This window comes from Bidens hawaiensis, unplaced genomic scaffold (assembly GCF_021521415.1).
Source record: "Bidens hawaiensis isolate Kalapana, Puna unplaced genomic scaffold, B.hawaiensis_p1.1 tig00000512_1, whole genome shotgun sequence".
In the NCBI taxonomy this organism is placed as follows: domain Eukaryota; kingdom Viridiplantae; phylum Streptophyta; class Magnoliopsida; order Asterales; family Asteraceae; genus Bidens; species Bidens hawaiensis.
In genome coordinates, this window is record NW_027491033.1 from 1,062,380 (window position 1) to 1,133,325 (window position 70,946).

Genomic DNA, 70,946 nt, shown 5'->3' on the forward strand with positions numbered 1-70,946 from the left:
GACTAATCCATCTGTCAGGGTATTTGCTAGCTCAACTGTTTCTTCAATAGTTTGAGGTCTAGATGACTTTACCAAATCACGGATTTCACTTACTAATCCCCAAATATAACGAGAAATTAGTACTGATTCTGGCGAAGCCAAAGCCGGTACCATTCTTGCATATTCGAAGAATTTTGTCGTATACTCACGACACTTAACACCTTCCATTTTGTGGTTTAAGAACATAGTAGCAATCTTCTCTCTTTCATGAGGAGGACAAAATTTCCTTTCTACTATTTCTTTAAACTCTTCTCAGGTCATAGTATAAACAACGTTGTTTCCCTTTGACTGGAGGATTGTGTTCCACCATTCTATTGCTTCATTAACGAAGAGATTAGAAGCATATAATATTTTATCTTCTTCAGCACACTTGCTAATTCTTATAATGGCTTCCGTCTTTTCTAACCAGCGTAGTGCTGAAATGGGTCATTCATTTCTAGAGTATTCGGTTGGTTTACATGCTAAGAAATCCTTGTAAGTACAACCGTTAACTTTTGACTTTTTAGGTAATGGGTTTCTACCTCCTCCATTCACGCTATGACTAGCCTCATCGTTAGACTTACGTTTATTACTCTCGGTCTTATGCCTAATTGCAGAAACAGGTTGCTTAATTGCATCAGCAATTAAAGGAATTGCTTCCGCGATTTTCTGAGCTATCATATTTTCAATAGCATTCATATTCAGATGAGTTTCTTAATTGGAATTTTCATGATTATGGTTATTTTCGTGATTAGAACTAGCTTCATTTGACATCTGAATTACATACAAGAAAGGATTTATTAATATCGTAATTGAATAATAAAGTAAGCAAGATATTAATAACATATAAACACATAGGCACAAAATATGTTAAAATCGTCGATCTTTGCGACATTTACTCTTTTTATATATATGCATCGCTATATTTTACATCTACACACTATATATATGCGTCACTACACACCTTTGTTACATACATACACTTTTTTTTATCAAAGAAATTACGATAATGCACATATAAATATTATATATATAGCTTTATATATAAGGCTCTCGGTCATAGTATTTCCAGCGTATGGCCTCCCCAATATTCCTCAGTCTATTGGCGGTATCCACCAATTCATCTCCATAGTGACGGAGCTCTATTGTCATTTCCGGCGTCATGGTGGGGTAGTTTGCGGTTTCCGCCTGGAATGCTGCATAAGGATTTGACATCATTGTTTGGTATTGCCAATCGTTTGTCCACCATTCTTCCATTTGAGCCTGACTGATGATATCATCATGGGGAAATGTATTATTTGGGTCTTGAGTTGGCATATTCGGGTTGCTGGAGCTTCCTGCACCTAAATCATTGATTATAGGTTGAAAGATTTCACATTCGTCTAGGCATTTGCCTAGTCGTTCCTCCATGGGTATTGTTGTCATGGGTGGTGGTAAAGTTGGTGGTTGAATTGGTTGTGGTTAAGTTGGTTGTTCAGGTTGTGGCTGAGTTGGTTGTTCGGGATGTGGTTGAGTTGGTTGTTTGACTGTGGTCTTACCTTCCTTATTTCTTCTTAATCCTCGTTGCCATTCTTTGAGCTGTCTTCTTCTTTTAGGCTTTGGTTTTTCTACAGGTAGGGCTTGAAAAATCATGGGTTCAGATTGTCGTTGACTAGCTTCTCCTTCTTCCATATCCGTGGAGTTAACGGATATGTGTTCAAAAGCATCAACTAGCTCACTCATGCTGTTAATCAAAAATAATAAAACAACGAACTCCAAACGAGAATAATACTTATTTCACGTGTGATTAAAGTCTTATTATTTTATTTTTTTTTATTTTTTTTATTTATGGTTAACACATAAGTTAATGCATATATTTCCTAACATTAATTTTTAAGATTAGGTATTATTAAAATACCCATATTGCTTAAACCAGTGGCTCTGATACCACTTCAGCTGTCACAGCCCCCGTCCCCTATACCCGGGATGGGAAGCCGTGAACATTGATTGGTGGTATCGGTGTTTATTAAATTATTTTGCAGCGGAAAATTTCATCAGAACCGTAGTTAGAAAAAAGGATCAGAGTTATAAAAACACCATGATTATTATATTGATAAACCGGGAATTTAATCCCTTTTAATACAAACATAAGTTTTATAGGGTTAAACCCTAATTTACAAAAAAAACACGTTTCTTTATTCTGGTGACAAGCCACTTATTTAAGCTGGAAGCCCGCAGGCATCATTCCTTTGTCTCTAACAAGTCACCTGAAACATGTTTAAAATATTTGATCAGCAAAAAATACTGGTGAGTACATTCATTTGTAAATGACACATTTTTACAGTTACAGCATTAAGATGTTTTTACACCTGCCTGCTTACAAATTACCGAAAGGTACTTGTCACTCGACCGTATCTATGACTGTGGTCATATTACTTATTGGCTAACACTTGTCCAATAAGTAACGTGTAATAGCCCAGTAGGCAAGCCTTGTATACAAAACCCCACAATACCAATAGTAACCATCCCGTAAGTCTACAGAGACTTAATCACTGTAATGTATTTAAAATACTTTTTAAAAATACATTTGAAAATATTTAGACCATCTGCCATGAGTTTTATAGGTTTTGAAATTATCATGGCAGTGTCGGAAAAAGAGTTGTCTCACGCAAATGTGAGTGGTACAAAAACTCGAATGTCTCACATTGCAGGTTTACAATTAAAGAAAGCTTCCTGATATTAAGCACCTAGGTTAAACACAATGTAATATAACTAGATTAGTATAAAACCAATAATCATAACGATAATCACGAGAGTAGAAACTTTACACGGTGGCACAATGTCATGCTTTAATAGGCAGCGCTTTCGGATTCGTGTATATAAGCTTCTTTCGATCGGATAGGGTATCGTTACGAAAACTCGGTATTATACTATCTCTTAATATTGTGAGTATGTGTGTGTATTCAGAGAAAGAAAGAAATTTTGTGCGAAGAAATGAAGTCCCGTCACCTTTCTATTTATAGCAGTTTTCGGACCCCATCGCGCTACGCGATGGCCATAAATAGAAAGCCATCGCGTATCGCGATAAGTCATACATCTATGTCGAGTCAGCCCTAGGCGTGCTACGTGGCACGCCACGTGGCAGGCTACGTGTCCTCTGCATATCCTCCACGTCGCGGTACGCGATGGGTAGCTATATAAGCCTATCGCGTATCGCTATGCCGCCATATTTATCGGATAATTTCTACGTCATCGCGGTACGCGATGAGGCTAACCCAATCCTGTCGCGTATCGCGATGGGAGACAAAAATACTAAGGCGGCCCTTAAGCGGCGATGCGAGCGTGCGAAGTGCGCCATCAAAGCGCCAATCGCCCGAGCACGCGGGCGCGTGTGCGTGTGCGTGCGGGTGCCTCCGCTAGGACCACTGGGTGTGATATGCCTTATAAGAACATTAGCATAGAAATTTTCTTTCTTATAAAGAGCTCACTAGTTTTATCATCTAGCGATGTGGGACAAGAAACTTAGAAACCTATTTATACTATGGTGGTTCCATCTCCATTTCTTTCCTCTACCAATGTGGGATGGAATTTCCTTCTTTCATTTCCTTACTTCTTCCTTTTATTTAATTTTTGGTTTGTTATACGGTGCGATTATTGCAAGGTGGGAGATAGACGATAAGCGTTGGTGTTAAACGTACACCAAATTGCCTAGCTAAACGTAGCACCATAAATTGAAGGAACTTTTGTAAAAATTAACAAATCGCACACACTGCCTATCTAAGTTGTGACATTTTCCATTTTTTTTTCATATTCGTATATGAAAGTTATCAATTTATATCATTTTCAATGATCTAAAGTTCGTTCACTTTCTATTCGTATTGTTCAATTAACGTATCTCCGAGCCATAAAAGTTTATAAAATAATCAAAGTCTAAAACTATACGAGTGTAAAACGTAAACAAACCAAAGATATTAAAGTATATAAAGTTTTATCTAGTTATATATATTTATAAAGTTCAAGGGTAAAAAGTAAATAAAGTTTAAAACAGTTTATATATATATTTATAACGTCTAGGGTTCAAAGTGTAACTTATGATTTAAATTATAGGGTTAAGTTATAATAATAAGATTAGATTTTGTAGGAAGGATAAAAAATATTTTTATCCATTCATTTTTAGACTTGAATGGTTGAGAGTAGATTAGAGAGAAAATCATGTGTAAAACAAGGGTATGAGCATAATATGGATAACACATTTGTTGACTTTCTCTTTTGACATGCAAAACACATGTCAAATTCTCTCATCATTTTAAAACGTCAATAACTTTTTTATACGACATATTTTTCAAAAACAATTTCGCCATAATAACGAGTGTTTTTTATCTTTTATATGAGTACCATATTGCTATATATAAAATAAAAAAAATTCGTGGGTTTTTTACAAATTGTGTTTTACCAAAATTGTGTTTTACAAAATTGTGTTATACAATTGTGTTTTATTTTTACATAGTGTTTTTTACGTTATGTTATTTATTTGTGTTTTTGTCATTATATTTTTATTTTTATTGTGTTTTTTATAGTGTTTTCCATTGTGTTTTACCGATGACTTTCCGACGAAATTTTCCAAGATTTTTTTGGCAAGGTGGTGGCGGTGGGTGGCGGTGGGCGGTGGTGGTTATAGGAGATGCGTGAAAATTTAAGTGATTTTTTAAGATTAATTAAGTGAGTTTTTGAAATTAAATTAAGTGAGTTTTCAATATTAAGGTAGTAGACTAAATTACCCTCCTTCCTAGCCTTCTTAGAAAAATCAAACTTCTTATTAAAACCTTTCTCTTAAATTATAATATAATAATAATAATAATAACATAAACCCAACCCATTCCCCATCCTTGACCCGGTTTTCCCGGCGGCAAGTCCGGCGACCGGATTTCCAGCGCCGGCGACATGTAAAAACATCGTTTTAATCTGCGTTCGAGACATTAAATCATTTTTAAAGACTTCTCTTCTAACGTCAAGTATTATTAGGTGATTTATTTCTCCATTAACAATCTAATTAACATCCTTTAATCACCCAAACCGGCGGATTATAATCAAGGCTATACTACCTCCTATTAATATCAAACGACTCAATTGAAACTATAAATGGTACCCTAATCATCTTCTAGAACTGCCGCAACCATAGAACTACACAAACAAACTGTTTTAAATCTTGAAACTGTTCTTAATATCTCGGCTCCGGCTAACACGCCGTTCACCGTCTTTCCGGCATCATCCAAGGTAATTATTATATGGTTTTGATTTGTTTTAACCCAACTAGCTAATAAAACCCCTAACATAAATCGGGCAAACATGAAACGGATTAAGAGTATTGAATCTTCTTTTTTTTTTTGGTATTCTAAAATCTTGGTGGTTGATTATGGTAGGGAAATGATGTTGACACAATATAGATCTGGGATTTACTTCTACACACCCGAGCAAGAGAAAGCAGCAATAGAGTCGAAGGAGAAACACAGCAAGAAACTGAACCGGAAAGTGGTCACAAAGATGTTGCCAGCTAAGAAGTTCTACAGGGCAGAAGAGTACTATCAGCAGTATCTTGCAAAGGGAGGCCGATTTGGGTCCAGACAATCTAGTGAGAAAGGTTGCAATGACCCTATTCGGTGCTATGGCTAATATGTATGTACGCGTTAAGATGATATATATTTATATATATACTATTTGTGTGATGTATAGTATATAGTATGTATAAGTATCAATTCATAGATTTTTTTGTGTTACAATTCCTTGGATGTTAAATGGACACTGTTATGATCTTTCAAAATGATATAGTGTTGAGTCGCGCTTAAACAAAAGATGGTAATGTTTGACAATGTTTATATCTAGGTAGTTAAATACTCAGTTCGCAAAGAGTGTGTTACAAGCCAAACAGATGAACTCAACCCAAAAGACTAGTCTGATAGATGAGGGAACCCATTTGGCTTATAAACCCCACATCAGTTGCCCATACAACCGATGTGGGACAAGTCTCATACCTTGCATTGGTTTCAGTCCGTAACAATGCATCCTCCTTAAGGGCCAACGTCCTTGTTGGTCACGGCCACGTTGGTCACGGCTGGCTCACTCCAGGCCACCACTCTGTGGGCCACCACTCCGAGTCCTCGTTGGTCACGGCTGGCTCACTCCAGACCACCACTCCGAGGTTGGCTCTGATACCAATGTTACAAGCTAAACAGAAGAACTCAACCCAAAAGACCAGTCTGATAGATGATGGAACCCATTTGGCTTATAAACCCCACATCAGTTGCCCATACAACCGATGTGGGACTAGTCCCATACCTTGCATTGGTTTCAGTCCGTAACAGAGTGAGCCTGTGTTATAGTCTAGGCTTTTTTTAGACTTATTTTCTGTTGGTTTAGTTGGTTTTTGGCTGCTCAGACCGTTTGAAACGAGTTTTGGCAGGTTCAGACTTCAGACAACTCTTGCTGGTTATCCAATGAATGGAGTGAATTATAGGGTTTATCAACCAAATAATGACAAAAAAATGTTGTTGGGCGTGATTTAACGAAAAACAAGCTGGGAATCTCTTATCACCGAGAAATCTTAAACACGGTGCTAAATTTAGCAAAGTATAACTACTAGCCATTACCACTTTTAGATATTTAGTAATAAACCGTTCTTACGATTTAAGATTGATCTTAACCTCTATTGAACAGTTAATCAAACAGAACTTATATGCGAAAAACATAATTTAAATTTGTGTTCACGTTTCATAGGTTAAGTAAACTTATTTTCTTACAAATATGTACATATGTAACTGCTGGAAAAGGTATGTTCACCGTCATCATGGAGTGATTATAGCACGTTGCCGGACATCATGGAGAGAGGTGTAGGATAGGTTAACCATGTAACGACAATGTTTCCGGAGAATAATTATACAATGACAAAATGTTGCCAGATGTGTGCTATGTTAGATCGTGCTATTCTCATTAATTGCAAATAATCCAAAGTATATGTATAAATTACAACGTACGTACCCCCGAAAAGCCTATTAAAACAGGTTGGTTGCTTCAAGTTCTGCTTTGGCATCATTGTTTTGTAGGTTGAAGCATAAAAGAGAATTTCATTATTGTTTTAGAAGTTAAGGTTAACTCACAACTTAAAAACTGTTAATCGATTAAAAATGGATTATAAGGCAAATTCATAACTAAATATTTTTGAGGTCAAACAAATGATTGACTTGTATATTTCAACAACAGATGGCCCATAACTAGCTATTACAAGAGAACTAAACATGCTAACTATATTCATAAGAAAAAAAAGTTACAAATACTGAACAATAGACGGGTCGCTAAACTAAAATCCAGATTCAAGCGTTTGAAAGGAGCAGAGATGGTAGAACTGATATCAGTAGCTAGCATTCAACATTCGGTGAAGTGCAGGCTGCCCAGGTACTCTATTCAAATGATACTTGAACATAGTCTTGCCATCTTCATTTCTATGTCGTGTATAATGAATCGCAACATACAAACCATCATACACAAACACCTCATCCTTACCAAATTCAAGCTTCTTAATCACTCGTATTACAGTTCTCTCATCCATACTGTTCTTCAACGCCAGATTCCCGCGTTTAAGTTCTTGATCTTCTGGTGGCGGTTTAGGCCCAAAGAATTTAAGACCACTATGACCACCATGACCACAATATATCAACATATCAGCAGATCCGGGGTCATTTGCGTACCGATGAGAGTCAACGATACTTATTGCCAAGTTTTTTCCTTCAATCTTGGTATAATCAATACCCGATTGAAGTTGGCAGTGAAGACCGATCATCTTAAGCTGTGCCCGGTATTTGAACTTATCCCCGATTTTTACACCACATATGGGGCCTAAGCTCTTTACGGGCTCCATCCATTTGAGCATTTGTTTCGTTATTTTGACCGCTTCCAAAGGAACCCTCCAGTTACCAATCTTTTCCCCGTTTATCTTCATTCGGTTTTCATCCAAAAGTTGGGGGTGGACTTGATCAAAGACATTCATTGCTTCTTTGATCTTCTCACGGTTCTTGTTTTCCTTTTGTGAGGCAGTAGTTGTCGTGACTGCTGATTTTTGGGCCTTGCCTTCTTTTCGCCTTTTAGCCTCACCATCTGAGACAACATTTTCAGCATTCTGCAAAGGCTTTCCCCTTGATACATGAACGGTGGTGGTGACCTTTGGCTGTTGGTCATGACCCGCTGTTAGAGGGTCCCAAAACATAACCTTTCCAGCAGGTTTTGAGCTGGATGAAGGTTTGTTTCTGCTGACTTCTGCTTGCTTCTTGCTTTTGAGTTTGTCTTGCTCAAAAGATTGTGAATTCAATGAACAATACTTAATGTTAACGCGCGAGTTGATCTTCACATTAACATCAGCGTCTGCACCGTTTAAAGGCTGCAACGGCTTCCTCACAGTTACAGTGGTGGTGACTTTCGGTTTGTGCGCACCACCACTGTTTAAACTTCTGGGATCCCAAAATTTCACTTTACCACTTGGTGGTCTTGTGCCAGTAAAATCAGTGGATCGACCAAATTTATTCGGCCTCAAGTTATCCACATCTGAGTGAACATTTTGAACCGTTTGCACCACCAGGTTCGGTCTTTTCAGGTTCTTGTGATCACGATCGTTGGAATCCTCATATGATCGCTTTCCGGGAACAATTGGCTCACACACGTTCTTCTTCGTAAGCTCCATTTTCAAAACCTGAAACGTTAATTTAGCAAGAAATTAATCAGAATCCTAACAAGACTGTTAAAATACACGCGTAAACAACAGTTGCAGATTTAAAATTTTAAAAAAATTAATACAACACAAGAAACCCTAATTTTCACAGATTTTTAGTTTCTAACTGACCAACAGCAAAGTATACTGATGAACTATCAGTTTGAATCGAATAACAGATTTACGCAATAAATTCTCATTATTAATCAAGCAAGAAATAACAGATTTGTACCTAATTTTAACAGATTTCAGTTTCTAACTAACCCGAACAACCAAATATCGAATCAATGAAAATATTTATGATATAAAACTGATTAAATCGAATCAATGATAAGATTTACGATATAAATTCCACATAAATGCTTTTCAACGCTACAATTAATCAAGCAAGAAATGACTGAATTAACGCAAAACTCATCGCAATTCAAAATCTTCATCGTCTGCATGGAGTAAACTTGACGATATACACGATTATTGATAACCGATTTCAACGCATTAACACAATTACACCAGAGATAACAAGTTATCAATTGAATCGGTGAAGATTAAGCAACATTTCATAATAATTCGTCAAGATACGAATGCATCAAATTTACATAAATCGATTGCTTACTTGCAAATGTGCATAAATCGATTGCTTACTTGCAAATGTGCGTTGGTGGATGATATTGTGAGTGAGGATGATGGAATGCGGTTACAATGCAGTGAGTTAACCAGTTGGAGTTGTTGCAGGTCTTCAAATGCTGGCCTATGTATTTATAACCGATTTAAAAGTTAATTAAGCTAACGGCTAATTAAGCTTGGTTTTCATTTTCTTTTTCTATTTTTCATTTTAGAAGTATATTATTACATTATTATTTTAGATTTCGTTATATTATGTTAAAATTTAAAATCCGTGTTATTGGATTACATTATGCTTTTAAAGATTGCGCAGTTAAATACCTAACGGATACTTTTTAAAATTTTTTAAATGTATGGTTAACGGCTACATGTAATTAATATTTAGATTTCATAAGATGTGAATTTTAGAGTTTTACTCAACAATAATAAATGCATGTCCTTTTTTGTGATTTTTATGTATTTCTTTTTGTCTCTATTGAAATCACTAAAAATCATGTGCTTTCTCATAACGACATTAATAAGTATCAGCGACGCCTAAAACTGCCTCTCGAGCATGTCTGCCTGCGGATTTTGTGAGTTTTTGATATGTGTTGGCCCTCCAAAATTTAATTGAATTTTAAGTACTTTTTTTATTTTTTAAAGTGTGTTCTTTTAATATAAGAAAATAAAATTTATAAGCTTGTTACAAACTTGTAAACTTTTATAGACTTTCAAAATTAAGATTTTTTAAGACTTAGAATAAATTTGTAAAATTTAAGAATTTTAATAAATATTAAGAATTCATAAAATTTAAGAATTTGTATCAAGAACATATTAACTTTTATATAAATTACAAATCTTCAAAGTCTTAAAATCAACTAACTATTTAAAAAATTAAACAAATATACCATCCTTCAAAGATTTGTTTTACTTTAAATATAACTCATTCCTTACATTTTTCTTTACATATATGCAATGATTATAAATATATACATTATATGTAATATGCAACTGTTCCTTTAATAATTTAAATTTTTTTTTAATTATATAAAAATTAAATATACTTAACTTGTTCACTATATAATATTTAGATTGAGTTGTTTGTTTTTATTTATCAGTATAAAAAACTACATAATTTTAATTGTTTTTCTAACTACAAGCAAAAATATAGATTTAGTTAACTGAGAATAAATTTAAATTTTGACATACCCGGTTTCAAAACGATGTATGTCCCAGGTCCCATACTTGTGGATACCCAAATTATTGTCATGTATTAGATGCATCTTATTAGTTTTTTAAAATTACTCGTTGAGATTACCAAATACATGTCTTGTAATTAATTTATTTCATATAACTTTTTTACGTTATGCTATCAATAATTGTGTAATTAAATACCTAATTACACATTTTAAAATATTTGTAAATATATAGTTAACGGCTACATGTAATTAATATTTAGATTTCTTAAGATGTGAAATTTAAAGTTTTACTTGACAATAAATTCATGTCCCTTTTTGTGATTTTTATGTATTTCTTTTTAACTCTATTAAAACATCAAAAATCGCGTGTTTTCTCATAAACAATAAGTATCAAAGACATCTAAAAATGTCTCTTGAGCATGTCCGCATGCAGCTTTTGTTAGTTTTTGATAGGTGCGGCCCCTTCCAAAATTTAATTTGACTTGATTTATCTTCTTTATTATCAAAATTGAGTTCTTTTTAAATAACAAAAACTTGTAAACTTATTTTAAAATTTATACTTTATATAAACTTGTAAACTTTTATAACTTTCAAAATCAAGATTTTTAAGACTTTGAATCAATTTATAAAATTTAAGAACATTATTAAATATTAAGAATTCATAAAATTTAAGAATTTGTATTAAGAACATGTTAACTTTTATATAAATTTCAAATCTTTTAAGTTTTAAAATCAATTAATTATTTAAAAATTTTAAAAAATATAACTCTCTCAATTTTTTTTAACTTTAAATACAACTCATTTCTTACATTTTTTATACTATGTAATGGTTATAAATTTATAAATTATTCCTAAAATGAAATATTCCTTTAAAGATTAGAATTTTAATTTTGAAAATTTTCTTCAATTTTAGAAGATTTAAATATACTTAAGTTGTTAATAAAATAATATTTATATTGAGTTGTTTATTTTATTATAAACTATATATTAAAGGAAACCTAAGTTTCTATAGGGATTTTGGGGAGGTCCAATCAGTGGTTGCCATGTGGCAGCCACTAAGTTTTTTTTAATATCTTGAAATATGTTTTAGTATTTAGTATTTGAAAGCAACAAAAGTAACAAAAATGGACTTGTCGTGGTGGTCGTGTAGTATTATAGTGAATAGCAGGTCGCGTGTTCCATCCTCCACACAGCCGGTTTTCTAGTTTTTATTGGTTTACATTTTGTTTTTGTTTTTTTTAAATAGAAATATTTTAAATAAAAATAGTTTTTTGTATTTATAGATTTCTTACTAAATCAAGTAATGGAAAATGAAGATCGTGTGATAAGCGTTGGTGTTAAACGTACACCAAATTGTCTAGCTAAACGTAGCACCATAAATGGAAGGAACTTTTGTAACAATCAACAAATCGCACCTACTGCCTAAGCTAAATAGAGAAAAAACAACTAAGGTACACTGGGGCAATCACCTAGCTAAACGGAGAAACAACTACAACAAAGGTACACCGGCGCAACGTGCCAGCATAACACCTAGTTTAGACAATATGACAAACTACATACTTTAAATTGGTTTACTAATTAACTACAAACAAAATTATAGATTTGTACGCATCCGGTCCCATACTTGCTGATATCAAATTACTAATTATCATCATGTATCAGACACAGCTTATTAGTTTCTTAAAATTACCCGTTGAAATTACCAAATACATGTCTTATCATTAATTTTTTTCCTTATAACTTTATTACCAAAAAAAGATATAGAGAGATTAATAAAACTCAAAATTCAGCGTATTAATCACTCTATATCTAAGAAAAAATAACAATAAACATAAATATATACGGTTATGGTTATGGAAAAAATGGTATATGTCTCGAGTAAACAAGTATATTATGTTACATTCTAATTTTAGATTTCGTTATTAAATTACTCCATATTTTCTATTTAAAATTTTAATAAAAAATGTACATATAGCAATTCCAACTGAAATACTATGTTCATCTACAACATCTTATAGTGCCCACGTGCGCACGCTCCTCTCTAGGTGGGTGGGCCTGGTCTAATCGAAGTCATTTGTTTCTTTGCTGCCTTGCCTAATTCTTTCTCTATCTTTATTAGCATGACAATGAATGACTATAACGAGTGAATGAGAATGGCTTTGCTTATGCTATCTTGTCGGCGAAGCGCCACTAATCCAAAGGCCAAAGATTTACGCTACTACGCATTACTCATGGTACAGTGCAAGTTAGGCTTGGGTATAGGAGGACTTGAACATTTCAGGAGTATATTATTATATTCTAATTTTAGAATTTGTTATATTATGTTAAAATCAGTGTTATTAGATTATCTCATGTTTTCAAAAAATATATAATTAAATGACTAGCGGATACATTTTAAAATTTGTATAGATATCTAACGGATATATTTAATTAATATTCTGATTTCTTAAAATATGAAATTCAAAGTTTTACTCAACATCAAATTCATGTTTTTTTAAAGATAATTTGTTTTTTTCTCTCTAATTAAACCATAAATATCATGTGCTTTCTTCGAGACAATAAGTATCATGAACAATGCATGTGATTTTTGTGAGCGTGATAGGTGTGTGGACATCTACTTTTTTTTAACGGCCAACTAAGTAACGCCGGGTATCTCGTACGCGGCCCCATTGGCTAAAGGTAGCCCGAGCCGACCACTAGTCCGGACGGACGGAGCCCCTAGCGGTCCATCTGTTGAGGGATTCACCGGATAAAACCCGACCCCCACGCCCGCCAAACGGCACGACAGCGAGGAGCCGGTAAAACAGGGTGAGATCAGAGTTCGAACCCTGGCAAGCTAGGGTCATCCCTCATATCTCCCATATAAGTTGGTGATAGTGAGGTTTGATCTCTCTACCTCTCACTTATAAAGTGAGTGCTCTACCATTGAGCCACAACCAACTATTTAACCTTGTAAAGTGTGGACATCTACTATTTTCTATTTTTTTAACTAGCAAAGTTTTTCACCTAAAATTTTCCAACCTTGCATTTGCAAATATTTGCACCAACCATCTCACTTTTGAAAGAACAAAAACTATATTACTAGACCAACGTGTCATCTCTTTAATTAATTAATTCATTTATTTTCTTTATTATTTAAATTGAGTTTTATTTTTTTTGAAAATTTTATGAAATTTTTAGTATTTATAAACGAACTTGTAAACTTTTCAAAATCAAGATAGTTTAAGACTTTGTATTAAATTTTGCGAATTAAATATTAACTTATATAAACATGTTTATAAAATTCAAATTTTAATTTTCTAAAATTCAACAAATTATTTAAAATTTCAAACAAATATATCCCTTCTTAATTTTTTTCCCTTAATTTTTACTTTAAATATAGCTCACTTTTTTCAATTTTTCTGTACACATATGTAATCATAATAATGATATACATTATGTAATATTCAACTATTCTTTTTAAAGATCTCAATTTCAAAATTTGATATTTCCCTTTAGTTAATAATATGTAAATATATCTAATTTGTTCATTATATAATATTTAGTTTTAGTGTTTATTTTTATTTATGCAATATGAAAAACAAAAGGTCTTATTATAACAATTTAAATTTTAAGTTTTCTAACTACATACAAATATATAGATTTATATAGATTTAAATATTAGTTAACTGACAATAAATTTACGATTTGACAAGCATGGTTTCAAAACGGTGTATCTATCCGGTCTCATACTTGTTGATATCAAATTACTCAAAAATGTCTAGTATTAGATGCATCTTATTGGTTTCTTATATTACTCATTGAAATGATCAAATACAGTTCTTATCATTAATTTCTTTTTGCTATTAACTTTATTACCAAGTAGAAATTAAATAAATAAGGCTTAAAAGTCACCATTAAAATTTGAAGGATGTCTTTCAAAATAGCTGAGTTGTTTATAGACCTAACCAATATGAATAGTCTTAAAAAGCCAAATATAGTTCAAGTAATCTATGATGATGTATATGTAAAGATTAAAAAGTCAATTCAAAATTTCCTAAACAGAGGTGCTAATGAAGAACCTTATACAATTTTTAATCTATATAAAAATAATAAAATTTAAAAAATGATGGCAATACAAGTATCACACATGTTTAGAGATAAAAGTATGATAGACATATTTTATCTATTATATAGAAAAAAAGACATGTCAAAACATTACAGATATAATGGGTTGAAAGTATAATAGTTATAAGCTTATTAAATTCTACATGTAGCATTTTAAAGCTATAGTCTATAGCGCTCGATTTTCTAACTACATCGAACAATATAAGTTTTTGAAAATTTCACTAGCCATCATTTTAGAGTCATACAACCCGATTGCTCATAAAAACAAGGTCATGTTGCATTTCTAGAAATTGAATTTTGTAATATAACATAATCTAGTTTCTTAGGCTATGTGTAGTGGATGGGCCTACAAATTGGGCGAATTGCGACACGCGGCGTCCAGTCAACAAATGGTAGGAATTTGTTTTTTGGGTGTAATGGTGTTGTAGGCTAATATATATATATAGGGGTGGGTTAACGTACAATAATGGCTTATCGTACATTAGGTACGCGACATTCCAGAACGTTTGATTAAAACACGCGTGGTGGCAATTTCGTAAATAACCCAACAGTAGTTCGCGATCAAAATTCGTCGATTACAAATCAACTCTGATCCAAATTCGGAACTTGTCGCTCAATCTAATCCAATTTCTAAACTCTAATCACAGCTTACAGTATGAAATCTCAAAAGTCAAAAACCAAAATTGAAATAGAACGTCACTGAACATTAAAAATCTTCAGATTGATCATAAATTGATGATTTAATCAATCGAATTGATGTGTAAGAGGCTTTAGAATCATCAATCGATTATGAAAATACAGATTAAGACACTTAATTGAGCTATGATTAGGGTTCATGTTTAAACGTTCTACTCAAAGTTTATACGTTCTGACCAAAATAAACACCAAAATGATGATTTTAATCAATCGAATTGATGTGTAGAAGTATTTAGAATCATCAATCGATTAGGGGATTGCATAAATAACGCACTCAATCGAGCTCTTATTAGGGTTCAAAATGTTATGTTTAAACGTTCTGAAATAAAACTGAAGACCTATAAACGTTCTGATACGTTCAATGAAGTTTTGGGTGTTAAAAAAATGAACATCTTTAAACGTTCTAATACTTTCAATGAAATTATGGGTGTTCAAAAATCATGAACACCTTTAAACGTTCTAAGAAGTTATGGGTGTTCAAAAAAGTTTAGAAGTTCTGAACTTCTAAATAGAACTTCTAAACTAACAAAAAAAAAAAAATTAAACACCTGAAGCTCAGAACTTCTAAACAGAACTTATAAACTAACAAATGTTAAATGTTGTGTTTTTTCACATGTTAAACCTTTAAACGTTCAGGCAAAAAAGTTTAAACGTTCAGGCAAAAGAGTTTAAACGTTCAGGCAAAAGAGATTAAACGTTCAGGCATAACCCACTAAAAATTGAAAAAATTAATCGACCGAATCTTCAAATTGATGATTAGTTAGATCAATTTAAAGGTTAATTGATGAATTAGGTTCATCAATTTCAATTTTAATTTCAATTTTATTAAAATATTAATATACCTGTGAACAAATAATAGACGACGATGTATGATGATTGTGGATGGTGGCTTCGACAATGGACGAAATCGTTGTACGATGAAGATTGCTGAATAGTGATGATGAAGGTGGACGGAATCGATGGGAGCAGTGGATCAGATTTGACGAAAATTACAAAATTGCCATTGCGTTAAATTGAAGATCGACGGGTATACGAGTCGCGTACGTATTGTATGATAAACCATTATTGTATTGGATCCTTTATCTATCTATATATATATATATACACCACACACAAACATATATAATAATAATATTTAATTATTATTTTCACCACATTTCGCCCGACAAATAGTTGGCGCCCTCCTTTATCGGCCCACATTTCGCCGCGGGGGGGAGGGGGGGTTGGAGGTGTAGCCTCTATCGTTCAAAAATTAGCCCACTACGGGTGGCCTTGGTGAAACCGAGAAAAAAATTACACAAATGGTCCACGTGAACCACATGATTTGATCATATTGCAAGTTTGGTATCTAGTTTTTAATAATTGCAAACTCAGTCTACATTTATGAGTGGTTTTAGCAATTCAAGGATATGACCCGTGAAACCCTTGGACTCGACACACCAAACCCATGAAGCATAGTTGCAAACATATTAAGGGTTGGATCATGGGTTGGTAATTAAATTATCCTAGAATTTTATTTATTTATTTATTGTTTTAACAAACTGTATGCTACCACTATTGCATATGGAGTTTTAAATTAAATTCCAATGTTTCCCCTTAGCAATTTAACTCACAACTATTAATTACTACAAATCCGTCAATTTGAGACGATGTATCTTTGGCATTTAATTTTGTACATATTAACTTTCTTAGATCAAAAGTGTACTGACTACTGAGCCCAATTTTTGACTTTGAAATACACTACCAGTTCCAGTTTCTTTCTGAACTTGGCGATCATAAAGATTAAAGATATAAACAGTTTGAATCACTTACATTTTCTATTTCAAAGCATCAAATGATTCAAGTGACGTTCAATTGAATCTCGTTGCTTATCCCGATTTTGTTGTACTGGATAACGATGTCCAAGACAAGTATTGCACCAGATTAACTATCAATCGTTCGAATCAATCACCAAACTAGACTAAAGTGAATGAACTCGAATGTTAACTCGAATCCTGATTTTCTAGTGTGTCGTTTTACCAAATCGAGCCATTTAAAGTGATTTCAGTTTTGTAAATTCAATTTCAATCTTTCTGAATTAATAAATAACAATTTTACAATAAACAAGCTAAGCATGACAAACATATATACATTTTTGAGAAAAAAAAATACGGCGAAGAACTGAGCTACAAACTTGCTATACTCCAAAATAACATTTGCATAGAAAACAAAGATGGTATGCTTGTTTATCCAAACACTACAGTTATCTGCCAAAAATAAACAACAGACAGATAAATTATCAAATTGAGCTATCACAAATACATATGCATATAGAAATATAACTTAGTTATAAATTACACACACAAACTTACAGCAACCGAAAATGAAGTCCTAAAATAGAAGCAAAATTGCAGAATTTAATTTGGCATGATTCGAACACAAGAGAGCCTATAAATCCTATAAAGTGATCGTCAGATGATTCTAATTATCACGATCTTGAGAAGCTTAGAAAACCGAAACTAATGGTGCAAACAGTTCATGATTTTGCTCCTGACTGGGAATCTAAGAAGTTGACTGAATGCCATTGAAGAATTTAAGAAAAGTTAACTCAATTCTTGTAAATAATAAACTTGGTTGCTTGAAGCCTAATAAGTTTGTTAGAGCCCATATTGGTTCTACTGGCACAAGACCACCAACTGGTAAAGTTATGTTATGGATCCCACACGCTCAAACAATGGTTAGACCAAAAACCCAAAGTCACCACCACCATTGTTAATGTGATGAAGCCATTGAAGCTATTAGATAATGTAGACAATTTTGGAAGATGAATTCTCGGTATTCGGAGGAAAATAAACTCAAAAGCACGAAACATGCAGAATTCATGAGGAACAAAACTTTATTTAGGTCAAAGTCTGCCGGAAAGGTTAAAATTTGGACCCTTCAAAGGAGGGTCATGATCAACAAACGAGGGTCACCACTGCCATTGAGAAACTTATCAAGAAATAAGAAAATGTTGATTCAAACATTAGGAGGTTGACTTCAAATGGTGAAGATAAAAGGTTTCAACCCAAATAATTGGGCAACAACAAATCTTCTTTTGGCTCAAAGGAAGGTGAGGCCAAAAAAGTCAGAAGTCACAATAGACCTTCTATCGAGTAAGGAACACACGAAATGTGAAAAGATCAAAGAAGCAATGTGTGTTTTTATCAAGTCTGCCCCCAACTTTTGCAAGAAAATAAATTGAAGAAAAGAGAGAAAAGATTGCTCACTTCCTTTGGAGGCAGTCAAATTAACGAAACAAATGCTGAAATGGATGGAGTCTGTAAAGAGCTTAGGCCCCATATGTGGTGTACAAATTGGGGATAAGTTCAAATACCGGGCACAACTAAAGATGATATCGGTCTTCACTGCCAACTTCAATCGGGTATTATACCAATATTGAAGGAAAAAACTTGGCAATAAGTATCGTTGACTCTCATCGGTACGCAAATAAGACCGGATCTGCTGATATGTTGATATATTATGGTGATGGTGGTCTAAAATTCTTAGGGCCCAAATCGCTACCAGAAGATCAAGAACTTAAACGCGGTAATCTGGCGTTGAAGAACAGTATGGATGAGAAAACTGTAATCCGAGTGATTAAGAAGCTTGAATTTTATAAGGATGAGGTGTTTGTGTATGATGGTTTGTATGATGCAAATCATTATAGACAAACAAGAAATGAAGATGGCAGGATTGTGTTTGGGTTTCATTTAAATAGATTAACTAGACAGCCTGCAATTGACCATGTATTGAATGCTAGCTGTTACACACAAACATATGGTAAAGTGCAGGTTGCCGAGGTACTATATTTAAATGTAACTTCAACTTGATCTTGTCTTCTTTATTTTTTTATTGTGTACAATGATTCACAACATACATACCATCATGCACAAACACCTCATTCTTATCAAACCCTTCAAGTTTCTTTATCACTGAATCACGTCTCTCATCCATAATGTTCTTCAAAGCCAGGTTACCATGTATAAGTTTTCGATCTTCTGATAGCAATTTGCGCCACAAGAATCCAAAGACTAGCCTAACCACAATATATCAGCATATCAGTTGATCCGGACTCATTTGCGTACAGATGCGAGTCAACGATACTTATTGCCAATTTTTTTCCTTCAATCTTGGTATAATCAATACCCGATTGAAGTTGGCAGTGAAGACCGATCATCTTTAGTTGTGCCCGGTATTTGAACTTATCCCCATTTTTTACACCACATATGGGGCCTAAGCTCTTTACAGGCTCCATCCATTTCAGCATTTGTTTGACTAACTTGACAACCTCCACAGGAACCCTCCAATGAGCATTCGTCTCTCACTATATCTTCAATCTGTTTTCTCGCAAAAGTTGTAGGTAGACTTGAACGGTAATACTTATTGCTTCTTTGGTCTTTCCATGTTTCGTGTGTTCCAAACGCGATACAGTATTCGTTTTGACTTCTGACGTTTTGGCCTCACTTTCATTTGAGCAAAAGAATGTTTGTTTCTGCCCAATTATATGGGTTGAAACCTTTTATTTTTTCCATTTAAAGCCAACTTTCTAACATTTGAGGCAACATTCTTTGCATTCTTCAAATGTTTTCTCCTTGACACCTTGGTGGGGTGACCGTTGATTGTTGGTCATGATCCTCCTTTATAGCGTCACAAAAATTGACCTTTTCAAGTAGGCTTTTACCCAAATGAAGGTTTTGTTCTTCCAGAATTCTGCATATGCATATTCAATGCATTTGAATTTCTTATCCTCCAAAAATGAGAGTTCAACTTCCAAATATTTGTGTCTACATTATCTAGAAGCTTCCCTGGCTCCTCATAGTAACAATGGTGTTGGTGACTTCCGAATTTGGGCACCACCATTGTTTGAACTTGCGCAATCCCTAACTTTTACTTTATCAATTGATGGACTTCAGACGGAAGAACCATTGGTTCTTCCAAATTCATTAGGATTCAAGCTACTGAGCTTATTATTCTCAAGATTTGAGTAAACATTTGTTGAGTTCTTCAAAGGCTTAGCGCCTCCTTTCATTCCCCAACGAGGAGGGAAATCATGAACCGCTTGCACCATTGGTTTCTGTTTTCTGCGTTTTTCTAGACCGCTATTGTTAGAATAATCCAACAATCGCTTTCTAGAAATTATAGGCTCACGTGAGTTCTTCAAGAACTGCATTCTCAAATCAGAAGTGTTACTTTGGTAAGAAATTTGAAGATTAAGAAGATTCAGGAAAATGTAAACTAGAATTTCCAATTACAGATTTAAAATTTGAAACAACACATACAAACGTCCTACACATCGATTGCAGGAGAAAATCAAATCAGTTAACCCTGATTTTCAATGTTCACCGGCTTCTAACCGTCACAAATAGCAAAGTCTAATGATGAACTAATTAATTATTTTGATTTAAGAACATACTAACACAAAAAGTTCCTCATAAATACCCTTAGAAACTATAATCAAGCAATAAATAACAGATTTGTAGACAAACCTAATTGCAATTCATGTTTTTTGGTCTGGTGCATGGTGTATGATTTCGATAATTCAATCCAAAGTATAATGATGAACTGCCTATTTTGAATTAAGAACAAATTTACGCAGTAAAAACCTCATGAATTCCCTTTAAAGCCACAATCAAGAGAGAAATAATGGATTGTAAGAAAACCTAATCGTTATACTCGTTTTTTACGACTTCAGTTAGACAACAATGGAGTAATCTTGACCATACACGATTGTTAATAATCGATTTCAATGCCCAGACTCAATCATACCAAAGTTATCAAATTATCAGTTAAATCAAATCAGTACATGAATAAAGGTAAAAGGCGAAAATTTAACAATATATTTATGAATACTGGTCAACGATTCAATCCTATAAAGATATGTATGCATCAAATTTAGAGTAAAGATTAAAATCAAAGGGATATGGAGAATGCTTACGGTAACTTTGGGGGATACTTCGTGTGAGGACGATGGCGAACGGTTATGCCGCTGTGGTGATTGTAGTGGTTGCGGGTTTCCAAAAAGTAAGCCTTGGTATTTATAACCGATTTAAATGCTTAAGGGTGTTAACGGATTCATTTCAAAATTTATTCATTTACCTAACGGATAGATTTTAAAATTTAATTTGAATGCTTAAGGGTGTTAACGGATACATTTCAAAATTTATTCAAATTTGTAACGGATACATTTCGAAAATTTTTCAATTTTGTAATAGACACATTTCAAAATTCTATTATGTATATTATCATAAAATCAATATTATTTGATCATTATTCATGCATTTCGATAAATTATGTAAGTAGCTAAGATATACATTTTAAAATTTATTCAATTAGCTAACACATATATTTAATTAATCTATCGTTTTCTTTAGAAGATATTCATATGCTGTACTCAACGTTAAATTCAAGTTTTTATGTGTTAAACAAGTTTGTCAGGAATTTACGAACTTTTGCTGGAATTTTTAGGATTTGGCCAGCATCTCATGAAATCTAACTGAAACTGACCGGAATCTTACCCATCACTAAATGGAAGCAAGGTGTTTTCCTTGTGCCTTGCATAAGGACCTAGGCGTCTGACCAAAGAACTTTTGACAACACAGGTAGCACCCAACACCCCATGCCACCAAAGACAAAAAACTCGCATCTGACCAAAATGTATATATGGGGCGTTTTCGGAGTGTTGGGGGCTCTCTCGTTGAGTGAAAAACGGGTGTAGGGCACGGATCAATCAGTGTGTTAATTTATTTAATATTTATCTTAACCAATCACAATCACACACTTTTCTTTTTCATGTGAAACTATTACACACTTTATGTGGATGCTTTATACCTACATGATAATAATGATGTGACGGGATGTTTTTCACTTTACGGTGGATCCTCTACGGATGCCCTCAAGTATTTTAAAGAATTCCATAGTCATAGTAAATGTACATTCAAATGAGTTATCAACATACAAAGGAGTTGAAGCAAGAATCTTGAAACCAACATACACCTTCTAGGATGTATAACCCTAATTAATTTTGTACACAACATCACATATCAAAGAATCAAACACAAATTTCCATGACAAAAACTCAAACAAATAAATTGACAACACATACACTACAAGAAATTTCACCTGATATGACGAACCCTATAGCAACGACAATTGTCGTTGCTAAATATCAAGTATAACAACGATTTGTCGTAGCAATAGAGTGTAACATAAATTTTCTTTTATGTTGCCTGTAACGACGACATATCGTAGCTTTATTGTTGAGCGGGAAAAGGAAAAAGATACCGCGAATGGAAAACGCTATAGCGACGATTTATTGTTGTTATAGGTATTTTCTTTTATAATTTTGATTTGTTTTACTTCAAAATTCTGAAACTTAAAAATTGGTCAACCTATTACCACGATACATCATATCAATTAATATGTTTATTCTTATGTTAGCTACTAACAAATTTGGAAAAGGGGAATGCAAATTAATTGGTAAAACCTAGTCACCCGCCTGCACCATGAACTCTCTCCCTCCCTCGCACGTCGTACTCCGTCACCACCCTTTGCCACCGTCTGCCTCCACCGCCCTCTACATACTACAATGAGGCGCCACCATCTGCTGCCTTCTTCTGTCGTAGCCTAATTCTGCTAGTGAATGTACCTTCAAGTCTTCAACCTTCTTGTTTGGTTGAACCATTTCCCCCAATTAAACACTTTTTGTAGAGTTATTTTGATCTCGCCCCATAGATTAACTCACCACATTGGAGAAAAATAAACGATGGCATTAATAGCGATTGTGCTAATCGCTTCCGGGGTCTTAAAAGTAAATTTGGTAAACATTTCAAGAAAGTTGGAGGTAAAGAAGATTTGGAAAATTCAAGATAGAAGCCTCATTCCTTAATTGACAAAAAAAAGTGGAACAAGCTTATTGATGACCTATTTCTTACTCCCGAGTATATTGAGCGCTCAGAACAAAACTCAATAAATAGAACAAAACAATCTTACCCAAGTTGTGGTGGGAGTAGGCCGTATGCTCAAACAAGACACTTGGATGTAAGAAAAATTATTAGTATAATTTAAAGAAGTATTTACAACTTATTCAAATCTTAGTAATATTAATAATGTTTACAGTTGAAATCTACTGGAAAGACAAGTGAAATCGACAATTGGAGGTCAATGCACTTGAATGTGAAAGGTGGATGGGTTAACAACCGAGCGGCTCAAGATTGGGTAAGTTTGTTTGTTTATATTTTGATATATAATGTGTAAGATTGTAAGAATGGGTAGTTTTTTTTTAATTAAACCTATTACTGAAAAGGATTTGTTTTACCAATATGCTGTCCAAAGCTTGAAGCTACCAAATTTAGGATAACTTATAGTGAAGTTTGAAAGCAATTAGATTATAAATCTAACCATTTAGGACAAAATTCAAGAGGAGGTTAGTAGGATGCAAAGGGATGCGGGTGATGATAAGCCAATTGATGAGGTAGAGTGTCTTCAACATGCACTTGGTTCTCGTAGTGACTGGGAACGAGGCATTGAACGAAAGCTGAAAAATTCATCAGCCAATAACGCGTCTGTGTACGAACCAACACCATCACAATGGGACACCATGCAACAACAAATGAGTCAATTGATCACCCGTGTTAATGAACTTGAAAAGAAAAAAGGTGAATGAGTAAAGATGTTGAAAATGAAAAAATGGATGTTGATGATGAAGATGATGAAAGCGAAGGCAGTATGTGATTAGTTATGAACAATTTAGTGGCTTGTAGTATGATGATAATCTAAACAATTTGACGGTTTAAACGTTTGTAATTTAGGTTGTTTTATAATTTGTTGGTTTATGATTTTATTTGCTAAAAAATTTTGATTAATTAAAAAAATTGGAAAATTAATTAAAAAATCTGGGAAAAAACTTTTCTACCCTATAGCAACGACAAGTCGTCTCTTCAGAAGAACACGCTTTTAAAATATATTTTATATATAAATATCAGTAACGACGACTTGTCATATCTACAAAGTAAGTGTATATTATTATTTAATTACCCTATAGTGACGACATGTCGTAGCGATAGATATTTTTAATATTTATTAAATCTTTATTTTTATTACTGAAAATAGTTTGCGACGAGAGCCTATAGTGACGAGAAATTGTGGTAATAAGTGAACTCTAGCAACGACGTTATAGCGACGACTTCGAGACCTATAGCAACATCACTTAGGCAGCGACAAAGATTGAGACGAATTGTCGTCGCTAAAGGGTTAGGCAACGACAAGTCGCGGCTATAGGGGGTATAATTTTCGTCATATTAGGTGAAATTTCTTGTAGTGACATGAATGAGAAGATGTTCTATAAACGTGTTGCTGTTGTTTACTTCTTCAGTCCTAAATCACAAAAATAAATTTAGAGAAAAGTTGTGTCAAACCAAACAAACAAATCTATATATAACACTTCTTAGCTAAACAAATCCCCCAACCAACATTGACTCTTCTCCTGCCATTGACTATTGTTGACTTTTTGGTCAACGTTGACTTTATAAACCAGATTCCAAATCTCCAATTTGTTTTTTTTTAATATCTTTCTGCTTTATCATCCATGGTCAGCATTATATTCCACTTAAACCAAAATCAAATGTCATTGATGAAGTTTATTTCCAAGATTGTTTCTTGGAGTAGCCCTAGTGATGTTTCCTCTTATCTGGACCTAAACCTCTGTGTGAGACCTGAGAGCCAATGCAATAATTGTAGAGAAAGTGTTTGACACAAATAACTGAAATAAAATATATACTAAGAAATATAGAGTTCATATATATTGTTGCAGTGAATCCATACATATTTAAAAATATTCTACATGTTTATGTGTCAACAAATTGATAAAGTCTACACATTTATATAAATTGTTTAGGAAAAAGAGTGTAAATTAAATTTCTTTTGGTTCACATTGTTTAAAAGAAAGATTATGTGAGTGACAAGCGATCCTATGTGAAAGAATATATTTTACGCTGAAACTGCCTTCACCACCACCAACAGCTACCAGCCGCCGCTCACCATAAATCGGTAATCAGAGTTGAAGCAGTGTCCGGCGAGGGCATGGAAAAGAATTGAAGAAAAGGTTCAGGGTAGGGTGGGGTTAAAGTACTTATATAATAATAATAATAATAATAATAATAATAATAATAGAACAATCATTATTATTATTATTATTATTGTTTTTTATTCTCTTTTTAAGACAACTATATGAAAAGACAATATGCCCGTCAATTAACGATAAAAGTAGACGGAGTTAGCGAATTGTACGAAATTGGTAACAATTTGAAAACATAAAAGGTCCAATGTCAATAAGAAAATCTTTTGGATGTATTAATGTAATAGAAAAGTAAAATTCACGTTAAGACTTACGGAAGAATAAGAGAAAGATGAAATCCTGAAGCTTGAACCAATTTTTTTTCAAGAAAACGATAATATGCAACTCTCCATCGTCTGCTTATAAATATCGGGGCAAGGATGATCCAAAAACCAACAACCAATCCAGCAAGTGTAAGTATCACTAGGATCCAATCAAAATCATTAGGTTCATCATGTCCATCCATAGGCCCTTTGGTATCGCCATTATTTTGTAAGCATGCTGTAAGAGGATACCCACAAAGTGCATTTCCGGTGAAACAGGACTCGCTGAATGTGTGAAGCTGAGGACCTGTTGGGATTCTTCCTACTAGATTGTTGTGTGACACGTTTAACCAATTCAGAGCAGTTAGCCGTGACAGGCTCAAAGGAATATTTCCGCTAAGATGGTTCATTGACAGATCTAATGATTCAAGCTTTCCAATTTGATTGGACAAGTTGGGAATTGTTCCTGTTAAATCATTGTGTGACAAATTCAGAAACCGTAAGCCCAAAAGCCCGACTAGCTTATCAGGAATTGACCCTGAAAACTTGTTATCAGAAAGGTCTAATAATGTCACTAGATAAAGTATGGTGCTATATATGTAAGTATTTCCCTTTGTCACCAACAATGCAGCAATTATTGTAGTTCGGTACAGAACGATTGGACCGGAGGTCTCACTTCCAGAAATGACAGAGAAGTTTGTAAAGCATGTCGGTAGGTTCCCAGAAAGATCATTATGTTCAAGATCCAAAATCTGAAGAGAACTGAGATGACATATTTCATCTGAGATTTTACCTTCTAATTTGTTAGAACGAAGACTTAGAAGTCTCAGACTTGTACGACCACTCCTTAATGGTGATGGTATTTTCCCTATCAGTTCATTTCTTGCAAGCTCGATGACTACCAGGCTGGTGGAATCCAGTAACCATCGAGGTAAGTTGCCGGATAGCCTGTTATCATCCATATCCAGTGACCGTAATGAACAAACGTTTCCTAGAGATGATGGGATTATACCAGTAAATTGGTTTTTCTCTATGTTCAGAATGACTAGAGATTGCCAATTCATCCAACAATCTGACATAACACCTGACATGTTATTGTTTGCTAGATTAAGAAATTCTAACGGTTGCGGTTCTTGAATACCGGAGCACAAGAACTGTTCTAGAGATCCTGAGATTCTATTGTTAGAAAGATCCAGGAATTTTGCTGTACTGAAATTACCAGGTAAATTACCATGTAAATGGTTGTTACTTAGATCTAGTGTTGCTTCAGGTGCAAAAGAAATAACATCTCCCAACTTTCCTTGAATGTTGTTGTGGGATATGTTCAAGTAATTTACACTAGGGAATGTAGTCCAAAACCAGCTGGGGATGGTGCCTGATATGTTTGCGTTGGCTACATCTAATACTTCTAACTCTGTTTGCGACTGAATCCATGATGGAAACTGAGGGCCTAAACAGCAAGAACTTGCTCTTAACATTCTGAGTCTAAAAGGTGGAATCCAATTGCTAGGATTTACCTTAAACACCAACTTGTTATCCCAAATTAACAAATACTCCAAGGCTGTTAGATTGGCAAAGTGGTTTTCGGTCAAAATACCCGTTAATGAATTGTGATCAAGAGTTAAAAAAGAAAGTTCATTGAGTCGTCCAATACTTTCAGGAAGGCTTCCATTCAACATATTGAACGAAAGATCCAGATGCCTCAATGATGATAAACCACCAATTGTATCCGGAATCAAACCAGAGAGTTGATTTGCATTAACTTCTAATCTCTGCAACAATGACAAACTTCCTAAAGAATCCGGAATGGTCCCAGTTAAGTTATTGTAAGAAAGATCAATCTGGATCAAATTTTTCAAATTTCCTAGTCTGTCTGGTAGTTGACCAATCAGGTAATTACCACGAAAAGCTAATAATCTTAGTTTAGGTGACTCACATTCACAAAATCTTTCAAGAAGCTCTGACACATTACCAAAAATATTGTTTGATAGTAGATTAAGGGTTGTAATGTTGCAAAGACTACTTAATGATTTAGGTATCTCCTCAACAATACCATTGAAAGATAAATCAACATATTCAATGAAAGACAGGTTCTGTAGGTTGCCTAGAATTGATGAAGAAATATCACACTCACTAACATCAAGGTGACGAAGATTACGTAGGCTAGACAATCCATTCAGTAAGGATGAAGAATTCACAAAAGTGTTACCTGAAACAAGAAGAGTCCTTAAAGAAGGCATGCTATGGAAACCACCAAGACTTCTAGGATTTACACCACTAATAGAGCAACCAGATAGATCTAATAAAGCTAAATTACGGAGGCTAAAAATCCACCCAGGCAACATACTGTCAAAGCTGTTATGTGAAAGATCTAGGACAACAAGGGATGTAAAACTAACCGTAGCTGGATTACTAGGTAACCGATTTAACCCACACCGAGAAAAATGAAGCTCTAGCAAAGAAGTGAGGTTGCTGACTACCGGAAACCAATCTGAAGCTTCTTTGAGGTTGATGCCACCCATATCAAGGTATTGCAACCCTTTAAGATTCTTTAGCCATGCCATACTATTAGAATGAAGACTACCGAGGATCATCATGAAGGTCAAGGACGCGCAATGCTGATAGATTTCCAAGTTGGTGAGGAAGTTCCCCACTGAAACCCGAGTATGAAAGATTAAGATGTATAAGATTTTGGAAAGAACCAATGAATCCTGGAATCAAGTTGTTGCCAAAAGCATTACAGCTCAAGTCGAGGTGTCTGAGCTGTAACAGTTTGATCACCGAAGGACTAATGGTTCCTCCTAACATTTCTTCATCTTCGATGTAATATGGTCCATCACAATCACCCTGAAGGTGAATCTCGTGTACGTGACCCGTGATATTGTCGCAGAACACACCGGACCAGCTGCAGCAGTCTTTGCCTACCCAAGAAGATAGACGGTTTGCCTCGTCAGTGTGGTTGTTCTTGAGATCAATAAGAGCTTGTCGTTCCATGGGTATGCATAGAATAGGATCTGAGTTTTGATTACAAAAACATATGCTGAAAAGTGACGAAACCAAGACAAACAATAGGCAAAATGAGGACAAAGATAAAGGATGAAGTGTGAGAGTCTTCATTGGAGTGATGATAAAGGGTGATACAATATGATATATATATATATGTGTTACATGTGAGGGAAGGGTGATGTGGTCTTGACTAAGGATGTGTTTGGGATTCCTTATTTTCTTCTCCTTATAACTTATTGTGATAGAATAAGTTATTTTTGTGTTAAAATAGTGTTTGGCAATACAAAAGTCCTTTTCCATTTCTCCTTATCTCCTAGGCTAAACTATAAGCTTTCAATAAGTTAGGATTTCCCAACTTATCTCCTTATCAATATCATACTTCCCATTACACCCTCATCAACCCAGCCCCATCTGCAACGCTCCTACTGCTCTATCACACATGTATCTATGGGTTTGCTTGCTGCCTCTACGATTCAAAACCCCAAAACCTCTCATATCTGCACTCTCTCTACAGCTCGCTTGGATGTTAGGTATGCTTGTTGATTTTAGTTCCAGTTGTTTCTAATTTTAGAGATCCGATTGGGGTTTTCTATCAAGTGTATCTTTGATTGTTGTAATGTAGAGTTTTATATTTAGGACTTTATTTTGTTGGCTTTTGAGGTCTATGTCCATTGATTTCATACATTCTGGAAATTTATTTTATCCAATTCATATCATTATACCTCTGTATGAGCATTAGCTAATCAACTATATTAATCGTTATATTTTTTTTATTTTGTTGCTTCAATTCATAGAGAGGCCAGATGAGTTAGCTGTTGCTTCAATACATAAATGTCCTTTTTAGTCATTTTACATCAATAAGTTAAGTCAAACACTTTTTAAAAAATAACTTATTGTCTTATGTTAATCCAAACACATTTTTGGAAACTCCTTATTGAAAAACCATAAGACCTTTTTACCTTATCACAAAAAGACCTTTTCCCTCTAAATAAGGAATCCCAAACACACCCTAATTCAAATTTTTTTTTTCATAAATGCTTCCGTGGAGACAATTTTAACTTTTAACAAAAAGCCACTGTTGACTAATTCAACCTTTTTTAAGTTCCTGTGTGGACTTGACTTTTAACAAAAAGTACCGTTGACTGATTCAACCTTTATTTCTTAGATTCCTACGTGGACTTGAAAGACTTTTAACAAAAGCACTTGTTTTTAAACTAATAAATTATAAAGAGAATGAAAAGATGCCTTGTGTAATTTAAAAAAGTAACAATGACTAACCTTACATACTTTTTTTTGGAAAGGGGACGGAAGCTGTGGAACCCAGCAAAAGATTATATTATTAAAAGAATTCAAACAAAGAAGTATATAGATGTAGGACTATACAAGTGGTCTTTCTAGAACATACAACGTACTTTAACTAAAATGGTATAACCGATGAAGACATTGTTATTAGTTTTATCAGTTTCTTAATTAGATATTTGAACAAAGAGTTATCAAACACTCGTATATAGGGGTGGCTCGCAAATGTGATCCATAAGGGTTTATGTGAGTTTTAGTAAAATGTATAATGGATTAGAATTGGTCACACTAAAAAAAACTAAAATAAATTAGAAAGGGCCGAGATATCAAAACTCCTCATAAAAAATCAAAAAATATAATTAAAAAAAATTTATAACTCAAAAAATAAATCAAAAACTAAAATAGTAAAAAAATTAAAAAGTTTCTTCTATCATCCTTATTCCGAAAAAAAAAACCTCTTGAAAAATGTCACCCATTTTGACTCATTCCAACTTTTCTCTTCCTTTAGTTTGACTCATTTTGAGGAACTATGCATTTATTTAAACTCATAACAATTCTTACGGGGTCACATTTGCCACCCCTACTCATAATTATATAAGTCAGATTTAGATCAATGTATAAAAAGCTTTAATAGCACAAGACAAGAAATGCAACGCAACAAACGACTTCTGATTGGCCTTAAAATCTTTAAATCAACGCAAAATTATTTTTCACCAGGTGTGGTTCTAAATTGTGATGCGCATTTCATCAAACACGTGTGCAAACACAAAAATAAAAAAGAACACAATTCAAGAACATCGTCATCTTACTCAGTAATTCCATCAATAACAAAGCTATGGTAGGATATGAGGAGGGTAAGATGTAGACAACCTTACCTCTATCCCGTAGGGATAAATAGGCTGCTTCAGGTGAGACCCGACTCGATAGTAGTTTTGCATCACATAAGTCACATAACACTCAACCATTGGGACACCGGCTCATTGGTGCATGTACGTTTGTCTTTCAGCCATTAACATCAGCACATGATGCCTGATTAACCTTCCGCCATTGTTAACGTTATTTTCACGAAATTAGTAAAATAACGTCAAAATTGGTGCAATTTCACTTTTGCCCACCCGATGGCCCTCACATATATACATTATATGCGCCCCCCGCAACCAAGGCGTATAAGACAATTCAAGAACCTAATATAGCAAATCAAAGAAAGTTGGTGGAATGCTTAACATAAAATATAGCATAATCGATGTCAGCAAGAAAATTAACTTACTAGAGAAATAATGATAATGTTGTGTCATACGTTGGAGGCTGTTGTGACCTTAATTTGACACAACGATGATAATGATATGTGATTTAATGGAATGATTACAAACTAGAAGAGGGGGTGGGAAAATCATATTATAGTGGTAGATGGGAGAAGAAGATACACACAAATCATTCATCATGTTAATTGGGCTGGTTGGGCTCGGGTATAGTTCATTACAGAGGTGTTGACCGAACATAACATAACATAACAAAACAGAACACAAAACAGACCTATGCAATTACGGACCTTTGCAAAAGTAATGTCTCCTGACTTTCCTTGAATCTAATTGTGGGATATGTTCAAGTAATCTACACTGTCGAATGTAGTCCAAAACCAATTGGGGATGGTGTCTGATATGTTTGTGTTGGCTACATCTAATTGTGTTAAGTTGTTTGTGACTGAATCCAAACTGAGGGTCTAAACTGCAAGATTTTATTCTAAAACCGTAGAGTTTGAAAGGTGGGATCCAGTTAACATATAGCTTAAACACCAACTTGTTCTCCGCAATTACCAAATACTCCAGGGCCGTTAGATTGGCAAAGTGGTTTTCAACCAGAGTACCGAGTACCTGTTAACGAATTAGTTGACCAATCACGAACCAAATTACGACAAGGCATTTGTATTATATATGTTAAATCGTGCTATCCTCATTAAATACAAACTATCCAAAGTATATGCATATGTTAGCTGGAAAATCCGTAAATCAGTCATCCAAAAATTAATGGGTCATGGGTAACAAGTTGTCAAAGATTGACCGAGTCAGGTGGCGGTGGACTTGGATTGATGCTAAAGAAAAGGAAAGATGGGTTTTTATCTGAAATTTGGGAAGAAACTGATTTCTGTTATTTAAATCAAAGAAGCTGTACAAGCCCTAATATATCCACTAACTGTCATCTAACAAACTGATTAACTAATTAACAATTAGTACCAACTAATTGAATACAAGGGTAAAAAAGGAAAACTGTAAGAGTAGTCAACAAGTAATAGTCAACACCCCCTTCAAGTTGGTGGTGTTAAAACACCCAACTTGTCTAATAATTCTCGGTGTTGTGGGCTAGCAAGACTCTTAGTAAAACTATATGCAACTTGATCATGAGTCCGAGTATGCGATAAGGAAATTAAGCTTTCTTGTAACTTTTCTCGCACAAAATGGCAATCGATCTCAATATGTTTAGTGCGCTCGTGAAAAACCGGATTCTTTGCAATGTAAATTGCCGCTTGACTATCACACTTAACGGGAATAGGTGTGACTTTAGGTACATTAAGCTCATGTAGTAAACGAGTCAACCAAGCTAATTCAGCCGTGACCCGTCTCATTGATCGGTATTCTGCCTCGGCTGAACTCAAAGCAACAGTAGGTTGCTTCTTGGACTTCCAAGAGATTGGGCATCCACCAAGCGAAATGAAATATCCACTGACTGATTTGCACGTGTTTGGATATGAAGCCCAATCACTATCACAATAAGCATGAAGATCAAAATGAGAGGAATCATTAAAAAATAATCCTTGGGAAGCAGAACTTTTAACATAGGCTAAAGTGTGTAATGTTGCGTTCCAATGAGGAACCCAAGGATCTTGCATAAACTGACTTAGAAACTGAAGCAAAAGCCAAATCTGGACGTGTATGAGTTGGGTAATTTAATTTTCCCACCAGCTGCCGATATTGTAATGGATCTGAAACTACCTCCCCATCATTAGCTTTTAGTTGTAAGTGAACTGGTAAAGGAGTTGAAACTGTTGGAAGTTCATGTTCGTTGAACTCAACTAACAAATCATTAGCAAATTTCCTCTGGGTCATAATTACCCCATTAGAAAGTTTTAAAATTTCCATTCCAAGAAAATAATTGAGGAAACCAAGACCCTTAATCTTGAAAGTAGAATGAAGATGATCTTTCAGAGCCGAAATTTCTTCATTATCATTCCCGGTGACCAAAATATCATCGACATACACTGCAACATGGACAGTAGAGCTACCCATTGATTTAATGAATAATGAGTAATCATTAGTTGATCGAACATAGCCTTTGGATTTTAGAACAGTTGACAGTTTCCCATACCATTGTCGAGATGCTTGTTTTAAGCCATAAAGAGATTTTTGCAACTTCAAAACTTGATCAGGTGGAAGATCCATACCAGGAGGAGGAGTCATATAAATTTCTTCATCAAGGTCACCATGCAAGAATGCATTGTTGACGTCTAATTGGTACAATGGCCACTGTAATTTTGTAGCTATGGCAATGAGACTACGAATAGTAGTCATTTTAACAACGGGTGAGAACGTTTCATTGTAATCGAGACCAGGTTTTTGAGTATCACCCCGAACAACTAAACGAGCTTTGCATCTTTCCACACTACCATTAGCATTATATTTAATCTTGTAGACCCATTTGCACTTTATTGGCTTCTTACCCAATGGAAGACCAACCACTGACCAGGTGTGGTTGTCTTGAAGGGCTTGAAACTCTTTATCCATTGCATCACGCCAAGAAGAATGCATAACAGCTTGTTTATATGTTTTTGGTTCTTGTAAAATATCAAGATTGTGAACAAAGTTTTGACTGGAATCAGCTAACTCATTAAAGGGAACATGAGAAGTGACTGAACAAGCATTGGTGATTGTATGACAACAATCATGAATAGTATGCACATTATGACATACATAATTATTCAAATAAGCAGGAGGAACAGATTGTCTTGAGGATTTTCGAAGAGGAACAGAAGAATTGGATGAGTTAGGAGGAACAAAAGAAGATGAAACAAGACCAGGAGATAAAGGTGAGGAAGAATTGTGTGATGACAAATGAGAAGTGTCTGAATTATTAATAACGGGATCGTCAAAAAAATTCCAAATTATCAATTGAGGGAAAAAGATGAGATGATGTAGAAGATGTAATGGAGGGAAATAAATGTTCAAAAAACACCACATCCCTGGAAACAAAAACAGTTTGAGTATGCAGATTATACAACTTATAACCCTTTTTGCCAATGGGATAACCAACAAATAGACAAGGTAGTGCTCTAGGTTTGAACTTATCTCTTCCATGTGCAAGAGTGGATGCATAACAAAGGTAGCCAAAAGCCTTTAAATGATTGTAAGTAGGAACTTTATTTGTCAATATTTCATACAGAGTCTTACCCTCAAGAAGAGTAGTAGGAAATCGGTTAATCAAATAGGTTGCTGTGAGCACACAATCTCCCCAAAATTGAAGTGGAAGATTTGATTGAAAAAGCAAAGCTCTAGAGATTTCTAACAGGTGCTTATGTTTACGCTCAACAACTCCATTTTGTTGAGGAACTTGGACACAACAAGTTTGATGCAAAATACCTTTACTAAGGAAGTATTCAGCCTGTTTATGACCACTACCAAGTTCAAAAGCATTATCAGGTCGAATGCATTTAACTTTTGCATTAAATTGAGTAGCAACCATTTCTACAAAGCCTTGAAGAACAGGAAACGCGCCTGCTTTGGTAGCCAACAGATGGGTCCATGTGGTTCGACTAAAGTCATCCACAATGGTTAGAAAATATTTGTAACCACTATATGTTGAAGTATGATATGGACCCCAAATGTCAATATGTATAAGATCAAATATTGCAGTAGATGATCTATGACTATGTGGAAAAGGTAAACGCTGTTGTCTAGCCTTAGGACAAATATGACACTGATCAATAGAAGACAAAGATGTATTAGACAACACACTTAATTGTTTCATCTTATAAGAAGCTAAATGACCAAGTCTACTATGCCATACATTACTGTTTACAACAGAATTACAAAGAGAAGTAGTAAACAAATTCGAACGATTACAACTGAAATGAGTATTGGGTGCTTTGAAAATGTAGAGCCCATTCAAAAGATCACCAAGAACCAGTGGCTTCTTCATTGAAGGGCCCTGTAAAATGCAACGTTTGTTAGAGAAATATACTATTCCTTTAATATCATCACAAAGTTTTGGGACTGAAAGAAGATTGTGTTTGAAATCTGGAACTAGAAGAACATTAGGAAGGGACAAATTTTGACTAAAACAAACAGTCCCATATTGATGAACATTGAGAGAATGACCATTAGAAAGACCAATGGAAAATGGTTTTGAAAAAGATTTTAGATTTGTAAACAACCTAATATCATGACACATGTGATCACTGGCACCCGTATCAATGATCCAATTTGAGTGGAATTTTGATGAGTTGCAAGCCATCATACCTGCAAAATTAGCATAGCTAATGGATGACGCAGGCTGTGTGATAGACTCCTTAGGCAAGTGAGTTTTCTGCAAAAGTTGCATCAGTTCATGATATTGTTCTGTTGTGATTGAATGACCAGAAGACACGGTTTCCTGAGAACTCTTAGAGGCAAATGGATTATAATACGCTTGATCAGATGTCTCTCTTTCATTTTCCACCATATTAGCAGTACCTCTTTTGGACTTAGTAAACTTAAAATCCTTAGGAAATCCAATAAGCCTATAGCATTTACTTGCATGATGTCCATTTCGTTTGCAATTTGAACAAGGAACTGTTTTCTTGTTATCATATCTACCATATTGAGTATTTTGTGCTTGAGAATTTACATTCATTGATGCAGAATCAGAAGGAAACATGACAGTTGTATGAATTTCACGTTGCTTTTCATCATGCATAAGGAGTGCATACGCTTGATTAATTGAAGGTAAAGGTTGCATCATAAGAATATTACCTCTAATTGATTCATAGCATAGATTTAGGCCCATAAGAAATTGCACCCAACTTCTTATCTTCATCTCTTTTAGCTATGAGATGAGCAGTTCCACATGTACAAGATGGGATCAAATTTAGGGTACTTAATTCATCCCAATTTGTCTTGAGTTTAGTAAAATATGTGGCAACATCACAATTTCCCTGTACAGTTTCAAAAATATTCTTCTGCAACTGGTAAAACTTTGCTCCATTGATTTGACCATATCTATGAATCAATTCCAACCACAAATGTTGAGCAGATTCAACATACAATACACTTGCACTGATTTCTTGAGATAAAGTGTTCAAGATCCATGAAATCACCATATCATTACAACGTTTCCATAGAGCAACTTGAGAAGAATCAGTAGGTATGACAAAATCGCCATTGACAAAAACGAGCTTGTTCTTCGCAGAAAGCGCGATAGTCATCGCTCTTTTCCAAGGACCGAATCCTGTTCAGTCAAAATTTTTGAAACTAGCATCAAACCTGGATGATCTGATGGATGTAGGTATAGAGGATTAGATGAATCGATGATTGAAGAAGTATGAACAGAACCACTGTTTGAATCTGACATGGTTCAATTTCTGATTGAAAAAAAAAACAAAGAAATTGAAGAAAACGGAAGCGAAATAGAGAACGATCGAACGAAGATGATGAAGAAATGATAATCAGAGAGGATGATCCTGCTTTGATACCATGAAATTTGGGAAGAAACTGATTTCTGTTATTTAAATCAAAGAAGCTGTACAAGCCCTAATATATCCACTAACTGTCATCTAACAAACTGATTAACTAATTAACAATTAGTACTAACTAATTGAATACAAGTGTAAAAAAGGAAAACTGTAAGAGAAGTCAACATTATCTGCTAAAGAAAAGGTACGCATCATATGGCATCCTTTATTTCCAGTTTGTTTATCCCATGTAATCATAATTGAAGTTGGAATAACATCAGAAAATACTTTCCATAGTGTGTGTTTAGTGTGCGTATAACCAGGGCCTGAACCAAGTCACCAACAATTACAACGTACCCCCGAAAAGCTTATTAACACAGGTTGGTTGCTAGTAACATCTGATTCGGCATAAAAGAGAATTTCCATATTTGTGTTAGATGTCAAGGTAAACTCACAACTCAAATACAGTCAGGTGGTTAAAAATGGATGATAAGGTAAATGCATAACTAAATATTGTTGAGGCAAAAAAGATGATAACCTTGTATATTTCAAATACTAACATTTTTCAACAACAGATGGCCCATAACTAGCTAAAAACAAGAGAACTAAACATGCTAACTGTATTCATAAGAAAAAAAAGTTACAAATAGACAGGTTGCTAAACTCAAATACAGATTCAAGTGTTTGAAAGGTGCAGAGATGGCAGAACTGTTATCAGCAGCTAGCATTCAGCATTTGGTGAAGTGCTGGCGGGTACTCTATTTAAACGATACTTGAACATAGTCTTGCCATCTTCATTTCTATGTCGTGTATAATGATTCGCAACATACAAACCATCATACACAAACACCTCCTTCTTATCAAATTTAAGCTTCTTAATCACTCGGATTACAGTTCTCTCATCCATACCGTTCTTCAACGCCGGATTACCACGTTTAAGTTCTTGATCTTCTGGTAGCGATTTAGGCCCTAAGAATTTAAGACCACCATGACCACAATATATCAACATATCAGCAGATACGGTCTCATTTGCATACCGATGAGAGTCAACGATACTTATTGCCAAGTTTTTTCCTTCAATCCTGGTATAATCAATACCCGATTGAAGTTGGCAATGAAGACCGATCATCTTAAGCTGTGCCCGTATTTGAACTTATCCCCGATTTTTACACCACATATGGGGCCTAAGTTCTTTACAGGCTCCATCCATTTCAGCTTTTGTTTCGTTAATTTGACTGCTTCCAAAGGAACCTTCCAATGACCAATCTTTTCCCGTTTATCTTCATTTGGTTTTCATGCAAAAGTTGGGGGTGGACTTGACCAAAGACATTCATTGCTTCTTTGATCTTCTCACGTTTTTCGTTTTCCTTTCGTGATACAGTAGTTGTCGTGACTGCTGATTTTTGGGCCTTGCCTTCTTTTAGCCTTTTAGCCTCACCATTTGAGACAACATTTTCAGAATTCTGCAAAGGCTTTCCCCTTGATACATGAATAGTGGTGGTGACCTTTGGCTGTTGGTCATGACCCGCTGTTAGAGGGTCCCAAAATTTAACTTTTCCAGCAGGCTTCGAGCTGGATGAAGGTTTGTTTCTGCCGACTTCTGGTTGCTTCTTGCTTTTGAGTTTGTCTTGGTCAAAATATTGTGAATACAATGAGCCTTCCTTAATGTTAACGCGCGAGTTCATCTTCACATTAGCATTAGTGTCTGCACCATTTAAAGGCTGCAACGGTTTTCTCACAGTTACAGCGGTGGTGACTTTCGGTTTATGAGCACCACCATTGTTTGAACTTCCGGGATCCCAAAATTTCACTTCACCACTTGGTGGTCTTGTGCCAGTAAAATCAGTGGATCGACCAAATTTATTCGGCCTCAAGCTACCCATCAGTTTCTTATATTTTTCCACATCTGAGTGGACATTTGTCAAATTCCTCAATGGCTTTGTGTCTGATTCTTTGATTCCACAATTTGCAAGAGGGAAATTATGAACTGTTTGCACCATCAGTTTTGGTATCCTGATCAGCTTCTCGAGATGGCGATCGTTAGAATCCTCAGACGACTGCTTTCTAGGAACAATCGGTACACCACATACGGGGCCTAAGCTCTTTACAGACTCCAACCATTTCACCATTTGTTTGATTAATTTGACAGCCTCCAAACAGTGAGCAATCTTTTTCCCCTTCATCTTCATTCTGTTTACTTGCATTATATTTATGAATATTCGTCAAATTTAGAGTAAAGATTAAAATCAAAGGGGTGATGGGAATAGTTACGATGGCGTTGGTGGATAGTTCGAGTGAGGACAATGGCGAATGGTTACGCCGCAGTGTGGTGATTGTAGTGGTTGCGGGTTTTCAAAAAGTAAGCCTTCGTATTTATAACGGATTCAAATGCTTAAGGGTGTTAACGGATACATTTTAAAATTTATTTAATTACCTAACAGAAACATTTCAAAATTTGAATTGAATTCTTAAGGGTGTTAACGGATACATTTTAAAATTTATTCAATTACCTAACGGATACATTTCAAAATTTGAATTGAATGCTTAGGGGTGTTAACGGATACATTTCAAAATTTATTCAATTTTGTAACGGATACATTTCAAATTAAATTATATTCATTATATTATCGTAAAATCAATATTATTGGATCATATTATTACACATAACAATTACCAAGTTTGGTGTCGCTAAGTCCCGACTGGGTCACTTAGCAGCACCTCATTGGTCATTAACATTTTTTAGCTATGGCAGCGTAATGAACATAACAGAAACATACCGAATTCATGTATAGCCGTAGACTCACAACCTCAACGCTCAAGACCAACTCCAACGCCTGAGTTTACCAACCAACATCACCCCATTGTCCACCTCAAATTTTTAGATTTCCCCCTTTTTTAGCTCCGGTATCATAATGAAAGTAACCGAAACTGACTGAACTCGTGTCGAGTTACCGCCTCAATGCCCGGGACCGACAACACTTGGGTTTTTCCACCGTTTGAACCCATGACCTCATATTTCATACCTTTACCGTCTTATCACATCACCAAATAAAAAAAACTGTTGAAACAAATAAAAGAAGCTAACAATCTTCATATACCAAGTTGCATGAAGAAATACTTTAAATAACAACAAAAATTGATATATTGCTTAAACCCATAGCGTAAAAGGGAACTCGGTGTCTTTTTTGTTGTTGTTGGGGGTCGAATGGGGGGTAGGGGGGATACGTTTCTTAGTTATAGTTAATTTAAAGTGTTAATCAACGTTGTTATTACATACATGTCATGATTTAAGAAGTCACTTTAGACCTCAAAAGCTTGTTTCGTGTCCCTTGGTTTGGTTAAAAAAAAAATTGCGCGCTCCATGTAAATCTGAGTCTGTATGAATTTTTCATATAAAAACAATCTACAGGATGAAGATATTGTGAAATGTCTACTTAATAAATAGGTTTGCATCTTAAACAAATGAGTCACTGAGTGATGCAATTTCAAAAAATTGTAAACAGATATACATCGCTAGCTAAACTATATAACAGAAAATGGTTACAACAAACTAACAAAACAACTTGCTAGCTATAACAAACCAGAACAAGTATATATGCACGGAGAACTCCAACATCTGGTAATGAGCATACTAAGAGAAATTTAAGCTTAATTCATTTTCTTTTCTTAACGGTAGCGTATCATATATATAGATTTCTTTATTTTAGAACGGTTTACTCTCACACAATTTGAACCTACTCCTAATAAATCCACAACAATATCTAGCTAGTACTATGGAACTAGAACCCTCAGCCACTTTGGAAGAAACACCTTTACTACACACCTTGATATATGCCTTTAGGTACAAGCCCGTTGGTTTAATATATGTGCCATACATTGTTGTGTACGTAAGTAACAATTTCTAATCAATGAACTAGTGTCGGAGCTTGGTCGCTGCAAAGTAGAGCAGTAAGCGCGCAGCATACTAATTATATACAAACATTCAATTCTCTTATAAAACTTTGGCACGGACCACACACATAATATCCATACAAAGTTGCATACTACATAGAGTTATTTTCTCATGCTTAAAGTAAAGAACACAAGTTTGAAATCCACAGCAACGTTTAGAAGTTTCATCATGAATGAGGATAAATCGATCGACTAGTTAGAGGAAGAAGAACCGTTGAGGCAACTCTCCCAGCTTCCATACCGCGAACTGAAGCTTTTTCCACCTATTTTTTGCGAGTATTCAGACATTACAGCACACGCACTAGCATCCCATTTACTTGCCGGCTCTCTAACAAACAATTTTCCAAGGATACCACGGGTCACAATACTGAATCTAGTAATCATTTTCTCATACAGCTTCCTACACACTTCACTTCTGCCAGAACAATCAGTTCTCGTAAATATTACAATAAGATGCATAGCCCATAGGTGCTAGTATTATCATATAACATGTTTAAAGCTTAGATTACGATCACTTACTTGAACGCATTCTTGCCCGCTTTAAAGATTCTGGTTGAAGTAGCTGGATAATCAAAGGGAACAAGAAACATTAGCATTAGTGTCTGCACCATTTAAAGGCTTCAACGGTTTTCTCACAGTTACAGTGGTGGTGACTTTCGGTTTATGGGCACCGCCATTGTTTGAACTTCCGGGATCCCAAAATTTCACTTCACCACTTGGTGGTCTTGTGCCAGTAAAATCAGTGGGGCGACCGAATTTATTCGGCTTCAAGCTACTCATCAGTTTCTTATTTTCCACATCTGAGTGGACATTTGTCAAATTCCTCAATGGCTTTGTGTCTGATTCTTTGAATCCACAATTTGCAAGAGGGAAATTGTGAACTGTTTGCACCATCAGTTTTGGTTTCCTGATCAGCTTCTCAAGATGGCGATCGTTAAATTCCTCAGACGACCACTTTCTAGGAACAATTCGTACACCACATACGGGGCCTAAGCTCTTTACAAACTCCATCCATTTCACCATTTGTTTGGTTAATTTGACAGCCTCCAAACAATAAGCAATCTTTTCCCCCTTCATCTTCATTCTGTTTACTTGCAATGTATGAATGGCATTGGTAGATAGTTTGAGTGAGGACAATGGCGGATGGTTACGCCACAGTGTGGTGATTGTGGTGGCTGTGGGATGATTGTAGTGGCTGTCGGTTTTAAAAAGGAAGCCTTTGTATCTATAACAGATTTATGCTTAAAGGGTGTTAACGGATACATTTTAAAATTTATTTAATTACGTAACGGATACATTTCAAAATTTGAATTGAATTCTTAAGGGTGTTAACGGATACATTTTAAATTTTATTCAATTACCTAACGAATACATTTCAAAATTTGAATTGAATGCTTAAGGGTGTTAACGGATACATTTCAAAATTTATTCAATTTTGTAACGGATACATTTCAAATTATTTTTTATTCATTATATTACCATAAAATCAATATTATTGGATCATTTTTTGTATATTTCAAAAAGTTACGTAATTAGCTAACATATACATTCCAATTTTTTTTTCAATTAGCTAACGGATATATTTAATTAATCTCTCATTTTCTTCAGAAGATGGTTTTAACATATACGTTTAAAAATTAATTCAATTACCTAACAGATACATTTCAAAATTTGAATTGAATGCTTAAGGGTGTTAACGGATATATTTCAAAATTTATTCAATTTTGTAACTGATGCCTTTCAAATTAAATTTTATTCATTATATAATTACCATAAAATCAATATTATTGGATCATTTTTGTAAATTTCAAAAAATTACGTAATTAGCTAACATATACATTTCAAATTTATTCAATTAGTTAATGGATATATTTAATTAATCTCTCGTTTTCTTTACAAGATGTTAAGATATTTTACTCAACTTTAAATTCAAGTTTATATGTTTTAAACAAGCTTGTTAGGAATTTGCAAACTTTTGTTGGAATTTTCAGGATTTGGCCAACATCTCATGAAATCTAACAGATACTGACCGGAATCTTTTCCATCGCTAAATGGCAGCAAGGTGTTTTCCTTGTGCCTCGCATATGGGTCTAGGCATGTGACCAAACGGCTTTTGACAACACAAGTAGCACCCTAACACCCCATGCCACCTAAGACAAACACTCGCACCCAACCATAATGTATGGGGTGTTTTCGGAGCGTTGGGGGCTCTCTCGTTGTGTGAAAAATGGGTGTTGGCCATGGATCAAGTTCGCTTATTTATATAATATTTATCTTAACCAATCATAAGCAAACAGTTTTCTTTTTCATGTGAAACTATTACACACTTTATGTGGGTGTTTTATACCTACATGACAATGAGGTGGTGGGATGTTTGTCACCTTGCAGGGATCCTCTTCAGATTCCCTCAAGTATTTTAAAGGATTACATAGTCATATTATATGTACATTCAAAGGAGTTATCCAACTATCATAATTCACTCCAAACAACCCTCACTTATACAGAAATACTTAATTTGTCAGGACAACAAGTAGAAAGGCAAACTAAAAGCACATACTCTCTTTTCCAGAAACTTTCCAATATCTTGATTTTGAGTCTTCTTGTTCCTCCAATGTAGACAACAAATCCATACAAGGGCAGCTAGTAAGATATATGAGCAGAATTGTTTCATAGAAGGGAGACAATGTGATTACTTTCTCATTACGGGAAAAATGACGAATATATGCTAGCTTGTTTGAACACGTTGGTGCAAGCTTCTAACCTGTTATCTGAAAAGTTAAGACAAGATGATTACTTGAGTGAACTGTAATAATAAGCTACGATATTGCGTGAATGCGGATTTCCAATATCTGCATCAAACTGGAAATAGTTGAGTTGTAAGTTCAATCATATATGAAGAAACACGGATCCAATCCCCTGTTATGGGTCCTGGATCCAGTGAGTCCACATGGTAAAATACGATAACTACTAACACAGTACGAGTACAACTTCCCAAAGTCCAATGACCGGAACCTGCAAAACAAACACCGTGAGTCTCGTTACAGGAAGGACAAGGTGGGGGGTCTTCCTGTAACCACCCTCCGGCATGAGAATCAGTAACGTTCGTAGTGAAAAAAATACTGAAGTAAAGTAGACTAAGTGTAGTCAGAATGCAAGCGAGTGAATGTGAATGGATACCTCATGCAGGTTGACAAGGTATTTATAGCCGAAGGAGGTAGGAAGGTGATTGGGTCAGTTGTCCTCTTCTAGAAGATCTTGATAACTACCTGGACGCGTGTCCTCTTATGATAGGTTGAGTTATATGTCCCATGTGCAAGGGTATAACAACCTGGACACGCGTCACCTGATGATAGGACGAATTGCACCCTGGCCATGTGCACGGTTATAACAAACTGGTCAGGTGTCCTTTTTTCATTGGTGAACAAGTCACATACTCTTTACGTGACAATCGTGGACGCTCTTCTAGAGTATAGTTGGTTGTTGACAGCTGTCCCGTTGGCATTGCCTTCTGATCATTTTGGCGGACAGATGTCCTGTCCTGCGGATGAATTCTGAGGGTGCTAGGATGCTTCCGCACGTGGTACGAGGATGTTCTTCCTTTCCCATGATATGCGGGTGATCCGAATGTCCCGCGGGTGATATATGAGAGGTTCCTCAGTGACCCACGGGTAATACTTAAGGGTATTTGGGTCTTTTTGGTACCCTACCTCTATAATATACTAATTCAAAGTGATTCTCTCTCGAGAAATAAAACTTGAAATACGACAGAAAGCTATTAGCATTCTCATCCACAGCTACAACCAAAAACCTTAATTATGTCAATTAAGTAATAAAAGCTCAAATTATGTCGTTTTCCCTGCGAGTCTCGGAACAAGTCAAAGTACTTGTGATGACTGAGAAAACCAAGAAGACTTTCACATCAATAAACTGATCACATTGCAGGAACTAGAAATTTAAGGATAATCTTTCACATTAGCTAAACAAAAAAAATCACTAATTCATTCATAGTAGTGTTGAAGAAAGTCAGACAATAAAAGAAAAGTTACGCTTTTCATAGTTGTGCATGTGATATATGCATTATTAAAGCGTCCGTTTGTTTTGTTATTCTTTATATATCTTAGTTTTGGTGTATGTGTTGAAGTCTAGGTAGTCAAATCTGTAAGGTGCAAAAAGTTTCAGAAAGGGCTCATGTGTTGCTTAGGCGCAATATGTAAAAATATGTGCAATAACTAAAGTATCCATGAGTAGCTCTCTCAACCATGCCTGTGTTTACAATGGGAAATTTAGCTTACTACCTAATGTTTTCATATGCAACAACTTTTTTCGAACTCAACGTAACAATTTTTTTTTTCGAAATTTTTTTACACATGTGTAATACGCAAGTGTAAGTGATGTACAAAAAATTACGGTATTTTTTTACAAAACGAATCGACTTTTTACACATGTGTAACTAACGTTTAAACTTGTGTAATTATCAAAATTACTTATTCTCTCTCCTGCTTAATTTTATAATTAAATTTAATCTCAGCCACATATATCATATCATTTTATTAAATTTGTGGCTCAAAATTAAGTTCTTAAAGTTCTTAAAACTCATCATGGTTCTCAAAATAACCATCCCCTATATATATATATATATATATATATGTGATGTCAGCAAGAAATGAACTTAAAAGAGAAACAATGATCATGGCTATGTGACTATGTCGGTGGGAGTCGTGGCATTTCTCCATGTAACACGTTAAATTGTTAGTTTAAATTATTTCTTCATGTAACATGCTAAACCCTTAGTTTATTTGACATTCAAAAAGAAAAACTATCCAAATACCTTTGAACAAATGCCATTCTGTATTTATTGAACAACGACATTTTGGATTTATAGAAACTACATATTTTTTCTTCACGTAACGCCCGTTAATGGATTGAAGAGATATAAAAACTTCAACACTGCTTATTATATGTGACGAGACACGAATCTTCGAGTATAGATTGTACACAGATTAATATAAGCAAAGAAAATTATTTAAGCCTCCCATCCTCTTAACGCATTAGAGCACGCAACTCGACTGACTCCCAATGTGAATGCGCCCATCCGAAAGTTACAATCATGCGTTCGACACATGTTTTTTACGCTATGAAAAGCTTTTGTCATGTATTTCTTCAACTCCTCATTCATCATGAGTTGTAACAGTTTGATCACTGATGGACTTATGGTTCCTCTAAAATTTTGATAAAGTAATTAAAGTAATGCCACCGTCCGGTCCACGAAGACGAATCTCGTGTGCGTGACCAGTGGTATTTTCGCATACCACACCATACCAACTGCAACAGTCTTTGCCTACCCAAGAAGATAGAAGGTCAATGAGATTGTTCATGAGATCAATAAGTGCCAATCGATCGTGGGTATACACGATACAGGATCTGAGCTTTGATCACCAACACATATGGTGCAAAGTGACAAAATTAAGAGAAACAGTTGGCAAGATACATGGCTTATTGGTGTACGGGGAAAATTTTGACCTAACATATTTTTTATTTATTACGACTATTTAATAAATTGTAATTTTGTTTTATAAAACTTTAATGAATAATGCATTATTACATCCGAGTATGCATTTCCAGTAGATTTATTTTTATCTATGTATTGTGATTTAAGGTTTACTCCCAACCAAAATATATATTATAAAAAGGCGTTTTACTTTTTCAACTTTGGCCATCAATATTTTATGCGCACTTTAAGAGAGAACTGTCATTTCTGTTCCCGTGGTTTGCTCATTTCGTCATTTCCGTCTAAAAGTTATTTTTAGCAATTTTCGTTCTTGTGGTTTCACTTTTATATCATTTCAGTCCGAAAACCATAAAAAACTTTCACTTTTACCCCAATACGTATTTTCTACTTTTAACTTTGCAACATTAATAATTTTTCTCTTTCAGATTTGACCACAAAACTTTTAAAACTTCAATTTTGACCACAAAACTTTTTACTTCGAAAAAAAAAACAATAAGATCAAATACACATCCGTAAGTTTTCATATTTATCTTCAATGCGTGGGTAAAATGCTATAAATGCTAAATTTATTGTTATAATATTCTAGAAATGATAAACTAGACATGTCACACACATCGATTGCTATAGCGTATGTTGTTATTGTAACAAATCAAATCGATACCGACTGACTTTCAGTTGCAACCACATCCCCGCCACAACACACGAGAACAAATACTTAGTGACGAATCTAGAAGTAAAATTCAAAGGTATCTCAAAATAAATTTTGGTCACAAGAGTGCCCTTATTTTTTGCTCAGGAGTATTTGAACACATAAAATAAAGAAAAAACAAACATTTTGCATTTCACTTAAAGTGAGGGTAACACAGACACCTTCTAGATACACCCCTGCAAGTACATGTTAATGATGAAAATGCAACTGGAGCGTTCTCATAACGTAAAAACACGTAAATATAGTTTTTTATAACGATCCTTTTTGGATCATTGACAGGCCACTGACCCATCCAATTATCTTCGTTCACCTTCAGAAGAAAACCTATCATATGAGAGAAAACTCATGTCCAACCTTAAACCCTCTATTTTATTACAGGTAAGACTTAGAACCCAATTTTTTATTCCGTCATATTTAATGAACTATATTTATTTAGCAATTATTACATGTTTGTTTTTCCTATCATATTTAATGAAAATGCAACTGGAGTGTACTACACGGACTAGATATGGCCTATGGGATCTCTTTTTTTCTCTTTCAATAAAGCTTTCCTTAAATTTCGGGTTCCTTTTTTCCGTAAACTGCTCAATCATTTACTTCCTATGGCCCACCTATCAACACTTTGATTGAACGTGTCTTGCGTCCTACAGACTATAGACATTACGTACACTAATTGATACGACACGTTAAGACTTTGACACAACATAAATTTCTATTAATTTATTACTTCTATTAAATTGTTGTTTGTTTTGATATTTAATAAATAATGTATTATATAAATCCGAGTACGCATTTCCAATAGACGTATTTTTATCTATACTTGTTAGCTGTCCGCATATGACTTCACAACAGTACACGCGTAACCCGACGATAGTATGCTCGTAATGCGGCATTGGAAGCTTAACCGATCTTAGTAAGCACGTCACACAACGATTGTATACACAGAGTTAGGTGTTAGTGCACATGTAATGCTACATTGAGCGCGTCTTGACCCGCAACCCGTTTCTCCTGACATTGTTCTAGCCCGAAATCCGTTAAGACCTGACCCCTTTTGACTTGAACCCGTCCTGACCCAAACCAAGTTAACCTTTTTCTGTATCTACTCATTCCAACCATAACCTTTTAGACCCATGATCTGAACTGCCGAATCCGCCCTACTTGTTTGTTGGTGCTTAATGGTAATCACGTAACACATTAAATTTTTAAAATGAAAAAAATATAGCAATGCCATACTAAAATTAAAGAGAATAAAATACTCACTGTTATGGTATAACGTACTGTTGTAAGCGAACCCGGACGTCCGCGGACGTCCAGTTGTTTGTTCGGCAAGAAGTTTGTTTATGTTCGTCCGTTTAATAAATGAACCGGACATGGACAAAAAAATTTGTTCGGTAAGATTAACGGACGAACACGGACAAGGGCCAAGTCCGCTCGATAGTGTTCGTGAACGTCCGGTAACGTGTCCAGTTACGTCCGGCAATGTCCGTCCGGTATCGTTAGTGTTTAGATCTATCTAGTATTGCAATTTATATGTGGAATTTATGGTGTTATCAATCACACTTTTGTATTACTACACATGTGTGATGTTTCTTATATATTATAGTGATCTACTCTATGCCAATATATTTAGCGTTAAATATATGTGTATGTTATACAGTGTAATTCCAAATTTGTAGGTGTATGTTTAGATTTATTTTTGGTATTAATATGTAACCATTTATATTTGTCCATTTGTGTTCGTTGTCCATTAATGTTCACATGTTAATTTGTCCATTAATAAACAGTAGTGTCCGTTTGTCCATTATTGTCCGTTAACGTTCGTTTACAATATTAACAGACGGACATGGACAAACTCAATTTCTTAATGGACGGACACAGACATTAATATTCGTTCGGTGGAGTGTTCGTGAACAGTCCGTTTGTCCGTCAAAAGCTTAACGGACGGACACGGACATGCTTTCGTCCGTTCCGTGTACACCCCTAGTACTATAAAGTTTTTAAAAATATATTAACGTGTGAAAAATAAATAAACGTTTAAACGTCGTGGGGTAGTCGGTTTATAATAAGGTGTATATATGTAACTATTCTATAAATTAACAAAATGTTATTAAAGTTAAATGACCAAACTTGTAATTATTTATTAATAGATTAAAATCAACCGTACATGAATTTGATAAAAGGCAAAATTATTTTAATTTTATGCATTATTGTTTGTAATTAAAACAACAAGTTTGATACCTTTTAAATTAAGAGGTTTCTCACTCATGTTTCATATATAATATAAATATAGATATAAATTTTAGATATATACTGTTAAAATAGATTGAGTTATTCTGCAAATACCAACAAAAATGAGAACTGTGATAAACCATAATTAGTTGACATGTGTCAAGTAAGTACCAAAGGAAAAATGGTATAAAATTAATAGAACACATTTTCTCTCTCCGCGTGCAAGTCACATGTTAATTAATTCCTCATCATTTTTAACGTCTATGACCTTTTTATATGATATTTTTTTAAAAATAAAATTCACCATAATAACAAGCGTTTTTTTATCTTTAATATGAGTATGATTTTGTTATATAAAACTAGAAAAAAAAATACGTCAATGTGTCTTTTTGCTTACTATTGTGTCTTTTTTTTGTCAATTTGTTTTTTTCGACATTGTGTCTTTCAACTGATCATCGTGTTTTTTTTAAATACTAGTAACACCGTTGGGAAATAATATGTATATTTAATGAAAAATGCCAACAAATTATCTAATACATAACACACAATGATGATACATATTACACAATAACTTAAAATGTAAAAAACAATAATGAATGCGTATAACACAATGGCCTTATGTAAGGCCCCGTTACCGGTAACCCTACTTTCGTGTTGGATTTACTCATAAACACAGTTCTTTATATCAGAGTTAATTAAAACATTTACGCGGAATATAAAACTTTCATAAAACATTACATATCAATTCATAATCATGACTTAAAACATTCCTCTTGTTTTTCAAAATCAAAACATAACTTATAAAACATGTCAGATCTTCAGATGCCAGGATTAGTCTTCTGCCATGTGTCCTCCACTCAAGCCAGCTGTCTCATCCTACTCACCTGCGTGCATACTAAAAGTCAGCTACGCTGAGTGAGTTCTAGATAATCATATAATCATACCATTCACATAACGTATTATTCATACTTTCATACTTTCTTACTTTATTACTTTCATTCATACATTCATACTTTCTTACTTTCATTCATACTTTCATACTTTCATATCTTACGTTATAAAGAGCATTACGCCCTACATTCCTCGAGTATTATTAGGGCTCGGTACCCTCCTTCCGCGAGTATTATTAGGGCTCGGTACCCTCCTTCCTCGAGTATTATTAGGGCTCGGTACCCTCCTTCCTCGAGTATTATTAGGGCTCGGTACCCTCCTTCCTCGAGTATTATTAGGGCTCGGTACCCTCTTTCCTCGAATATTAGTAGGGTTCGATTCCCTCTTCGTTACCATACAACCATACGTTATCCTTTCTTTCTTTTATTATCTTTATCACATTCATACACATAGCATACATATCATACTTACCTTAACTTAGCGTTACAACCTGACAGTACGTGCAATATCCGAAGATCGTTCACGTACCATCAAGCAATCATTCATACATTTCACATTATCCACATAAGGCATACACTTATCTCTTAGGATAAGTGTATTAACAAACATATTGAGTATGCACACAGCCCCGAAAACATAACACATAAATGGGGCTAGAAACTCACCTGAATCCTGTTACGCTCGCCGTTGATCGTAATTCCTTTCCTTAACTGGGCTCGGCTAACTGTATAATATTTACACATATCAATTAACTACTACTACTCGTTTTGTATTTCTATCTTTATAAACGAACTTCACTTCAGGCGAAGTTAAACCTTAGGCGAACTTGGAAACAACTTGGTTCTGGCTTGATTCGGTCGAATAGGGACATATTCGATCGAATCAAGGCACACTCGATCGAACTAGACACACACTCGATCGAACCAGTTGGGAAAACTCGTTCGGTCGGACATGGCACTTGTTCGATCGAATAGGAACTCGTTCGGTCGGATATGAAACTCATTCGGTCGAATAAGATGGAGACCATTCGGTTACTTCCCTATTCGATCGAATGGACTGATTCGGTTGACTCATTCGATCGAATAAGTCTGATTCGACGCCTTCAAGCTGGGCGACGGAGAAACCTACGGGTTTTCCAGATTTTCCAGATTTTCGACCCAAAAACGAAGTTTTTGACATGGAAATGTTCGGGATTGAAAGGGCTATCAATTCCTAGTGATTTTAAACACAAAGACCTGCATTTTGACACCAAATCGAGACGGTTTTTGACCCGAAACTCAATGGGAGTTTTTGCTCGATTTGAGGCCGAAAATGGTTATGAAAACGGATGATTTTCGGGATGGACTTACCAAGAACGATTAGGAACAAGATTGCGGACTCGGATTTGTGATTTGAGAACTTTCTCTCTCTAGTTTCTCTCTCTAGAATTGAGAGCGTTTGGGTGTGGGAGTGAAAGACGGAAATAAAATGGAATCTCGGGCTTGGGATGGGTATTTATATCTCGAGCCCACGGACCCAAGGCCCATTCTCATTTAACTCATCTTACGTAATCTAAGCCCATGACCCGTTCCTTACTCGACATTAAATAACTAAAACGTGAAATCACTAACGCAACTTTCTTTATTCAACATTATAAATTTTAGGATGTTACAAGTCTTCCTCCCTTAAAGAGGTTTCGTCCCCGAAACCTAACTATTACATAAACAAACTAGGGTAAAACTTGCGCATCTCATCCTCGACTTCCCAAGTAGCATCTGATCCCTTGCGGTGTTTCCATATCACTTTTACCAAAGGTATAATCTTGTGACGAAGCTGCTTCTCCTTGCGATCAACGATCTTTATCGGTTGCTCGATGTAGTTCAATTGTTCATCAACCTCGATGTCCATTAATGGCACGTGAGACGTGTCATCAGCTAGACACTTCCTCAGATGAGAAACATGGAAGGTTGAATGAATTCCTTCTAACTCATCGGGTAAATCCAGTTTGTAAGCTACTTCACCCACACGTTTTACAATCTTGAACGGTCCGATGTACCTCGGACTCAACTTTCCTCTTTTCCTAAAACGGATAATCCCCTTCCAAGGCGAGACCTTAAGCATCACATTGTCACCAACGTTAAACTCAATTGGTCGTCGCCGCTTATCTGCATAAGACTTTTGTCTGTCTTGAGCGGCTTTCATTCTTGCTTTGATCTGTTCGAACTTTGAAGACGTTTCTTGAACCACTTCTATACTTCCCATTTCTTTCTGACCAATCTCACCCCAACACACCGGGGTTCTACATCGTCTACCGTACAGCATCTCAAACGGTGGCATACCAATACTCGAATGGTAACTGTTGTTATAGGAGAACTCTGCCAGATGCAGATGATCATCCCAACTTCCACCAAAATCTAAAACGCAAGCACGTAGCATATCCTCAAGGGTTTGGATCGTCCTTTCAGACTGTCCATCGGTTTGAGGATGATACGCCGTACTGATGTTCAACCTCGTCCCCATAGCTTCATGAAATTTCTTCCAGAACCTCGAAGTAAACCGTGTATCCCTATCAGACACGATCGATAACGGTACTCCATGCTTGGTTACCACTTCCTTGATGAACAAGCTTGCTAACGTTTCTGACGAGATGGCCTCTCGTATGGGCAGAAAGTGAGCACTCTTGGTCAAACGGTCCACAATCACCCAGATGGTATCATGTTGCTTAGCTGTACGAGGTAGCTTAGTTATGAAATCCATGGTGATGTGTTCCCATTTCCACTCAGGTATCTCTAGCGGTTGCATCTTCCCATAAGGCTTTTGGTGTTCGGCTTTGACTTGTAAGCAAGTTAAGCACTTACCAACATAATCCACTACATCGTTCTTCATTCCTGGCCACCAGTAATCTCTTTTCAAGTCTTGGTACATCTTTGTAGCTCCTGGATGGATTGAGTACCTTGACTTATGAGCTTCATCTAAGATTCGACTTCTAAGATCACCATGGCGTGGGATCCACATACGGTCGAACCTAGTCTTAACTCCATGAGTGTTTTCCATCAACTCATCTTGCTGGCCATAGATCCTTTCTTTCTTTACTAACCCTTCATCTATTAACACTTCTGACTGCACCTTGATGATTTCCTCAAAAAGACTTGGGTTCATGATCAACTTGTATGACTTCACTGTTGCAAGGACTTCCTCATTCTTACGACTTAACGCATCAGCGACCACGTTAGCTTTACCGGGGTAATACTTAATCTCGCAGTCGTAATCCTTTATCAACTCTAACCATCTTCTCTGCCTCATGTTCAATTCTTTCTGCTCGAAGAAGTACTTTAAACTCTTGTGATCTGTATAGATAGTGCACTTAGTACCGTACAGATAATGCCTCCATATCTTAAGAGCATGCACTACAGCTGCTAACTCCAAATCATGCGTCGGATAAGTACTCTCATGGACCTTCAACTGTCTAGACGCGTAGGCTATCACCTTTCCTCGTTGCATCAACACGCAACCTAACCCTTGATGCGAGGCATCAGCACAAACGACGAAATCCTCGTCACCATCGGGTAGAGCAAGGATTGGAGCTTGCGTGAGTCTCTTCTTTAATTCTTCAAAGGCTTCTTCTTGAAACTTTCCCCAGCTGAATACTATCGACTTTCGGGTCATACCGGTCAGCGGTGCGGCTATCTTGGAGAAACCTTCGATGAATCTCCTATAGTAGCCAGCTAACCCTAGGAAGCTTCGTATATCAGTCGGATTTTGCGGAGTCTTCCAATTCGTTATTGCTTCAATCTTAGCTGGGTCCACGGTTATCCCCTCTGGATTAACCACATGACCTAAAAATTGCACTTCTCTTAACCAGAACGCGCACTTCGAAAACTTGGCGTACAACTTCTCTTTCTTTAGTACTTCCAATACCTCTCTCAGATGCTCAGCATGGTCAGACTCGTTCTTTGAATAAATCAATATATCGTCAATGAAGACGATAACCGACTTATCCAACATCGGCCGACACACCCTATTCATCATGTCCATAAATGCTGCAGGAGCATTGGTTAGACCGAATGACATTACGAGAAACTCGTAGTGTCCATACCGCGTCCGGAACGCTGTCTTAGGGATGTCTGCCTCTTTCACCTTCAGCTGATGATAGCCTGATCTGAGATCTATTCGTGAGAACCAACTCGAACCTTGCAGTTGGTCAAACAGATCGTCAATCCTAGGCAAAGGATATCTGTTCTTTACCGTAAGCTTATTCAACTCACGATAGTCTATGCACATTCTCATACTTCCATCCTTCTTTTTCACAAACAAAACCGGTGCGCCCCACGGAGAAACACTCGGTCTGATAAAACCCTTGTCGAGGAGTTCTTGCAGTTGGGACATCAATTCCTTCATCTCGGACGGTGCTAGACGGTAAGGTGCTTTCGCGACGGGCTGGGCTCCTGGTACTAGATCTATCTGAAATTCTATCTCTCGCTCAGGTGGCAACCCCGGAAGATCCTCAGGGAATACTTCTGGGTAGTCGCGCACAATAGGAACATCTTTCATTTCTTTCGTCTCGGCCGTAGCGTTGACAACATACGCCAGGTAGGCACCGCACCCTCGCCTTAACAAACCCTCGGCTTTTATCATCGAAATGACATTAAGCCCATAACTCTCCTTATCACCATAAACCGTCACCGCACTACCATCCAATGACTTTAACCTTATCATCTTACTTTTACACGCTATCTGAGCCTCAAACTCAGACAACCAATCCATACCCAAAACCACATCGAACCCTCCCAAGGTCATAACGTACAAGGTAACCGGGAATTCATGTCCTTCCAATTCTATCTTACAGTTCTTTACCATCTTCGTTATTTTAACCGAAGTGTCACTAGCGGTTTCTACTACAAAAGTTTCGGACACTCGGCAGCCTTTCATTTTAGCTAGTTTACTAAACGTCGTAGCTACAAAACTTCTATTCGCACCAGAATCAAATAATACTAAAGCAGAAATGCCGTTTACTAGGAACGTACCGGTCACAACATCAGGAATCTGCTTGGCTTGTTCTTGGGTCAGCATGTAGGCTCTAGTTCTTGGCCTAGCTTGATCGGCATCCTTCCTTCTACTACCTCCAGCTTCACTTTCGGTACATTCCCTAGAAAAATGACCTGTCTTACCACACTTGTAGCATGCAGGCTTAGAACTGCACTCATGAGCATAATGACCTGCCTTCCCACACTTGTAGCAAACATTCGACCCAAATTTACATTCTCCGGCATGTATCTTTCCACACTTATGACATGTATCCGAACCCTTTCCCCATCTACACTCACCACGGTGTGCCTTGCCACAAGTCTTGCACGACCTGTTCTCCCAAACTCTCGGCTGTTTGTTCTTAGGGTTCCACATCTGGGTACCGGGTCGTTTAGCAGGAGCGACCCCTTTCTTCTCTTTCTCTTCGTCCCTTTCCACCATATCACCCGCGGCCGAGTCAGCATAGACCATTTCCGCGAGTCCAACAGCCGAATCAAAAGTAGCAGGTTGAATCGCCCTGACTAACATGCGGACCTTTTGTGGCAATCCCCTCACATAACATTTAATTCTCTTGACCTCAGTGTCAACCATGTCAGGTACCAACCTAGACAGTCGGTTGAACTCCGTGGTATACTCACGATGCGTCATCATACCGGCTTTTAAATTCTGGAACTTCATCTCCGTTCTTTCAACCTCGGCATCTGCACAGAACTTCTTCATTACCAACTCTTTCAAATCTTCCCACCTCATCTCTTTGATCTCTTCACGGGTCTTCCTCTGCTCCACACTCTCCCACCAATACATAGCCTCATCTACGAATGACTGAGTAGCATAACCCACAGCTTGGTCGGGACGGCATTCGCTAATGCGGATAACCTTGTCCATAGCGGTTATCCATTGGAGAGTAGCGATTGCGTCTCCCAAACCAGTCAGCTTAGGCGGGTCGCAACCTTTGAAGGACTTATAGTTGCAACCGCCTCGGCCCCTCTTCCTATCATCATCTTTCGCAGACCTTACCTCGCTTGATTCACCCTTCTCCCCCTCATCACCATTCCTACTATTACCACCGGCCCCGTCCACAGTCCTTTCACGGCTTCCAGCAGGGCCTCCCGGAGTAATATTCTTTACAGCAGCAACTACAGCCTGAACGATGGCTGCTTGAACTGCGGGGCTAAGTTGAACTTCTTCGTTGTTGATCGGACCTCCTCCAGCTGCACTACCCTCCTCCCTGGTGTTGGAAGCTGTCTCAACCGAAGGTTGCTGGATACGACGAGGCCTGCCGCGTCGTCCTGCACGACCTCCAGCTCCAGCAATGTTACCAACTCCAGCCATCGTAATCTAAAAGGGAAAACACAAACATCATCACTCAAGGAACTATCTAGTACAAGGATAGTAAGGCTAACAGGTAATAACAGTGGCCAGTTGTGATTAGCTGATCACGTTACTTTCCGTGTCCTATACACTTCCCTTTATGAGTCTATTTGTGCTGGTTCTACTTAAGCAGTTTGTCAAATTAAACAATCAATTATTCCTATCCCTGCCGTTCACATATCTTTACTTTCTCATTAACACATATCATTTAATCATACAATTTACCTTTACTGATCTTGCTTGAGCGACACATGGCATTCTTGAACTGGCATCTTCTTTCTTTTCTTACTTAAATCTCATTCTCTGTTCGAGTCTAAGCATGTAGGATGCTTAAATCTCTCGAACTTTGCTCTGATACCAACTTGTAAAGCCCCGTTACCGGTAACCCTACTTTCGTGTTGGATTTACTCATAAACACAGTTCTTTATATCAGAGTTAATTAAAACATTTACGCGGAATATAAAACTTTCATAAAACATTACATATCAATTCATAATCATGACTTAAAACATTCCTCTTGTTTTTCAAAATCAAAACATAACTTATAAAACATGTCAGATCTTCAGATGCCAGGATTAGTCTTCTGCCATGTGTCCTCCACTCAAGCCAGCTGTCTCATCCTACTCACCTGCGTGCATACTAAAAGTCAGCTACGCTGAGTGAGTTCTAGATAATCATATAATCATACCATTCACATAACGTATTATTCATACTTTCATACTTTCTTACTTTATTACTTTCATTCATACATTCATACTTTCTTACTTTCATTCATACTTTCATACTTTCATATCTTACGTTATAAAGAGCATTACGCCCTACATTCCTCGAGTATTATTAGGGCTCGGTACCCTCCTTCCGCGAGTATTATTAGGGCTCGGTACCCTCCTTCCTCGAGTATTATTAGGGCTCGGTACCCTCCTTCCTCGAGTATTATTAGGGCTCGGTACCCTCCTTCCTCGAGTATTATTAGGGCTCGGTACCCTCCTTCCTCGAGTATTATTAGGGCTCGGTACCCTCTTTCCTCGAATATTAGTAGGGTTCGATTCCCTCTTCGTTACCATACAACCATACGTTATCCTTTCTTTCTTTTATTATCTTTATCACATTCATACACATAGCATACATATCATACTTACCTTAACTTAGCGTTACAACCTGACAGTACGTGCAATATCCGAAGATCGTTCACGTACCATCAAGCAATCATTCATACATTTCACATTATCCACATAAGGCATACACTTATCTCTTAGGATAAGTGTATTAACAAACATATTGAGTATGCACACAGCCCCGAAAACATAACACATAAATGGGGCTAGAAACTCACCTGAATCCTGTTACGCTCGCCGTTGATCGTAATTCCTTTCCTTAACTGGGCTCGGCTAACTGTATAATATTTACACATATCAATTAACTACTACTACTCGTTTTGTATTTCTATCTTTATAAACGAACTTCACTTCAGGCGAAGTTAAACCTTAGGCGAACTTGGAAACAGCTTGGTTCTGGCTTGATTCGGTCGAATAGGGACATATTCGATCGAATCAAGGCACACTCGATCGAACTAGACACACACTCGATCGAACCAGTTGGGAAAACTCGTTCGGTCGGACATGGCACTTGTTCGATCGAATAGGAACTCGTTCGGTCGGATATGAAACTCATTCGGTCGAATAAGATGGAGACCATTCGGTTACTTCCCTATTCGATCGAATGGACTGATTCGGTTGACTCATTCGATCGAATAAGTCTGATTCGACGCCTTCAAGCTGGGCGACGGAGAAACCTACGGGTTTTCCAGATTTTCCAGATTTTCGACCCAAAAACGAAGTTTTTGACATGGAAATGTTCGGGATTGAAAGGGCTATCAATTCCTAGTGATTTTAAACACAAAGACCTGCATTTTGACACCAAATCGAGACGGTTTTTGACCCGAAACTCAATGGGAGTTTTTGCTCGATTTGAGGCCGAAAATGGTTATGAAAACGGATGATTTTCGGGAGGGACTTACCAAGAACGATTAGGAACAAGATTGCGGACTCGGATTTGTGATTTGAGAACTTTCTCTCTCTAGTTTCTCTCTCTAGAATTGAGAGCGTTTGGGTGTGGGAGTGAAAGACGGAAATAAAATGGAATCTCGGGCTTGGGATGGGTATTTATATCTCGAGCCCACGGACCCAAGGCCCATTCTCATTTAACTCATCTTACGTAATCTAAGCCCATGACCCGTTCCTTACTCGACATTAAATAACTAAAACGTGAAATCACTAACGCAACTTTCTTTATTCAACATTATAAATTTTAGGATGTTACACCTTAAATGTAAGACACAATGATAAATACACATATAGCACAATGGCCTGAAATATAAAACGGGAAAATTACCAATATAGGCATGTTTGATCAAGAATTTACCAAAATAGACATGTCTATTTTAGCCTACATCTCTCCAATCATTGGTTTTTAGACCAATAAACAACTAACACATCATCGAAGCCGGCTAAGGCGGCCAAGCCTTAGCCGCCACTTTATGGGCACAGAATTGTATGAAAAGTAAACGGAACCCATCTTTAGCCAATAAAAATTCGACACGTGTCAAAGACGGCTAAACTTAGCCTACATCTATGGTTATTTAGCCGGCATCTCTGACTCTTAGCCGGCTTCGGGATACGTGTCTATTTACTTAGCCGGCTCCAAATATTCCTTCTTAGCCGGCTCCAACTCGGCTTGTAGGCTATGGCTTCACTTAGCCGCCTTCTTTTTTTCATTTAGCCGTCTAATTTTAGCCGACAAAATTAAATATTTTACCAACTTTACCAACTCTATTAAATATTTAGCCGGCTTTACTTAGCCGGTGTAAATTTAGCCCCCAAAATTAAATATTTTTACCCACTCAATTAATTATTTAGCCGGTTTCGCTTAGCCGTCAATTTTTTTTCTTAGCCATTAGAAATAAATACATTTACCTACCCAAATTTAATTTTTCACCAACCATTTTTATAAAACTATACAACCATCTCCACTCCATCTTATAAAACCATCTTCATCCTACCAAACTTTTTTACCTTCTTATCAAAAGATCCTCATTTTAAAAAAAAAATATGTTTGTTAACGTCGTCGTTTACTTAGATCAGATTGTATGCTTTACTTAGCCGGGCTTTTTTTATGAATAAATTAACTTATTAAAATTATTTTTATGTATGTAGATACTAACAAAAAAGTAATACACGGAAATATTCATTAATAATAAAAATTAAGAAACATAATAATAACAAAGCATATTAAATAACGATTACAATTTACTCGATGGTCGGCCGACAATGCCAAATGTAAATTGTTTCTGCCATAAACCTTCGGTATTTAAGCATTTTCTCCTTAAAATCTTCTTCAAAATTAAGTTGTTTTTCAAAACATAAATGTTTCATTAACATACAAGCAAATACCCCCAAATTTTCCGCCTGAACAGTGTGGTTGGGCTGCACATATTTGCCAGAACTATTAAACCCAAAAAGTTTTTCTTCCCGTCCAGACCTCCTCCAGTAGCGAAGGTTGACCAACAAAGCCCCAAAATAAACTTTCAGTTTGACTAACATCGGGCGAATTTGGTATGGAGTTGGTAAAGTTGGTAAAATATTCAATTTTGGCAGCTAAAATTACAACGGCTAAGAAGACGGCTAAGTGAAGCCGGCTAAATATTTAATAGACTTGGTAAGGTAGGAAAATATTTAATTTTGGGGGCTAAATTTACACCGGCTAAGAAGACGGCTAAGTGAAGCCGGCTAAATATTTAATAAAGTTGGTAAAGTTGGTAAAATATTTAATTTTGGCGGCTAAAATTAGACGGCTAAATGAAAAAAAGAAGGCGGCTAAATGAAGCCTTAGCCTACAAGCCGAGTTGGAGTCGGTTAAGAAGGAATATTTGGAGCCGGCTAAGTAAATAGACAGGTATCCCGAAGCCGGCTAAGAGTCAGAGATGCCGGCTAAATATCCATAGATGTAGGCTAAGTTTAGCCGCCTTTGACACGTGTCGAATTTTTATTGGCTAAAGGTGGGACCCGTTTACTTTTCATACAATTTCGTGCCTATAAAGTGGCGGCTAAGGCGGCTGCTTCGATGACGTGTCAGCTGTTTATTGGTCTAAAAAACAATGATTGGAGAGATGTAGGCTAAAATAGGCATGTCTATTTTAATAAATTCTTGGTCAAACATGCCTATTTTGGTAATTTTCCCAACATAAAACACTATGAAATCTACATATTGCACAATAACTTGAACGTAATACACAATGAACATAATACTAATTTCTCAACTTAAGTGAATGTTGAACACAATGACTAAGACACAATGATAAGTAGAAAGACAAATGTTGAGCTAAGACACAATGACGAACAAAAAGACACTATGATGTAATCTTTGTTTTAATTTTATCTTTAATATGAGTATCAACTGAAAAACACAATGACCAAAATCTATAACACATTGCATAGAAAAACTCAATTAAAAATACAATGGACAACCAAATAACACAATATAAAAAAATCCACTAACTTTTTTTTATTTCTATATAACAATATAAAATTCATATTAAAGATAAAAAAATGCTTGTTTTTATGCAAAAACAAAAAATTAAAAATGTCGTATGAAATAATTATATACGTTTTAAAATGATGGAGAAATTGACATATGTCTTGTATGTAAAAAGAGAAAGTTATCATAAGTGGGTATTACCTTCATGTCATTCTCATCAATTTTTATTCTTAAAGTAATATTCACCATCCAAATACAAAATTAATGAATTAGATTCCGTCTCACATTTCTCATTATTGTTGTACGTTGTATTTTAACATTACACTTAGTTTATGACTAAATTAGTAAATTAAGGATTGTGTCCGTTAAAGAATTGTTTGGCCTAATTAGAAGTCTCTTCGTACCAAATTTCAAATCTTGGGCTTTATTGAAAGCCAGTACTATCGAGACTTTAACACAGATCCTGGCGGGCCCACCCAAAGGTTGATTTACCATTTTTCTAACGGTCAATTCAGATCACTCACTGACGGTCTACTAACCCATTCAATAATCGCTATTCCACTCTCAAGAGAAAACACACCAATAGATGATAATTTAAGACCCGTGCATTGCGACAGAACCGTTAAAGAATATAAAAAAAACATACGTGAAAATGTTAACCGTGCACACATGTTGAGCCATGTGTTGCGCTGGAACCGTAAAAAAAATAATAAATAATAATAATAATAATCTATACTATATATAATAAATTAAACAAGGGCAAATTAAGACACTTGATTTTAAGAGTTTTAATACATAAAGTACATGTGTAATTAGGGGTATGCATGTCTTTTAAACACAAATCACCAACTTACAAGTTTGCCCCCTCATCTTTAACCTTATTCTTTTTTTAGTTTAAATTTTAAACCAACTTCTCACCCACGATTTTTAAACGACAATAAGTTTTTCATACGTTAATATTTTTGTAAAAATATTGCACCATAAAAACGAGTATTTTATTCTTTTTAATTTGAGTATAATATTGTTAAAATTTTTTCATTAAAAAGGTTAATATGTTACGTAGGGATGTTCAATGCCGGTTTGGATTGTTTTTAAGTTATAAGCTTGTGAGTCCAACCGTTAGTACCCATCTTTTTCATCCAAAACCAAAACTAAACCATTGAAAATTGAAACCAAACTGTTAATAACGGTCCGGTTCTGGGTTGGTTTGGTTTAACAGTTTAAGCTTTGATAATAAAGTTGTTTAAATGATTATTAATTTAACCGTATCATCAATTCCAACTAAGTCAATATGAAACTTGAAATGATAAAGAAAGTAAAAAACAACCGACTGAAAGTAAAAAACTCAGCGGTGAAACCAAACCGATGACCGGTTCAAGGTTTTAAACCGAACCATGAACACTCATAACTGTTACGTGATTAATAGGGTTCGCGTTTAAACACTCCTGCATCGCGCGGACACGTAGTAGTAATAATAATAATAATAATAACAATAATAATAATAATAACCTTTTGACAAGAATTCAAAGTTTTACTCAATGAGCATATGTACACTTGTCGAATGACTTAAAAACGAATTTATATTTACATAAAATGTTGAAAAAGTAAAACAAATACATAATATGTTAATCAATATATAATACAACAATTTATATTTACATAGCCATCAAAAAGCCATTTGTACATGACACAATATGTCAATATTAACCAATCATGATCATCAAAATTGAACAATAAATTTAGCAACGAGATCATTTGGTGTATCCTTTAATCATTTGTACTAGAGATGATTGGGAAAAAGAACGATATTCATATACCAAAAAGTAATTAATATTCATTTTCCAGCAACGAGATCATAGCATTGGCCGGAGAGTTTGTATTTTAAATGCGAACCCTATTTATCGTTATAATATTCTTGAACTGATAAACTAGACATTTCACACGCATCGATTGCTATAGCGTATGTCGTTATTGTAACAAATCGAATCGATACCGATCGACTTTCAGTTGCAACCACATCCCCGCCGCAACGCACGATAACAAATACTTAATGACGAATCCAGAAGTAAAATTCAAAGGTATCCCAAAATAAATTATGGTCCTAAGAGTGTCCTTATTTTATACGCATGAGTATTTGAACACAAAAAATATGGATTAAACAAACATTTTGCATTTCACTGTGAAAGTTGAGGGTAACCCCGGACACCCCCTAGATCCACACCTACAAATACTTGTTAATAATGAAAATGCAATCGGAGGGTTCCCAAAACGTAAAAACACGTAAATATAGTTTTTTTATAACGATTCTTTATCTATGCTAGTTAGGTGTCCACGATACAATGGGATATGTATGCAAACATGACATCGAACGCGTAACTAGTATTATTGTTTCAGTAAGTGCGTGACTTCACAAAAGTTACGCGTAACCCGGCTATAGTATGCTTGTAATGCGGGCCGGACCCAAACCAAGTTAACCTTTTTTGTCTCGACCCATTCCAACCATAACCTTTTAGACCCATGATCCAAACAGCCAAATTCGCCCTACTTGTTTGTTGGTCCTTAATGGTAACCACGTAACACATTAAGTTTTTAAAATGATAAAAGTGCAACAATGCCATACTCAAATTAAAAAGAATAAAATACTCATATATAGAATTTTACAAACTTTTGGACCATTTTACAAAATGGGAATTTTACAAACTTTTGGACTATTTTGTATTTCTCTGTCCACTTTTGAACTATTTTGGGAATTTTTCCTTTAATTTGACATTTTATTGGAAGCTGTGTTCTTTGATCCATGAATTAGTGACAAGATTGTGCGATGGAATTCAAGTTATGCTTTTAATTGAACATGTATAAAGTAATGATTATTTAATTGAACAGGAAAGAAAAATGTAGTGTTTTATAGTGTAATTATAAAGATGATGATTGAGATCCGGATGAGAATGCTCTTAGAGGCATAATTTTACTGTACATAGTACCTTAATGAATTATAAAAAAAAGTTATATAAATCTATGTATAGTTGGTTCATGATTGCTTGAGAAACTATTGTATCGGCAATCAAAGTGAAAACAATTAGAATAATAAGTAAATAAAAACATTTATTTTAAGCCAATAAATTGTTTAAAATTGTCAATTAACGAATTCTCAAAATAACTTTGTACCTTCTTTAAAAAAATAACTAACAAAATAAAGAAAAACTATAATAAAAAAATAGCAATAATCTTATCCCCATCAATTTGATTTCAATCAACGACGCCGTAAAACACTGTTATATTTGATTGGGTTGTATACCTGTAAATTATGTCTGCCATTGAAATGTGGTCTAAATGTTGTTGATTAATTGACTTTGGTGATAATTTCTGTTGTCGATTTCCTATTTTTCGGTGTACAATAGGATGATTAATTCTCAGTTGATTTAGGGATTGTATTATTGGAAATGAGAAAGTATGAATCGTATTTTTTTAGTATATATGTTCACTCTTATTAGTAATCATGATGATGATGACTCATAGATTTTATATAAGTTTGCAGCATCTAAAATACAATTTTACCCTGGATTTTCATTCCATATTCAAAGGGAAAATTATATCGATACATTAACGAAACGCCTTGAAAGTTGCATGATATGTTTGGTATTTTGGCTTTTACAAGGTTGAACATGGAGAGGTGAATGCTTTGGCTCAACTAATGACATGGAAGACTGCGGTGATCAATGTTCCTTACTGTGGAGCCAAGGGTGGAATACCGACATTCCCGCCCCAGATATGGGTACCAATGGCCAGGTTTGTACTGTTGATCATATTTATGATTCTTCTTATATAATATATTAAAGAATTTTGTACGTTATATGCAAGTCTGATTTATATTGACAGACCATGGCTTGGATTTTGGACGAGTACTCAAAATTCCATGGTTACTCGCCGGCTATTGTGACTGGAAAGCCATTAGTAAGCATTTATGATATCGATATAGAGCATGTAATAACTATATTGAACTGTCTTCATTATAATAGCATCTCGTTGATTGCTAGGATCTTGGTGGATCACTGGGAAGGGAGGCTTCAACGGGTCGTGGTGTTGTTTATGCCACAGAAGCGTTACTTGGCGAACATGGGAAGTCAATCAACGGTTTGACTTTTGTTATTAAGGTATGGTTTGACAATTGTGTAAGATTTATTGTATTGACCAGATAGGCAATTTCTAGAATTGGCTTTAAAGGTTTGACGGTCGTGGTGTTGACTTTTCTAGGGGTTTGGCAATGTGGGATCTTGGGTGGCTAGGCTGATTCATGAAAAAGGTGGTAAGATCATTGCAGTGAGTGATGTTACAGGAGCCGTAAAGAACCCCAATGGTATTGATATACCTGCATTGCTCGAGCATAAAGAGAAAAGTGGGAGCTTAAGTAGTTTTGATGGTGGAGACGGCATGGATGCTGATGAATTACTTGTTCATGAATGTGATGTACTTGTACCATGAGCCCTAGGAGGTGTTCTCAACAGGTATTGCCATGTTTTTTTTAAATTACCATCCAATACCTGTTTTTGTAGATTTATTTCAAGTTACATATAAACATTTTAGAGATGTGCCTAGAAAACAGTTGGTGTAACTGCAAAACATAAAAGTCTTATCTTGGAAACATTTATTATGATAAACGCCAATGTCAAATGAGAACTTCTAATGTTGACATTTGAGATCAACATAACAGATACATTTCCATTTTCTAAAAGTGGATAAGTTGACTTTTAAGGTTAAAACCGGTGATTTCAGACTTCGAATTTGATACGAATTCTTTAATATTTGATTCGCCAGTTCTATGATTTTCATTCTTCTAATTCGGATTTTGTTTTGTTTTTCTTTAAATCGTCGACTGAAGAGAAAATGCAAGAGACGTTAAAGCCAAATTCATCATAGAAGCAGCAAATCACCCTACTGATCCTGAAGCAGACGAGGTACCGTTTACATGTAAATTATGCAAATTTATTAGATATTTTATTTACTTCTATATATGTTTTATTTCTGTAGATTCTGTCAAAGAAGGGAGTTATAATTCTTCCTGATATGTATGCAAATGCTGGAGGTGTGACTGTTAGCTACTTTGAGTGGGTTCAGGTATTAATCTGATTAAAAAACACTTAACATTTTGGTTTTTCTCGTATATGCATCGATACAAATTCTCATTTTTGGTGTTTGAATTTGCAGAACATGCAGGCGTTTATGTGGAACGAATAGAAGGTGAATGAGGAGTTGAAGAAATACATGACAAAAGCTTTTCATAGCATCAAAAACATGTGTCGAACGCATGATTGCAACCTCCGGATGGGCGCCTTCACATTGGGGGTTAGTCGAGTTGCGCGCTCCACCGTCTTAAGAGGATGGGAGGCTTAAATAATATTGCTTTGGTTATATTAATCTGTGTACAATCTATACTCGAAGATTTGTGTCTGGTCACATATAATAACTGTTGAATTTTTTTTCTCTCTACAAGGCCCCTTTTTGGCTGTTCTGTTTTGGCTTAAATAATCTTGCTTCGGTTATATTAATTTCATCAGTGTGTGCTCATCGGATGTTAAGTCGAAGGGTATTCCATGTTCAAATAGACTTGAAAAACCAATAAGATTCGAACCAGATATGAATTAAGTTGCCATTTTAATTCTAAATCGAGTTAGATTCAAATTTGACTTTACTCACAATAAATTTAAACTCCAATAAGCCAGGTGATCCGAAACAGATTTGGAAAACAGCCATAGTGGATGTGCAAACCGACGAGCTCTTTCACCTTCTCAATTAGGTTTTGTTTTTCGAAGTTGTTTACAAGATCTTTGTAACACGTTAAAATATTATAACTAGCGTTTTACATTGAATTCAATATCAAATATTAGTAGTTATAATTTTTTAACGCGTTACGTGAAGAAAAGATATGTATAGTTTTTATAAATCCAAAATGTCATTGTTCAATAGACGTAGAATAACATTGTTCAAAGGTATTTTAGATAGTTGTTCTTTTTGAATATCAAATAAACAAAGGGTTTAGCATGTTACATGAAGAAATTAATATTCTACAAATTTAACATGTTACATGGAGAAATGCCATGACTTCCACCGAGATCATTGCTATATGTGGGTGAAGCATTTTGAATTTCACCTTTTCATGTTTGTTATTTTTTAATTTGTAATTTTCAAACATTGTTTTTGTTAAAACTCTTCGGAAAAAATATATTTAATAAAATGGTTTTCTAATAAAAGAATTTAAAACCACATATATCTCATCACCCTTCCACCCACAAATCTCATATCTCATATTCATCCTTCCCCCCCCACATATATCATATCTTATCACTCTTTCCATTTTTCATCATCACCACAATGAAGACTCTCACACTTCTTCCAGCATGTTTTTTCTCATCTTGCCTATTGTTTCTCTTGGTTTCATCTCTTTGCAGCTTCTGTTTTTGTAATCAAAACTCATATCCTGCTCTATGCATACCCACCGAACGATTGGCTCTTATTGATCTCAGGAGCAATCTCACTGACCATGCAAACCGGCTATCTTCGTGGGTAGGCAAAGACTGTTGTAGTTGGTCCGGTGTCGTCTGCGACAATATCACTGGTCACGTCCATGAGATTCACCTTCGTGGACCTGACTTATTTAATGGATTTTATCAATACATTTACGAGTCTCAAGAAGCAAGGAAACATATGATAGGAGGATCCATAAGTCCATCAGTGATCAACCTGTTACAGCTCAGATACCTTGACTTGAGCTGCAATGATTTCGGGCGCAGCTCAATACCGGCATTCATCGGTTCTTTCCAAAATCTTATATATCTTAACCTCTCATACTCTAACTTCAGTGGGGAAATTCCTCACCAACTTGGAAATCTATCAACGTTGCATGTCTTAGATCTTTCTGGAGATATTAGTGCAATATTCTCAGACTCTAGCTTCAGATTGGTTTCTAAAAGCTTAGCATGGCTAAAGAATATTAAAGGGCTGCAATACCTGGATATGGGTTACACCAACCTCACAAAAGCTTCAGATTGGTTTCTGTCAGTCAGCAACCTCACTTCTTTGCAAGAGCTTCGTTTTTCTTGGTGTGAGTTAAATCAGTTACCTAGTAATCCAACAACAGGTAGTTTTATGTCACTTAATGCCCTAGACCTTTCATATAACTTCTTTGAGAATGCTCTGCCTGGGTGGATTTTCAGCCTACGTAATTTGACTTTATTAGATCTGAGTGGTTGCTCTATTAGTGGTGTACTTTCTGGAACTCATGGTGGTTTCCATAGCATGCCTTCTTTAAGGACTCTTCGTCTTACAAAAACCACTTTTGTGAATTCTTCGTCCTTACTGAATGGATTGTCTGGCCTAAGTAATCTTCGTTTTCTTGATCTTAGTTTTTGTGATATTTCTTCACCGATTCTAGGCAACCTACAGAACTTGTCTTTGATTGAACATGTTGACTTATCTTTCAATGGGATAGTTGAGGAGATACCTAAATCATTAAGTAATCTTTGCAACATCACTACCCTTGATCTGCATTCCAACAATTTTTTTGGAAATGTGTCAGAGCTTCTTGAAGGGTTTTGTGAATGTGAGTCACCAAAGTTGGAAGTATTAGATTTCGGTTATAATAATCTGACTGGTCAACTACCTGAAAGACTTGGAAATTTGAAAAATCTGATCTCGATTGATCTCTCTTTTAATCAATTAACAGGGGCCATTCCTGAAAGTATTGGACAACTCAGTAAACTATACTCTCTACAGCTTCAGAACAATTCATTAACGGGTATTCTACCTGAAAGACTGGGAAATTTGAAAAATCTGTCTCTGATTTATCTTTCTTACAATCAATTAACAGGGGCCATTCCTGAAAGACTGGGAAATTTGAAAAATCTGTCTCTGATTGATCTTTCTTACAATCAATTAACAGGGGCCATTCCTGAAAGTATTGGACAACTCAGTAAACTATACTCTCTACAGCTTCAGAACAATTCATTAACGGGTATTTTGATGGAAAACCACTTTGTCAATCTAAAATCCTTGAAATATTTGTGGGTTGGGGATAACAAGTTGGTGTTTAAGCTAAATGTTAACAACTGGATTCCACCTTTCAAACTCCAAGTGTTGAGCGCAGGTTCTTGCAGTTTAGGCCCTCAATTTCCTTCATGGATTCAATTGCTGACAAACTTACAAGTTTTAGATGTATCCAATGCAAACATATCAGACACCATCCCCAGTTGTTGGAAGAATTTTCCTCATCTAGTCATTCTGAACCTAGAGAAAAACCGATTTTCAGGAATTTTCCTCTCTAGGTAATATTTCTTCCTTACGATCACTAGAGATGGATGAGAACAGGCTATATGGTAACTTACCTCCATGGTTACTGAATTCCACCGGCCTGGTAGTCATCAAGCTTGCAGAAAATGAACTTGTGGGAAAAATACCATCATCAATTGGGAGAAATAATACAAGTCTGAGAGTTCTAAGTCTCCGTTCCAACAAACTTGAAGGCAAAATCCCAGATGAAATATGTCATCTCAGTTCTCTTCAGATCTTGGATCTTGCGCATAATGATCTTTCTGGGAACCTACCGACATGCTTTACAAACTTCTCTGTCATGTCTGGAAGGGAGACCTCCGGTCCGATCTATCTGTACGGATATACAAAAATTACTGCATCATTGGTGACAAAGGGAAATACTTATACATATGGCACCATACTTTATCAGGTGACATCATTAGATCTTTCTGATAACAAGTTTTCGGGGCCAATTCCTGATGAACTTGTCAGACTTTCGGGCTTACGATTCTTGAATCTGTCATACAATAATCTAACAGGACGAATTCCCAACCTGTTTAGTCAGAATGAAACGCTTGAATCGTTAGATCTGTCAATGAACCATCTTGAAGGAAATATTCCTTTGAGCATGTCACAGTTAACCTCTTTGAATTGCTTGAACGTATCCTGCAACAATCTTGTAGGTGGAATCCCAACAGGCCCTCAGTTTCAAACTTTTAGCGAGTTGAGTTTCATTGGAAACGCACTTTGTGGGGGTCCTCTTCCAGCGTGCTTACAAAATAATGGCAGTACAGAAGGGATTACTGATGGACATGGTGAAGCTGACGGCGTTGATTGGATCCTGGTGATAGTTACACTTGCTGGATTGGTTGTTGGCTTCTGGATCATCCTTGCCCCGTTGTTTATAAGCAGACGATGGAGGATTACATATTATTGTTTTCTTGAAGAAATCTGGTTCAAGCTTCAAAATTTCATCTTTCTCCTATTCCTACGAAGGTATTGACTTAAATTTTACATTTCTATTACATTCTTTGTTTACGAGTATGAGTTAAACAACTATTCGCTAATAAAAGAATTTGAAATAAAATCCAAGTACCTTTAGTTATAAATATTTTTGCTCATTATTAAATTGACTCACAACAATCTTCCTTACTCCAAATGCATTTCCCCACGAGAGATGTATAAATTGATCTTGACTCAGACATTGATTTGCATTATTTTTATATGAACACAAACAGATATGTTAGCGTACATATGCACACATCTGACGTATACACAAACTTTGCATCCAGGTTTCAGTTGTGTTTAAAACTGATTTTTAAGTTCCTATAAATGTTTTTATGTGTGATTTAATCATGAGTTTATTTGAAAATTATGGTGTGATTGATGTGCTGAAATTAATTTAGTGGAAAACATAGTTTTCAATTGTATTTTATGCAAACAACTACATGTATAAATTGTTTACACCGGTCTTCTTAAATGGAGTTTCGCAACGAGGTAAGAAGTGCCGCAAGTAGACGAAAAAGTAGAACGAGTTATGTATGCATAAAGTGATGTGTTTGAAATTTATTTAATTTTGAAATGGGTAAGCATTTGTTCTAAATTGGTGGGTGATCGAACAAACCTCATTATATATTAGCATTTGTTATAAACTGCTAATTAACATGAATGTGCAATCAAAACTCTCAGCTTACGCAGTC

The 70,946-nt window shown here is 35.7% G+C and overlaps 4 protein-coding genes, 1 long non-coding RNA gene and 2 pseudogenes across 5 annotated transcripts; 2 read left to right on the forward strand and 5 right to left on the reverse strand.

The window, feature by feature from the left end:
• Positions 1-7,399: 7,399 nt before the first annotated feature.
• Positions 7,400-8,764, reverse strand: LOC143632327 (histone-lysine N-methyltransferase, H3 lysine-9 specific SUVH6-like). The gene has a single exon (XM_077100879.1). It carries the CDS (start codon positions 8,720-8,722, stop codon positions 7,400-7,402), a length of 1,323 nt encoding a protein of 440 aa, XP_076956994.1. The 5' UTR covers positions 8,723-8,764.
• A 14,585-nt stretch (positions 8,765-23,349) lies between these two features.
• On the forward strand, positions 23,350-23,858 carry LOC143631068 (uncharacterized). Its single transcript, XR_013153286.1, has 3 exons — positions 23,350-23,409; positions 23,488-23,586; positions 23,777-23,858. It is a non-coding gene; the product is annotated as an uncharacterized LOC143631068 (long non-coding RNA).
• A 1,722-nt stretch (positions 23,859-25,580) lies between these two features.
• LOC143631076 (receptor-like protein EIX2) lies at positions 25,581-28,938 on the reverse strand (annotated as a pseudogene).
• A 7,123-nt stretch (positions 28,939-36,061) lies between these two features.
• LOC143632347 (uncharacterized) lies at positions 36,062-36,502 on the reverse strand. Its single transcript, XM_077100892.1, has one exon. It carries the CDS (start codon positions 36,500-36,502, stop codon positions 36,062-36,064), a length of 441 nt encoding a protein of 146 aa, XP_076957007.1.
• A 967-nt stretch (positions 36,503-37,469) lies between these two features.
• LOC143632357 (YDG domain-containing protein At5g47150-like) lies at positions 37,470-37,877 on the reverse strand. Its single transcript, XM_077100903.1, has one exon. The coding sequence runs from the start codon at positions 37,875-37,877 to the stop codon at positions 37,470-37,472; it is 408 nt and encodes a 135-aa protein (XP_076957018.1).
• Positions 37,878-37,974: 97 nt separating this feature from the next.
• On the reverse strand, positions 37,975-39,192 carry LOC143632365 (uncharacterized). The gene has a single exon (XM_077100914.1). The coding sequence runs from the start codon at positions 38,950-38,952 to the stop codon at positions 37,975-37,977; it is 978 nt and encodes a 325-aa protein (XP_076957029.1). The 5' UTR covers positions 38,953-39,192.
• Positions 39,193-64,585: 25,393 nt separating this feature from the next.
• LOC143632376 (glutamate dehydrogenase 2-like) overlaps positions 64,586-70,946 on the forward strand; it is a 10,514-nt pseudogene continuing 4,153 nt past the window's right edge.

Bases quoted from the DNA above. Each gene is read 5' to 3' on its own strand.
- LOC143632357 (XM_077100903.1), bottom strand. From the start codon at position 37,877: ATGATCGGTCTTCATTGCCAACTTCAATCGGGTATTGATTATACCAGG.
- LOC143632365 (XM_077100914.1), bottom strand. From the start codon at position 38,952: ATGCAAGTAAACAGAATGAAGATGAAGGGGAAAAAGATTGCTCACTGT.
- LOC143632347 (XM_077100892.1), bottom strand. From the start codon at position 36,502: ATGACTATCGCGCTTTCTGCGAAGAACAAGCTCGTTTTTGTCAATGGC.
- LOC143632327 (XM_077100879.1), bottom strand. From the start codon at position 8,722: ATGGAGCTTACGAAGAAGAACGTGTGTGAGCCAATTGTTCCCGGAAAG.